The sequence below is a fragment of the Vigna unguiculata genome, chromosome 8 (assembly GCF_004118075.2).
Source record: "Vigna unguiculata cultivar IT97K-499-35 chromosome 8, ASM411807v1, whole genome shotgun sequence".
Lineage (NCBI taxonomy): Eukaryota > Viridiplantae > Streptophyta > Magnoliopsida > Fabales > Fabaceae > Vigna > Vigna unguiculata.
The window spans coordinates 32819630-32888448 of NC_040286.1; the positions used below are offsets into that span (position 1 = coordinate 32819630).

The window sequence follows — 68819 nt, forward strand, 5'->3', positions numbered from 1 at the left end:
CATACAGGAACAAAAATGAAAAAGACTAAATTATAAAAATAAAATAATATTTTATTAAGTGTGTTATGTCAATTATTTATTCCACTTAAGTGTGTGAATAAATTGGTAGAAGAATGATCTAGCTTAAACGTGAATTTTTGAGTTTTTTTTTCTTTTTATGCAAGAAACAAGAAAAAACAAAGCATGAAAGATACTAGTTCCTAAGATGAACAGCTCCATTACATCAACAAAGCATTGGGGGAGAGTAATATCAAAGGAACATTGTGTGCAAGAAAGAAAAACATCATCATGATTGAACCAAATTTAGCAAGTTTATTTGCACAAAAATTAGCTTCTTTTAGTATATGTTGCAAAGTAACTTTTCAATTTAATAACCCTTTTGAAAAAGTAAATAAGGATGAAAACCTTATAAATTGCCCTTTATTAGCTCCAAATCTATCTTTGAATCAGTTTCACAAACAATTGACCTACTATAATCATTTTTTTCTTACCTTTGGAAGACTATAAGCTTTGAAAAGAGCTCAGTTAAACTTGGAAATCCTGAAATTCGGTTTCAAAGGTGGTACCAAAATATGCTGCCAAATTTTGAAATTTGAGTCATTATTAGTATATAGTTTCATTAAATATTTGGAGAAATAATTTTGACATCCCTAGTAATTCTATTTGGCTTGAACATATTTTCCTTGATGGGAAAATACTTTGATCTATACCAAAAACACTATTATCATTCACTCATACTTTTGTGCTTTTGCTACAATTCGGTTTTCAAGGATTATGGTTTAAAAAAAAACGAAATGATAAAAAAAAAGTTTAATTTAATTTTTGAGCACATGGCTCTATTGAGCGCAAACATCGACATGTTGTTGAAATCGGTCTTAGTTTACTTGCATATGCTGATCTCCCTCTTAAATATTGGAATTATACTTTTCTCAGTGTTACACACATTATCAATTATCTTCCAACACGTATTTTAAATAATAACACACCACATCATACTTTGTTTCACACAAATTCTGATTACAGTATGTTTCGCATATTTGGTTGTTTATGCTTTCCTTTACTTCGCCCTTTTCAAAACCACAAATTCAATTTCAAATCCTCTGGTTGCCTATTTCTTGGTTATAGCTCTAATAGAAAAGGATACATATGTTTACATCCCTCAGGAAAAATCTACATCTCACGTAATGTTTTGTTTAATGAGCAAATGTTTCCTTATAAGACTACACCCAATCCCTTTGAACCTTCTGATTGTTCGCAACCCGCTACCTCTCTACCACCTTCGCTAATTGTTCTTCCCTCAGAAAAATCTCTTACGCCTCCGCCTCACCCTGACCATTCCAACAACTCCTGTTTATCTTCCACTCCTTTTTCTTCTCCAAACACCATTACTGAGCCAAACACCATTACTGAGCCCAACACAAACACCTCCCTTGATACCTCTAATCCTTCTTCAGCCTCTGCACCTTCTCAAATAGATGACAGTAATGTTCCCTCACCTCCCCCACCTTCAAACATCCATCTAATGAAAACCCGTGCGAAATCTAGTATTTTCAAACCCAAAAGCTTTCAAACCATTGTCACCAATCATGTGCCTACTTCTGTCAAAGCTGCTCTCACAGACTCCAATTGGTATCAAGCTATGAAAGTTGAATTTGATGCTTTATGTGCTAACCATACTTGGACTCTTGTTGATCCCCCACCCGGTTCACATGTTATTGGTTGTAAGTGGATTTTCAAAAATAAATATAATAAAGATGGCTCTCTGGAAAGACGCAAGGCACGTCTAGTGGCTCAAGGCTTTAATCAGGTTGAAGGTTTGGACTTCACTGAGACTTTCAGTCCTGTAGTCAAACCAGCTACTATTCGTATTGTTCTTTCTTTGGCAGTTTCCGCAAAGTGGCCAATTCATCAACTTGACATCAACAATGCTTTTTTGCATGGTGATTTGCAAGAAATTGTATACATGAGTTAACCACCAGGATTTGCATCCAATACTTCGCAGGTCTGTCTTCTGCGTAAAGCTTTGTATGGCCTTAAACAGGCCCCACGTGCGTGGTATCATAAGCTCAACACAACACTTACTCATATGGGTTTTTCATCCTCTATCAGTGATGCTTCATTATTTACACGCTTTCATAAAGATTCTATATTACTAATTTTAATCTATGTTGATGATATTTTGATCACAGGAAACAATGTCACACATATCAAATCTTTGATTTCAACTCTTCACAGTCAGTTTGCTTTGAAAGACCTTGGTTTGCTCAGTTTTTTCCTTGGCATTGAAGCACATTGGTCACCCACAGGGGCTCTTCATCTATCTCAAACAAAATATACTCAACAGATTCTAGATAAAGCAAAAATGCTTGACGCCAAACCACAACCGTCGCCAATGATTTCTTCTTTAAAACTTCTTGCTGATGCTTCAACATCCTTCTCCGATCCCACTCTGTATAGACAAATCGTCGGAGCTCTTCAATATCTTACGTTCACCAGACCTGACATCACCTTCTCTATTAATAAGGTGTTCCAGTTTATGCACAATCCACAACTACATCATTGGCAAGCTGTGAAAAGAATTCTTCGATATATAGCAGGCACTCAGTTCCATGGCATTCGTTTCTCTCCATCCTCTTCAAAATCCTTACAGGCTTTCACTGACGCAGATTGGGATTCTGACCCAGACGACCGTAAGTCAACATCAGGTTACTGTGTTTATTTTGGCAACAACATTGTCTCGTGGTCATCCAAGAAGCAAAAAGTGGTCTCCCGAAGCTCGACCGAAGCAGAATATCGAAGCCTTGCATCCGCAATGACCGATATCTCATGGATACAATCCCTGTTACATGAACTTCATGTTGTTGTTCCCACTCCGATCATACACTATGATAACCTTGGAGCTGTTCTCCTCACAGCCAATCCAATAATGCACTCACGAACAAAGCACTTTGAATTAGATCTTCATTTCATACGTGATAAAGTGAAACACAAACAAGTCTTTGTTCGTCATATCCCAGCGCGGTTCCAAATTGCAGACGCTTTTACTAAACCCATTTCTGGATCTGCTTTTCATGACTTTCGTCAGAAACTCACAATGGTTATTGTCTATCCACCATGAGTTTCTGGGGGATGTTAAGTAGCTTTTGTTAGTTCTGTTATAGTTAGTTTAGTTTTCTGTTATTAGTTGTATAAAACTTACAACCCTTTATATAGGGTTCTCCTCTTTTCTCTTGAATATACAATCACCTCAGAATATTACCGTTCTATTTTTCTTCTTCTCTCATAAGTCTTACAATTTTAATTATAAAATTCATAATGCTTTAATATTTGACGAAGTGATTTTTAGAAATATAAGTAATAAATTATTGACATATAAACTAAATGAATAAATAGTTGGTATGTCTTCTTAGTAGTTTTATCCCTATATTATTAATGGAAAATGTTTATTTTAAGGATCAATGAACATATGATAAAAATAATTTAATGTGAAAAAGATAAATTTGTTGATTGATGAAATGAAATTAGTATTTAAGGTATTAATTTGAAAATTAGTAAAATTTAATCATGGTAAAATTTATTTCTAATAATAAGGTACTTAAATGGATTAGGTATCTTAGAATGCGCTAATGATACTTTTATACTTTTATGGGCTTTATTATATAAATGGTGTTATTTGTGTGTTTAATTATGAAATTGAGCAACTTAAAAAAATGTTATTGATATAAGGAAGTCTTATAGCAAAAATCATATGAACAATTGATGACTTCAGCATATTATTATCCAATTATTCTTTATTCTGGGACTAATTATTTTATTATTATTCAAAAGTGAAATCGTACATGTCGCATGACTTCACTTTTGAATAATAAAAAAATAATTAGTCCCCAAATTAAACTATAATCTAATGATAATACAATGAAATTGTTACTGTTGTCCACGACTTCACTCAATTAGCAGAAGTTGTGCATTGTCCACATGACTTTCATTCATAGTCACTGCACCTGAAGTCATCTATCTTAATCATGGCTTCTTTTCGAACTAAGTCATCCACACCTATGGCGACTTTCATCCCATATCTGTGCAGAAGTCGTGCATTGCCCGCACGATTTCACTCTTGAATAATAACAAAATAGTTAGTCCCCAAATTAAGCAATAATCAGATGATAATGTGTTGTAGTCGTCATTGTTGTCCATGACTTCATCCAATTAGAAGAAGTCATGCATTGCCCACACGACTTTCATTCATACTCGTTGCTCCTGAAGTTGTCTACCTTAATCATGACTTCTTTCCAATCTGAATTCATCCACACCTTTGATAACTTTCATCTTACATATGTGCGAAGTCGTTCATTGCCTGTACAACTTCAATTTTGAATAATAAAAAAATAAATAATTCTTGGATTAAACAAAATCAAATAATAATGTGTTAAAATCGTCATTGTTAACAAAAGTAGACATCTATTCATTTGACTTCTTTTTCATAAAGTTCTATCTTACAAATACGACTTTCCTATATCGATACTTTTTTTTAAAGTTGTACATTTTTGTAATTAAACATTTGAATTATACCATTTGTGTATAAAAGTTATACTTGTTTCAATATAATCACCTGAAAATCTTTGTGTGCGTAAACATGTTTAATTAAGTTTTTTATTTTAGTATACTAAATTAGTTTTAATATTTTAAATATATATAATATAAATTAGTTTTAATATTTTACTCTAGTTATATATTAGACAAAACAGGTCAAGATATGATAGCAAGGAACAATATATATCATGTCAGTTCCTTTACCAAATTCATTAGTCATTATATTATTCATACAAACATATTGAAATGTAAATAACGCCTGAATATTTAAACAGGCCTGGTTATAATAAAATTTCCCTAATTAATAATTTTGGTTTGCCTCTTATCTTAATTAATTGATGGCTCACTATTAGTTAACAACAGGAAAAGACAATACCATAAAAGCTAAATCAAAATACAAAGGGTAGCCAGTATGATTAGAGGTCCACACCTTAATCACATTAGCCACTTAAAAAATTTAAAGTATGCATCCTCAGATATTCTTTTTCACCAATGCTTGTTCTTTAGTGAAAAATCTGCTATTATTTTATAAGAGAAAACAAAAATGCTAATCGTTAAGAATAAAAAGGAGAGGGATGTTTGTCCATTCCCTCACATTTCTTTCGTTAAATAATATCCCATTTTACCAAATACTTTGTGCTTCACATTTTTTCATTTTTCAATTGAAAAAAAGTGTGATATTTTGGGTTTAGTTTCTTCTAATCCAATCAAACATAGCCATGCATCTTCTGATGTAGCCACCGTTACTGCTTTTAAATAATAATATCTTCTAATAGCTACATTGAGATTAATTACTATGTTTCTTTTCTTATAAAATAATTTTATTCACAAGTCCAAGTTCATTTATTAGAAACACAATTTTTAAGTATGTAAAGACTTATAAAAAAAAGTTTATTTAAAGTATTTATTAAAACATTTTTTGAAACATACAACATTAGTCTCTGTCTAAGGCAGACATAGCAGAGACAGCAAGAATTGAAGTAAAACAACAAAGCTTTGTAAAAGTCCCACAGCAAAAGCACAATGGATAAGCCATGCCCTAACCAAACATGTCACAAAACCTGATACAGTATCACATAACCAGTTATCATTTTCTTCACTCAACTACCTACAATTATTGAGCAATTCTCACCATGCTCACCAATCTTATAATATCAAATCATTTTAAATGGCTAAAAGATTAGTGGAATTTTCTTAAAATTTATAATATCTTATAAAAAATGGGATTTTTATTTTTATTTATTTTATTTCAAAATGCCTTTCCCATCCCATCCCATGCCTTCTGTTCTTTCTTTTTCGTCTCCTTTGAACCACTCTTCGTTGTGCGGGTTTTCGGGTGACGTAACTAAAGATTTAATATTTAATTGACTGGTTTTAAATGATAGACCATTTAAAAATAATATAATTAAACCACCGAAAAAAAAATTAAATGCAGAAAATGAAAATTTGAAGATTATTACACAGTAATAAAGTTGTCGGAAAAATTAAATTGGAAATGTATTTTGCAGATTTTCCCACCTAGATTTTGCAAGAAAAATACTTGTTTAAGGATACAATACAATACAAATATATTTATTGTATGATATAAGCAAATAAAAAAAAACGAGAGTGTACGTAGATGCAGGAGGAAAAAGTGATTGTTTAAAATTTCAAAGCTACGATCGAGGCGAAACTACAAATGCGGGACCCACCAAACTCTCCTTAGTGAACAACAACCGTAGCATCAGAGCCAGTGGCAGCGCAACCATAAACACACACACACACTTGACATCATAGGAAACTGTTGGTCCCTTACCTGTGCTCAGCACCGCAATCTTCAGCTGTCTTGTTTCATATAAATTCAGCGCTAGTTACAGTTGTTATAACTACTATAACTGCAACTATAACCAAGCTTTAGATTCTGATTCATTTAATTATCATAAATTGAAAAGAGATTCACGCTGGCGGTGAAGAACGTTTCTGCGGCGGCGGCGGCGGAGCAGCTTGGCGTCACGCTGATTTCCGATGAGGAAAACATTGCGGGTGTTGAAATCCCCGACACCGCGCATCAAATTAGCACCGGTGCGTTTCTTCTTTCTTTGCTACGGTCTATACACGCTGCTACTGAATTGGGAATTTACAAGAATGAATGAATTGGGGAATATTTTGCAGATTCATGGTTTCAGGTGGGGTTTGTGCTGACGACGGGCATCAACAGCGCGTATGTGCTTGGGTATTCTGGGACCATCATGGTGCCCTTGGGTTGGGTGTGGGGTGTGATTGGTTTGATTCTCGCCACTGCGATTTCGCTCTACGCCAACTCTCTTATTGCTAGGCTTCATGAATATGGAGGAACAAGGCATATTCGATACAGAGATCTTGCTGGATTTATATATGGTATTTTCTATATATCTGCTTCTGAATAAATCAACACAATCGACCTGCTTTTTGTTATCATCTTTCACTCCTTTTCTTTTTGCAGGGAGAAAAGCTTATTCTCTCACATGGACTCTGCAGTATGTCAATCTTTTCATGATAAATGTTGGCTACATCATTTTGGCTGGTTCCGCTTTGAAGGTAAATGGGAGCAAAATTTGTGTTTCTTTAACCGTGTTGAGACACAAAACACTGCTTTGTTTGATTTTGGGTCAGTTTTACGTGTTTAATTCTGAGTTGAGGAATTGATTCTCAGAAAGAAATAATAAATTGAAGTATTTTTAGGTGATTGAAATAGTACTGTTTAGAATATTTCTGAATCTTTGTTTGTTCACTGATGTGCAGGCTGCTTATGTTCTATTTAGGAATGACGATGGGATGAAGCTTCCTTATTTTATCGCCATAGCTGGATTGGTCTGTGCGATGTTTGCCATTTGTATTCCCCATTTATCGGCTCTTGGAACTTGGCTGGGATTTTCAACAGTCTTGAGCCTGGTGTACATTGTTATAGCATTTGTTCTGTCGATTAAAGATGGTACTAATCTCTCATTCTAATATCTTTTCATTCTCTTTTTACGTTTGATGAACTAAAACCCCCCTTTGCATCAATAGGTATAAAATCACCACCTCGTGATTATAGTATTGCGGGGACACCGACAAGTAAAATATTCACAACAATTGGAGCATCTGCGAATCTTGTGTTCGCATATAATACAGGAATGCTTCCTGAGATACAGGTAACATGCAAGCTTATAAGTTATACCTGTTGAGTTTTTGTGTGGATTAATAATATATAACCCTTTATTTGGTTGTAATGTAACCCTCACAGGCAACCATCAAGCAGCCAGTTGTGAAGAACATGATGAAAGCTTTGTACTTTCAGTTTACCGTTGGAGTTTTGCCGTTATATATGGTAACATTTGGAGGATACTGGGCTTACGGATCTTCAACACCAACCTATTTGATGGCTGGTGTAAATGGTCCGGTCTGGGCTAAGGCCATGGCCAATATTGCAGCTTTTCTTCAATCAGTCATTGCATTGCATGTAATAGTAACTTTCTAAACTGCGTTTCATGTGCAACTAAATATTGTATTTAAATGGTTTCACTGGCCTAATATAATAATAACCCCTCTTGTGTTTTTGGTAGATATTTGCTAGTCCAATGTACGAGTATTTGGATACGAAACATGGGATCAAAGGGAGTGCTCTGGCTTTTAAGAACTTGTCATTTCGAATCATGGTGAGAGGTGGGTACCTGGCTATAAATACGTTTGTATCAGCTGTGTTGCCATTTCTTGGAGATTTCATGAGCCTGACCGGAGCAATCAGCACCTTTCCCCTTACGTTTATCCTTGCAAATCATATGTACCTGGTGGCACAGAAAAACAAACTAACGTCCATCCAGAAGCTCTGGCATTGGATCAATATTTGTTTCTTTGCGATCATGTCTGCTGCGGCAACTGTTGCAGCACTTAGGCTTATTGCTTTAGACTCCAAAACGTACCATCCTTTTGCAGATATATGATTAGATGCATTATATTGTTTCACTGATTCTGGTCATAGTGTGGGTGGGTTGTGCTTCAAATATGCTTTCGTTCAAAATAACTACTTGCCATCATGTCTCAATGATATATGCAAAGGGTTCTTTTGTCATGTAAGAAAAAAAATTTTAGCATTCTCAAAATCAAATTCAATGTCTAAAAAATATTTTTTTCTTGCTTCCACCCAACATGATAATCCCTTATTCCTATGTTGTCATCACTATATATTATGTACGATTTGTTTGTTAGTACTTACCTATAACAAAGTATGTTAGTTTTTACGTATTTATCTAGTCTATTCCTTTTAAAAATTATAATCTGTCTTTAATAAGCAAATCCTATTTATTTCTTAACTAACTACTTTAAAAAGGTATTCATTTCAAAATTACTTATTTTAAATTTAAACAAATTGACTTGTAAATAGTCTAACAAAATAGCAGTACTAGTTAAATATATTAGATAATTTTATTGACTTTTTTCTTCCAATGTGAACCACAACTACTTACCAAACTGAGGTTTAAACTGATTCAATTTCTTTGAAGATATGGAAATCCCTAAATCGTAGCTTTCTTTTCAACAAAACCTTCTTCGACAACGTGGAGTTTATACTATTTAAATATTTTTAATCACTTGCAAAAAAATTAATATCTAAATAACTTGTAAATTAAGTATTACATATATTTATTTCTCAATCAAATTTGTTAAGTTTACCAGCAACCTAAAATTTTCCTTTTGCTAAATATAAGTTGAACTTCCACTTAATTAGCTTGTGGTAGCAAACAGACTTCTGATTAAAGAATTAACAAACATATTTAGAATAATATATTTTGGCAAAATTAATTTGGACAGTGTAAATTCGGACACATATCAAACAAGAAGCAGTTAAAATCAATCTGAATTTATACAAGGAAAACTTGCAGAGGGTAACCAATTCTTAAAAATTGAATACAACACCCGCACAATGAACTCATTTTCTGATTCGTATGTCACTATTGCAAACTTGATTTTACGACAACAAATATCCTAAAAAGAACACTTTTAATGTATATTTCTACAATAGAATTTGACCTTTTTTGGGTAGATAATCATTGTCCAATTTTCCTACCTAAGAACATTTTGAAATAATCTGATGATAACTCTTGAACCTGCCATCATAAAGAAACAGAAAACGTGTTAAATGTCATTACAACCAGGGCATATTGTTCAATGAGCACTTAAGAGAAAGGACATAAGAGGCAAGAATTCTTAGCTAGATGTTAAGGAAAAGGTTTGCTCACCACACTTACTCTGCATGTTTAGTACAAACTATTTTTTTAAAATACAAAAGGTTATTTGTTTTATAAAAACTCTTCCGAAACTAACAAAATAAGAAATCACTTGTCCAGTATAAATTGAATCAAACATGCATTTAAAATTATTGACTTCAAAATTAACCAGGGTAAGTTTAAAACTATCCGTTTTGGTTTGGTCTGATGTAAATTCCTTAAGTTAAAAAGGCCACATTAAACTAAGCTCAAAATTAGTAAACTGAAAATGTAAACTAAGCTCACAATCTATAACTAAATTCACTACATATATACTGTATGCATGCGTTGTACTGCAATATCCGTCAAAATGCTTCATCCGTCACGTTTAGAAAAAAACATCTTGTCTGTAATGTCGACATATAATTCACTTTTATATAATTTGTTTATATATAGAACACGAAATTTAAGAAAGTCCAAGGCACTCACACAAACAACAGATATTTGTTGTGATTAAATTTAAACAGTATTTAATAGCAATAAAAACGATGATACATTAGATGCACGTTTAAACCAGACATATCTGTATTGACATCTCACCTTGCTGGCGTCATCCAGAAACTAACTTCACGATAATGCAGATAGAGTTCAGAAGTATAAGAGGAAATCTTAGGTACTGTGTTGCATAAATGAGACCTAAAACCTGGCCTTTGAAAGACTTTGTCTGGCCGGCCGAAAAGTCTGATAAGCCCCATCCTCTAGGTGCAAGAAATCGGTCCTCATTCAGAATTGCTAGTGCATTTGCAAGAAGAAGGAACCCCTCAAGTAATGTCCACAGACCCATTTACCTGCAAAGTAAAGAAAACCAATACAGCTTACAAAAAATTCCAAGTCATTTGCACTAGTCTTTCTTTGTTGTTCACCAATAAACAGAAGTGGAGAATAACAAATGACTACGACAAATAAAAAAGATTGGTGTTGTACAACCCTCAATCCCCTCCAAATGAACTGTCTCAATCTAGAAAAATTCTATAAGGGAGGCTAATTTTAATTCATCTAATCAAATACTGCATCCCTAATATTCTTTAAATTAAGGAGAAATGTTAGAACCTTACTTTTAAAAATCATAATTAGGGTGATTTTTAGTAGGTTGATAATGTAAAAATTTTACAATAACATCCATCAAAATTGAACTCATAATAAATAAGCGTAGGGAATTGCTAGCTTTTTTCTGAATACAAAAACATGACTAATGAATCACAGAAAAGTGGAAGTTATGATCATATAAAGACTACTTAACGCTTTACAAATCACAGAAAAACTATGCACTGGCAAGTAAGAATGAGGATCAAATTCATTCAAAAGTACTGACTGAGGCAGATAACAGCCAGAAACATAGTATGAAATTATGCATCGGCTACTACAAAACCAGCAGTTCCCTGCATACCTCAAAAAGGTCAATGGTCACTAATGCAACTGATAATTTTTGGAGAAAAAGGAACAATTAACCCTAAGCATGAAACAGCTAGCAGCAATATGTAAGCGTGTTATATGACCAAATCGAAATCTTAAGATTGCCTCGTACTCGGCTAACCATAGAAGTCAAAATAAGGGCTCAAGGAAAAGTAATCGTAACCATTAAATCAAAATGCAGCATGGTATCCGTGAATCTGATTTGGTAAATAATACTCTAGTTGAAAATATGGGGAGAATACAGCAATAGTACAAGGTTGACAATTTTACCTTAGCTGAAGGCTAGAAAATTCTAAATTTTATAGTAATTCTCATTCTCAATCGAGAGTTCAATTGGAAGTATAGAATACGAACACTTCAATGGTAGTGTCTTTTCCGGCTCTATTCTAACCTTCTTTTTATTTGGATGTCAATAATAGTAGACCACAGTACTCACTTCAAAAACATTGGACAATCGGCAGGACCAAGTGATTTTAAAACAGATCAGAGTTCACGGTGACAGAGGAACTCGGATCAGACAACAGACATACAAACTAATTTTAACGAGTGCGAAACCCTAGATCCGCCAACAAATCCAACACCGCAAAGTACATATGACCTAAAAATTTGATTTTCAAAATACAACGAACTAAAGGACCGCCTAAAACTTCGATTGAACAGGGGCACAAAACTGAAGAACAGCAGAATAAGAAATATAAGAAAATGAAAACAAAAATGGAGGACTAGAGAAGGTAACCTGAGAGAGGAGCACGAAGGAAAGTGTTAATGGCGGCGGCGAGGTGGAGGTGAACGGTGAAATCAGAGAAAACAATAAATGCACACCACTATAGAGAAGAACCCAACCTTGCTGAACTCCATCTACTGTGTATCAGATTTTTCTTAAGTTGGATAAATTCCATTTATCTTTTACCTCTTTTTCTTTCTTTTTCCCATCCTTTTCCTCGATTTTTTTCTTTCTATAAAGAAGTATTGCAATAAAAATCTATAATTATACTTGTATTTTTCCTATGTATTCTTTTAATATATATTATTCTTACGTAAATATAAATGTTTTTATATAATATTAAATATAATATAAGTCATATGTAAGCTAATTATATAAAAAGTAATATATTTATTATTTAATATAATATTTTTTATTTAATAATTACAACTAAAATTAATTTTTACATTTATATGTAATACTTTCATATTAACTTTTAAAATTTAATTTAACCTGTAAGTGAATTTATACTCAATTTTTTTTTGTTATAACATTTTGAATTGTAAATAGAAAAATTATTTAATCAAATTTCATTTTATTAAAATTACCATTTATGTTAAAATTACTCACTATTGTTTCTTTACTTTCTTTCTACATTTACGATTCCATTACTATTTTATTTAAAGGTCATAGATCATCTTAAAAGTTTTTTATGTAGAGAGTAATGTTAAACAGAATTTTCAACTGAATAAGGTCCTTGGAACAATAATCGTCAAAGTAGCACGATTCTAGATAGGGAAGGCTTGTTAATTTATAATAGCGTTTTTAATCCAATGTTTAAATGATAGAGTAAGCATGATTTCTATTTTGTTCTGTTTCAATAAATTAACTGGTATAATTGGGTTGTTGAATATTGAGTAGTGAGGTTGAATTGGAATTTTGAGGGTTGTATGATTGTGTGGACACATGAATTAAGTTAGATATACCATTTTGATTAATTTGTTTGATGTAATACTAGCGAAAACACATACATTATTGTGTTTATGTGTACGTATTTTTTAAATATGTATGATATTATATTAGTAAGTGACGATATTGTAATGTTATTAAGTTAATATACAAAATAAATTTATATTTATTAAAAATAAAGTGAAATGAATGGAGGGAAGATGAGAAAATAACGATTGATTAATCAAGAAAACAAATGAGAGAATATATATAATTTTATAGAAAAACATGTAAAAGTGACTGTTAATTTTTAAAACTTTAACAAATAATTATATTGTAAAGGCTAAATTGAAATTATAAAACATGGATACAAAAGAGAGAATCTCTTTATATTTAGTTATATATATATATATATATATATATATATATATATATATATATATATATTAAATGATGGTATTTTTGAATTGGGAAAGGAATAAAATTGTTTACACAGCTCAAAGCGATGATTTGATATATTTGTAGAGTTTTGAAAGTTGTGTAGACTTATTAGGTGATATAGCTAATGATTGGGCAAAAAAATCATTTTGAGATTTCAAAGAGTTAGTGGTCTTACTCGTCGAGCGAGCTTTTGAGAAAAGTTCTTAGAGGTCTAGTTCGTTAGACAAAAATCATTTTATGAAAATTCAAAAAGTGAAAAAAGTGGTTGGTCTTGAGGAGTCTTCTAAAGGTGGTTTGTTAGGTGAGAGACTGTGGTAGCTTAGCAATGATAGATTTTAAGTATGAAATTATATGTTCTAAACTTTGAATTTAAATGGGTGTGTGTATGATTGAGAAGAGTAAAGGTGTTAGGCATAATCTACTTTTTTTACATGGTGAGTGGCAGGGTAAAACTCATAGCATGAGCCATAATTTATTGTAATATATTGTTTAATAGGGGAAATAATGTATTTTAAGGTTCTAGATGTGTATTGAACAATGATTTTGTGTACAAGATTACCGTGACTTTATTAACATTAAACTCACGTAGAGGTGAGAGTCGATGAATGTTCTTATGGAAGAGAGATATTAAAAGGATTGTATCTTGCATATGTTATATAAATTTACCATATCATATGAGTGGATAACTTAATTTTTGATATATGTGACTTTGTGTGAATAAGATAGAATGACAAATACAAATATTTCTTACCCTATTTAATATACCAATCTTCTAGAAGTATAATTAAATATTTATGTTATCCAATTGAGTTAAATGAATAGCTAATTGGGTTGCTAATAAAATTGAGCCTTATAAATTGTTAATTATATAGAATTGAGCCTTATAAATTATTAATTATGGAAATTTGATTTTATTTCGAGTGAATGATAGCTTTGAATAAATATTGGTGACAATATCTGAATATATGATATTTTATAAATCATTTTTTTACTTATTTGATTATGATATATTTTGTTGAGATAATATGTTGCACAAGAATAAAAGATGATACAAGTAGGATATGCAACACTAAGGTGTGTTAAAGTAGGACAAATGATATATATAAACATAAAATAATTTGTAAATCCTTAAATGATGTAGATTTTATTTTTTGAAAAAAAATACTTTAAATGAATGATTATAAATAAATAATATATATATATATATAAATGATAAGTAATATTCTATCTATTAATAAATGTCAATACATCTAAAATATATTTTATTATATAATATATAATTTTGAAAAGATGATTTAGACTTATAATTTTTATATTTAAGAAAATTAAGAAAAAATAGATTCCACAACTAGAAATCTAAGCATAGTAATTAATAAAATTTGTACTTATAAATATACTTACCTTTTTTGCATGTCTCGATTGTTGTATTTTTTATTAGGATTTGATTACGAGGACTTATTATATTTGTTAGTGTATAAAATAATGTTTGATTTTGTGAGATTTAAATAAGTACTTAAACTTTTTATTTATTTTAAAATATATTATACAAAATATTTTTTAATAAATAATAAGAAAATATTAATTGACATGAGTAAACTGGAGCTACTCTAAAACTATTCATTAGTCTATTCCACCTAAGTTAATACACAATTTACAATAGTTGAACATTTGGCTTTGATTACTCCAATAACTAGATTGTTTTGAATATTTACATTGCCATTGTCTCATGCGTGCTCACAGATGCAACCCGGATAAGGGTTTGCAAAAAAGCTTTCTTCCCATTTGGGGTGTCGATGAACTTTTCTACGATGTGGGCCTCCAATTTTATTCGCATGTATACTTTTCACCCTCGATGAAAATTCATCCCAAGAAATCAAACCATTGTCCAGTTGATCAATCAATCTTACAAATCTTTGTCTACAAGCAGAAAGAACCAAATTATATTCACAACAATGATATACTAAATTTCAACGTTAACTATTTTATTTTATTTATTAATTTTCGTTTCTATCTTTGATTATGATTCAATTAATTTTTTATATTTAAAAAGTGCATGAGTGCTTATCAATTAAAAATACTATGTTCACTTTAACAAATCACAAATCACATTAAATACAGTTCACAAAATTTGTCATTTCAAAAATAAGTTAATATCATTGAACGAGAAGAATTGTGTCCATGCATATTTTAATTATGAAAACCTAAGAGAGTCAAAGTTTGAAATAAGAAGGAAAATAAAAATGATGATAAATTTGAAGACAAACATAAATAGTACTTGTCCGGACTAATAGTTTTCCGAAATCCTTGAAATGCTCGATGACCACGAACTGCTTTGGCCATGTGTCCATCATAACTATAAACAAAAACATCACTTTCTACTGCTATGATGTAATCAAGAGCAGCAAGTTGATTATGATGACCCTTAAAAGGTCGAAGCTCTTCTTCTGTGGCCAAAGTGGAGTGTGAGAGCAAGTGGCGATATTTCCTTTGGATGGGTTTCGTTTCCTCTTTTCCATAAATGACACCTGCAGCTATATAAATTTTTGTGTCAAAAGGGTAACCAAGTGCTTCAAGGAACACAGCAACCTCTCTTGGAGTCATGGGGCAACTACCCCGTAAGCGCCTTGATTTGCTATCAATCTCCTTCACCTTCCAATGTCTCACTTGATATCTCATCTTCTTAAGTTCCATAGCTTCTTCTCTTGTCAAGTTGTGGCTACAACCTGTAAAAGCAAGCATGTCCTTTTCATATCTGCAATATCGACACTTTCTTGTGAGACAAAGCTTAATTAATCAAACATGTGTATCCTAAATCAAGTATGTGTTTGAGGGATTAATTACCTTAGGTGAAGAGCAATGTAAGGAGTACTATTGTTTCTAAGTCTGTTTACCAACTTCATTCCAAGCTCTTCAATTGGAGTTGTGAACTTTAGCCCTTCATACATCGCTCTGCAACGTGTTTTTTGGATTGGATTGGCTAAACCATTGTTCACCAACCGAGAATCAGTATGCGTGAATTTTAGCACTTTGTGTTTCTTCAACAATTGCACCATCTCCCCTGCGTAATAACCGGCCTACATGTTTCAAAGTACACAAAAGGTTTATATGAAAACCGTAATAACTATTACATATTTGAAACAAATTTGTCACGATATTACAAAACTGAGCAAATTAAGTCGTCAGAAGTTCACGAAGGACTCAACACGACTTCTTCATAAATATTTGAAAAAGTGATGGCTTTAATGTTAATATTATGTATTGAAGTTGTAGTAAGTCCTAATGTTTCACTTATTTAGAGATATATGAAGAAGTTGTGTAGAATCCTCGTGATCTATAACATTTTTTTACTTGTCATTTTCTTAATATATGGACAAAATGTAAAAGAACTAGAAACTATTTAGGGAGATTATGTGTTATTGCCTTAGACCAAGAAACTGGAGCCTTCATAAATGGCTTAATTTTCGCCAATTCTGGTGGTAGAGAATCCACTATATGAATATCATCTTCCAAAACTTCCATGAAGTTCTTCCAGTTAAAAAGTTGCTTAAATTCACTGTTACAACACAGTTGGAGCACTGCAAAATTAGAGAGGAACATATTTTTGTTATGAAACTCAGGTAAATTAGATTTCACACCTAGTATCCGTCCAGAAGGAATTATGATCTAATGTAGGCAAAACCAAAGTGGCTTTCATGATTTTTGCAATAGCAACCATGTCACTTATCTGCAATTGGGTGGAAAATGTTTTTATATGTATATGATAAGATGTAAGTAAACAATATATAATTTGGAAATAATCAACAAAAGACAAATTTCATACACCAGTTCTCATTTGATTTAACCCTCCATTTGCATGCACCATAAGGTAACCATTTGTCACATTTCCCTTCCCTACACGATAGAAAGTTTTCTAGTTAGAAAGATGAAAAAATATTAATAACTTGTTTTCTAAAATCTTGAGGTTTGTGCTCACGTTTATCATTAGCGGCTCGAGCAATGCATTTGTGGTAGTTATTACTGTTGGGATGCTTCCATATTTTGAGAGTCTAACTAACAGATATCAAAGGAAAACTAACATCACAATCTAATATATAGTAATAATGGTAGACTATTTCAGATGGAAAAAAATGTTGTATACCGGTGACTTTTTTGGTGAGGGTAGATGCTTTACGACATTTGTATGATTAAAAGGGTCAAAATCCAATTGTTCAGAAAACACATTCAACAACACAAACTTTGCAATGACACACATGAAAACCAAAACCATTAACCCCAAAAACATATGACGTCCAAGCTTAAGCTTTAAAACTTTTTGCCAATGTCGTATTTTACGTCGTGTAGAGGACATGCCTCTCATGCCAGAAGACATCAATCCATAGCGTTCTTCTGTGCCTTCTAACATGTTCCTCCTTGTCAACATGGTTCTTCACTACTTGGAAAAAAGACAATAACCGATTATCACAGAGATTAAGGTGAAGGATGCAAAAGGGTTATGAGAAAAAACATGCATTGGTGGAAACTTGGACTTGTGTCATAGACTTTGTTTTCTTCCTTTTTTCCTTTGACGAGGCTTTTCTATAGATAAACGATTAGTTTATATGTCATTGCACCGAAACTCCCGGCGATAGTTTCTCTTTGTTTCAAATGTTTTTAGTTTGTATCCTAATTACTATTGCTATATCGAGTTTTATAAACTTTTACATGTTTTATACGTATTTTTTGCGAAATTTCCATTTTTATTTACTCAGTACAATTCTTAACCTTTAACAAATTTTAAAATGTTCCAACCTAACATTATAAACATTATATCTTAAGTTATAATATTTAATTTAAATAATTACAAAATATTCTATATTTTTGGTGTTTCTTTATCAATCTTAAAACAAATTAGTGTATAATTAGTGTTTTGGTTTTTTAAAAGAAATATTAAATTCATATAACTACTAATCTATCTATACATAATACATTTGAAAGTAGCACAAAGTGCAAAATTTTTAAACATCACCACAAAAGGCAATTCAAAAAACTAACCGAAAAAGGAAATTTTTAAACATACTATAACATGACACATGGTTACATAATAACATGACATATGACAATGTCTCTTCTTGACATGAGTCCATTTATTTTATCTTCTATTTTGTGACTTTTATTATTTTTTAAATATTCAAATAGTATATATATTTAGTTATATATAAATATAAACATTTTTTCATACTATATATTTATATTTATATAAATATAAAAAAATATAAATAAAAAGTTAAAATGATAATAACAACATAAAATAAAATAAATCTTGTTAGTACTGTAGCCATGCTTTTTATATTGAAAATTAAAAAATTATACATGTATAAAAATATATAAAAATGAATAATAATAATAACGTAATTTGAAAAATATAAATATCTAAATAAAAATATTATTTTTACAATGAAAACAACACAATTAAAATAATAATAAGAATAAATTTGACATGATTTTGAAGTGTTGAGTTACGACTTGGTAATTTTAAAATTTTCAACAATCAATAATAATTTCATTCAAAGAAAAAACTAAATAAAAAATTTAACTGTGTTCTATATCTATTATTTATGTAAGAGATAATATTTATTCAAAGAAAAAGTTGAATAAAAAGTTATATCTACATCTATTATCTATATAATAGATGATATATAGATACATAGTAATTTTAAATTTTCAAAAAATTAATAATAATTAATGAATTATAATTATAATTATATTATAATTAATTAAATTTAACTACACGCATAATAATTTAAAATTTTTAACAAATTAATAATATATTCAAAGAATGATTTATACATTAAAAGTATTTTTATACATTTCAAAATAACACCGAAATAATATAAATTAAAAAATAAACAAAATATACAATTCTATATTTTAAATTCGTAGAAACTAAAATTAATATTTTTTATTAATACATACCATTCAATAATTGTTAACAGTATTTTAATATTAATTTTTAAAATTTTTTAATATGTAACAGTTTTATTAAAAAATATTGTAACAAATTGAAAAAAAAAAATTCTTTGGTTTGTAAAAATCTTTCCTTGTTTTTTTTTCTAGCTTTTCTCTCCAACCAATAAAATGACAGTTTGCATAAAGGGCCTTGCAGAAAACCCTAGTTGGCCCGCTTCATTACACTGTCTCCATAAGAACCCAGAGACTGATATTGCAGAACCTGCTTCCGCCGCACTTAGAAGAAGGGAGGAGAAGAAGGAGGAGGCATCTTCATTACAAAGATGGTTAAAGGACGCCAAGGTGAACGTGTCAGGTTTGTGATCTGTAGTTTATGCCTCTTCTAATCATTAATTTCATTTTTATAAATTTTAGCGTATTGCACATTCATGAGTGTTTGTTTATGCTATTGTGGTTTTCCTCCTTTGCAAGACTTTATGTTAGGGGCTCAATTCTTGGATACAAGAGGTATGCTTTTTTTCTTTTTCTATTCGATTACCGTTAGATTCATTTTTGTTTTTCAATTTTGTATCATGTGTTAACTTGCTTCAAAGGCGCGTACAACAGTAACAGAATTAGGTTTATGATTTTGTCATAATAATTTTGATCCGTGCCATTTCTATATAGTTGACAATAGATGTTGATTAAGGTAGTGGGACTAAAGAAATTGATTGTGTTGTTCAGGTCCAAGTCAAATCAGTACCCAAATACTTCTCTCATCCAGATTGAGAATGTAAACTCCAAGGAAGAAGTTGCGTGGTACGCTGGGAAGCGCATGGCTTACATTTACAAGGCCAAGGTAAAGAAGAACGGAAGCCACTATCGATGCATTTGGGGTAAGGTCACCAGACCTCATGGTAACAGTGGTGTCGTTAGAGCTAAGTTCAAGTCTAATCTGCCGCCAAGATCGATGGTAAACTTTTTGACACATAATTTGTTTTTGTTTTTGACATTTTTTTGGTGGTTTATTAGTGTTGATTGTTTATGCATTTGCAGGGAGCAAGGGTTAGAGTGTTTATGTATCCAAGCAATATATGAGGTAATTTTACATTTTTTCTGAGATATGCATTATCAACTGTTACCCCACTATGTTTCATTGAAAACTGTGATCTCACACTTGTTCCGAAACTCAGCTATATGACCTAAAAAATCCTAGTTTAAAATACAATGTCCGAATAAAGGAAACAGTGAAGGATTTTTGCATCGGTTAATCACTTTCTATGATAGAAGAATGGCTTGTAAGCAATGCAATTGCCAAACTGCCGAAGCATTTTTTTTTAATCTTTTTATTCAAATTAATATTATAAAAAATTGATAGTTATCATATTCTTATTAAGCCAATTTTGTTTTCTAAAATTGGTATGTTTATTCAGTTTGTGGAGATTTCATATTATATTTTAAGGTAATATTGTAGTTATAATACTAGTTAAAGTATAATGCCTGATGAGCTGCTTTTTTTAATGTTAGCTTCATAGAATCAATGTTACTCTTCTAGTTTGTCTGAGTCTAACAATTGATTGTTAGTTTATTGCTTCCTTTTGAAATATAATGCAATGCTAATAATCCCTCTATTCAAACTCTGTTTTAGTGTTTGTGTTTTGCCCTATTTCCCTATTTCAAGTTTGCACACAGTTCTTCTTGGGAACCTAATTTTATAAAATCAATTCCCAGGATTTTATATGTGCAGATAGCAAGTAAAAATCCTTTCTGCTTGAGCAGTCTCCTTTATCCATGGAGATATGCTCCAATGTAATTGGCTTACAGTTTCATTCAAATTCTAAGAATTGGTTTGTTATTTGTTATGGTGTTCCTGTTTTGTGCATATTAAGCTATAGAAGGCAAGGTTAGTATATCTTTCAGATTGTAACCCAAATCATTGTCATTATATTTTTACCATATTTCATTTGGTAAGACAATGCTAATTCCTTCATTTTAAACTCTCAATTGTTGTATTCTATCTGTCCTTTTTCTTTATTTCAAGGATGACTTGAACACTTTCTTCTAAAAGTCGCACACAGTTCTTCTTGGGAACCTGTTTAACAAAATCAATTCCCAGGATTTTATCTGTGCGGATATTAAGTGAAAAACCTTTCTGCTTGAGCCTTCTTCTTTTATCCATGGAGATATGCTCCAATGTAATTGGCTTACAGCTTCATCAATTTTCTTGAAGAGGGAATGTTTGTGGTGGGATTTTGATGATTTTGCAATTAGGTATCCAAGGCATTGTCCATATGGGACCTTTCACATTGCTTGGGATTTGCCTGTCTTCTTTCTTTATTGGGATTGCTTTTCGTTTGTTGATGATAATATTTGCCGTATGCATTTAAGTAACTAATCTATGTATTAATTTGCATGATAGATAACGCTTCTGTTCTGGCTACATAGTTTAGTTTGTTAATGACTCGAGCAGTATCCTAAAAAATCATAGGAAAGAAATCTGATAGTAAAGCAATAATGTCATTGAAATGGCTGTGGTAAATAAAGTTCCAAAAGTTAACATGTAGCATTTGATTATAAATAGATAGCAGCAAATTGAAGATTGCATCAGCTTCTGCTTCGTAGTAGTGCACTTAAGAATATCAAATTTATTATCATGATAACCCTATTCTATCCTACATTATCTAATTGGCTATGAATTGGTCGTTGGTTTTGCAGATTTTCAGGATTCGTTGAACGTGGGGCTTGTATGCGAGTTAATTTTTTATGTTTTTTGGTAGCTCATGAGCAGAATAGTATCTCGTTTAGGATAACGAATGAATCGTATGTTTCTTTTTTCGTCAAGGATTTCGAGTCTCAATTTTATAAATGGATTTTTTTTACTTAACTGTTTCACATAGTCAGTTTCGCATCCTCTCAAAATTTGGAATTCAAAACTTAAATGACGTAGACCCCACTAAATTTGTTATATAATTGATAGAAGAGTGATTTATGTAAGGTTTATAAATTAAAATTGCTAGTAGGAATTTGTTACGAGTATTGCTTCTGGCAAACAGTCGTCAATTTTCGTATCTTGTTGGTGTATTAGTTGTCGGCGACGATGTTCGGACGACAGGATTGACCCATCAATATCGTTAAAACGCAATTGCGTTTCCAACGACTCAAAAACTAATAAAATAAGCTGACAACCATCTGCGTATTCTCTAGAGGAGCCATACGTGAATGAGAACCGGAGGGGATTTTGACCTTAAAAATTGGGTTAAATTTGTTTTGTGTATTACAACTTTTAATAAATTAGAAAGTTTTTTAAAATTACTTCTTTGTTTTCAATTAATGATTATAAGACGACACTAAGGTCCCTGTAGGTTATCTGGATACCATAGATTGGTAGTCTGAACACGACAACATACTATATACAGGAAAGTACAAACATATAATAATATTCTTATCCTATAGGACTGAATATTCAAGTAAATTAGAAATATCAGATAATATCATAAATTATGACACTAATAATAATAATAATAATAATAATACACCAAACAATTTACTGAAACAAGAGAAAATAGTTGTTTAAAATATACATTTAAAATAATTGAAGTTTTCACTTAATTTCAACCAAATACCTTACAGAATGGAAATTGAAAACAATTCTGGATTCCAGTTACGGTTTTGATGTATAGTCGTGCCAATACCATTTTTTAATTTATTTTACTTTTGGTTCCGGATCAGTTTTGTGATTATAGAAAATAATTAAAAATAATACTGTGAATTACTAAAGGTTTTATGTTTATTTTAGATTTAATAATTTTTTGTCTCAATATTTATGAGAAATTTATTTTCTTTATAAAAAGAGTTATTATAGTCAATTTCATCTTTATGTTGATCACAATGAGATGGTGCCATGTAGAGGATATATTCAAAAAACAAAATTACTATTTACGTTGTGATTTACATGATCACATAGAATCTTTTCAACCAGGATAACATAAATATAATAGAAAGGTTGATATTGACTTCTTTTAAATAAAATTGGAACTGAATTAAAAATAAAAAATTCATAAAATCATATTGAATAAATTTCATAAGTATTGAGATAAAAAAATCTGTTAAATATTTATTTTAGTTATAATGATTTGGATTTTTATTATTCTTTAGACATGAAATATTTTTAAAGTTTTAGGTGTATTTCTATTTAAAGATGGATTGGGATAAGTGTAAACAATGAATTTGGATAAATTTGAAAATAAAGTATATTGTTTTGTCTAAAGGATTTAGAAAGGAACTTGTTGGATTTAGAAGTGAAGTTTGTAAATAATTTGAATAATGTGATAGGTTGAATAAAAAAATATAACACAAGCATTAATTGGGTAAAGGATTTCTTTCTTAAAAGTAAAAATTATTTATAGTAAAAAAATAAATCCTTTGTAGTAAATTGAAATCTTAGTGTTAAATCATTAAATGTGTGTTTAACTTTTTCTTAATTACATTTGACATAATTTTTACACTTTGAGATAAAAAGTTAGAAGCAAATTATTATAATAAATAAAAAGGTTTATTTAGTATAATAACAACTATTTCATGTATTTATTCTTATATACTTTACAAAATCACACTTTTTATTCACTTATTTATGTATATTGGTTTTATTTTTAGTTAATATGAGGTCCAATATAAAAGTATCTAACAAAAAATAAATTTTGTTATGATGATTTTAGCTTAGATACATTTTAATAAATAAATTTAAGTCTAATTCAATCTTAAGAAGTCAGTTTGTAAGGTAAAAGAATGAGATTGACACTTAATTTAGATGTGTGATTTAGGAACATAATATATTAAAATGATTTCGTTGATTTTATTCTCAATTATACTCGCTAAATTGATTTTAATATATTCTATTAAACATGTTATATTACATCTAAAACTAAATAGAATATATATTTTTATTTTAAAGGGATTGAAACATTTGGAAGGTGAGAATATACAAAGAATAATGATATGCAAGTAGTTAATCTTAATATCATAAACTTAATAAGTTATTTCAATCTTAATTCTTTAAACAATTAAATTTAATCAAATCAATTACAATCTCATTGAATATAGATAACATGCAATTCAATGTTGAAATGTCTAATGAGGTAATTGAAAACTCACTACCCATTTTAGGTGATTGTGCATCTCACCTTCCTCCACCCTCCTCCACAAATTGGGAAATTAGGGTTTGGTTGACAAATTTGGTGGACCACATCATCAAATGAAACAGTGCATGCATATTAACAACAATTTATACAAACCTTTGTTGACTTCTATCCATTAATGCATAGGTTATAAACCCATTATTGTTTTTGTTTACACCAAACATCTTAGGTAACACTGCATTAATATATTTATTTGGACTGAATGTTTTTATGCACAATCTTTAATTTTTCTGCTGAATTTTTTTAGTGCCTTTTTGCTAAACTTTCCAAATATACTAACGTTAATATATTAAAAAAACTTAATCCCTCTTCCACTCACTACTACATTCAAGACCCTTCTTGACTTTGGCTAAAGTGATGGTTTATGATTTTTTTATTTATTACAATTTTTTTTTATTATTATTAGAATAATAAGTACAGGCATCCATGTCATGATGTGTAATACGCACCACTTCAGGTGGGTTTGCATTATTGGTGCATCGTCAAATTTTGATTCCATGAAAAAAGAACTTTTTTTCTCAGAAAGCTGTTTTTTTTTTCAAAGAAATTGAGCCCAACAATAAGTTAACACTGTTTTCACTACGTAAATGTCACTTCTTCAAAACAATTATGGTAGCCAATAGAACGTAACTTGATTGTCAAAAACAACGCGCTTTTACCCACGAGTTCTGGAGTTTCCCCCCACAAAGAAACACGTAAGTAGAAGAAAATGAATAACTGATAAAAAGATATTAAATTTCATCAGTTAAATATTAAATAACTATTATAAATACTAGCGTAACACAGGCGTTATTGTGTCTCTATACATTTTTTAAATATGTGTGATATTATATTAGTAGGTGATAATATTATAATATTATTAAGTTAATATATATATATATTAAAATTATATTTATTAAAAATAAAGTGAAATATATTAGAATAGATAAAAGAATAACCATTAATAAATAATAAAGAAGAGAAGAAGCAGAGACATCTGATTTTATTAAAGGTTTGTAAAAGTAACGGTCAATTTTTAAAAATTTAATAAATTATTATATTTAAAGAGTAAAATCGGTATTTTAAAAAATAGACACAAAAAGGAAAATCCCTTTTATATATTGTTATAGATAAGGATAAAAAAAATATATTAATTTTAAGATATAAAATGATAAAATATATAAGGATAATATTAAGCAATAAAAATTACAAAAAGAATAATAGTGAAATAAGAAAATGTACTATTAGAAGAAAAATAAAGTGAAGTTTGGTGTGGTGTGAGAATAGTAGTGTTTGTTTAGATGGGTATCTTACCACCTATACTCATTGATTATGAAAGGTATGTGCCAGTTTCACATGCACCTATATATGTTACTCTACTATCATCCCATCCTTTTCTTTTCTATTTTTTAATGCACAATAATTAAAAAGAAATACAACTTAGGTACTATATAACACATCTCATTAAATTCAAATATATTAGAATAATAGAATTTAATACTATGTTATTGTTAAGTAACATCGAGACTTATTTTTATTTTGGTTGAAGAATTGTAAACATGTCTTTACTTATGCTTTTATTTTAATCTCAACTCTTTCAAAAATTAATTTAACTAGTTAATTTTTGTTAGTATCTAACAAAAACGATAAAGATATAACACATATTATTTTGTAATATTTTTTATTATTACTTTTAAAAAAAAATAAATTGTTGTGTACCAAGTCTTATGTTGTGACACATGATACTCACAATGCAACATATCAGGATAGTGCTACATATCACTCTATTTATTCAATTTAGTTTTTTTATGTCTTTTTTATTCAATTTATTCAATTTAATCTATTTTTTTATAAAATCGAATCTCTCAAAATTAAAATCAAATTTATTATTTTTATAAATATTATATATATGTATATATATTAAAATTAAATTTTGTATTAAATATTTCTAGAATACTTTTAAATGTACTCTGACATATTATTAAAATTCATTTAAATTAATTACTTTTAATCTTATAAAAATATAAATTAATAATATAATAGTTCTAAATATTGAAACTTAAATTTATTTAAAAAATATAACCATATTTATACTATAAACAATAAAGTATTGTCTCACTTAAAATAAAATATAGAATAAATATTTGTCTGACTTAAAAATATTAAAATTTAAAATAAAAATAATTTAAAAAATCAATTTTTATTATATAATTAAAACGATAAAAAATAGAATAATTTAAAAAAATAATATCTACAAATTAAATTTTAATTATTATTATTTTTATAAGTTAGTATGTAATTATTTTAATTTTTCTAATTTAATATGTTAAAAAGTTAATTTTAATAAAATAAAAGTATAAATAATAAATCTTATCACAATTTGAAGAGAAAAATATTATTTTATATTAAAAAATTAAGATCGAATTGAATAAGAGTGACATTAATAATGACACGTTGAACGTAATATTGTGTGTTATACCATTAAACTTGATATATGAACAAAAAATAAATAAATAAAAATGATTTAAATAAGAAATAAAAAAAATACTAATTGACACGTGATATATTTTGAAGTGGGCAAATCACTTTATTAACTTAAAAGTATTTAATAGATTAATAGGTAAATATGTAATGATGTAATAGAAAATAATTTTATAAATTTTATTGAATATAAAATTTCTCATACTCGTATGCATATCTACATATGTTATTCTGCAATAGTACTACTTTGATGTTGTAAAACTACAACCATCATTTTGATGATTCTAGCTATCAGAGGTATATCATTCACTAGTTGAAGTGTAGATAATATATTTTAATAAATAAAATAATCTAAATTACATATTGAATAAACATAATCATAATAAAGTAAAAATATTAACTAATTAAAATGAAAATGGTAAACTAAAGTGCATATAAACATGTAATAAAGTTAATATATGAATTTTATTATTTATCACAAGTTACATTCACATTCATCTCACATGAATAATTCTTATGACTTTAAGAGGACTATTATTAAGTTTGGACATAAAGATTAACATGTGTCAACAATTTGATATGTCAACAAATCTATACAACTATCATACTTTATTCTATTATGATATAAATAGTTCTAATTACCTCAATTGGTAAAGTAATTTTTACTCTTTTTTTTTATTATGAATATGTCATCCTCAACTAAGTGTAAGAATCCTTAATTGATTATTCATCACATACTACATTTATTTATTCGACTTGATGTATCATTAAAATTTAAATATCTCATTTAAGATATGTTTGGATTATAAGATAAATTTATAAGAGTAGATTGGAGTGAATTTAAGAAAAAAAATAATGAAATTAAAGTTATTTGAATTAAGAAAAAAATATGAAAAATGAAAAAACTTAAAATGAAAATCTATAACTATATATAAAGGGGATTCCCTCTTTTGTGTCCACATTTCATAATTCCAATTTTACTCTTTACAATTTAATTATTTATTAAATTTTTAAAAATTAACGGTTACTTTTACTAGTTTTTATAAAACTATTTATTTATCTTCTTTTTCTTTTTCTCATACTATTCATCAACAATTATTTTTTTCATATTTTCTCCATACATTTTACTTTAATTTTTATAAATATACTTTTATTTTGTTCATTAACTTAATAACATTACAATATCATCAATTATAAATATAATTTGAAAAATGCGTACATACAGATGCGATAGCGCCTGTGTTTACACTAATTATTAATAATGGTCGTTCGCCGCGCAAAACAATTAGACCCTTAATCTCTTAATTTCGTACTTACACCAAATCTAAACAATTCGGAATCTATCAAACATCACATTTTCGACATACCCATTCAAATATGTTTTAATTTAAATTTACAATTTTTAAATTATTTTTAAAATTTTACTTTATACATTATACATTAATATATCAATCCAATCATAATTTTTTTATTATTTCATTTTTTTAATATTTTTCTTAATCCAAAAATTTCATTTCTCACTTTTTCTTTTCTACATTTTATTTTTAATTTTTTTACTCTCTCATACCAACTATATGATCCAAACATATCCTTAAAGCAATTATTGAAGTAATTGGTGGGATATAGTTCCCTTGATCAAGTGGTGGTGTATATTAATTATGATTTATGATTAATTTAATTTGAGATCCAGTGTGTCGTTTTCACATTCTCTTATCCTCTCTTTTTCCTTTCATACGTTTACACTGATAGGTTGGTGTCAGGTCTTCAGGTCTACCTATTTTCAGACCCACCCTTTTCTCTGCACAAATTGCGCCACCACCCCCATTTTTCTAATCCTCTGCACTCTCTACATTTTCTTATTTATTCTCTTAAATAATGTTACTAATTATTTTTTATCAAATCAATTAGTCTATAAACTGTTCCAGAAAACGGATCCCGAGACATGTGCAATCCAAGAAGCATACACTGTTCCAAGAATTTTATAAACCATTTTGTTTCTCACATCTATCATGAAAGTAAGGGAGGGAAATAATTAATGAAATTAGGTTTGTTCAGTAATTTTATGGAAATAGAAAGTAAAATAAAAACAAAAACAACTTTTTTTTTTCACTTTAATCTTTTTCATCCTTACTTTTCAATTATTTTACCGCTTTATCTTTTTCATCCATTCTATTTCCCTAATTTCAACTACATATAGACGTTTATAAACAAAGAAATAAAATTATTTGTACTAAAATTTTATTTACAAATAAAATGGTAAATATTTTAGACTACGATACATTATTTGTAATTTAATAAAATTAGAAAACTTCGTTTCAAAATAATAATCTCACATCTATCAAACTATTACCTATTAAGTATTTTTTTTGTTATCACACCATTGTTTTAAGTAAAAAAAAATCTAACCAATGTACTTAGGATACTGATTAAGAATAATTAATCTGTCTTAGTTCTTTATTTTTATATTGAAAGTTAAAATAATTAAATACATTAATTAAGATAGTATAAATGCATATAACAAATTTTATAAAGATAAAAATGATTTTTTAAAATTTTAAACAAAACACTCGTACAAAAGAATGACTTTGAAATTTATAAGATCTCTGCTAAAACATTTTACATAATTGTTTTTTTTTTTATAATTTTTTTAAATGTTTAACACTATTTTTTTTCTAATTGTTCTGTTAATTTAAATATTTTTATATTTAATTATATTTAATTTTAACAATATTAAAACATAATTATTTTTAACATCTTTGTCTTTTAAATAAAATACATTTATATTAATGATGATTAAATTAGAATTAATTTAATATTATACCTATTTATATATTTTTTTATATGATTCGATGTATATTAATCCTGCCAGATTAGCAAATGAAAGAAAAATAAAAAAAATATAATCCAAACATTTCTTAAAATAGTCAAACCTAATTATTAAAATCAGAATCCGTTAAAAATTAATTTCCGACCAGTACGGAGAGTAGGTTTCCGGTGTACACCCACATCAATGTGAACGTTGAAAATATCCATCTCCAGAGTCCAATCTGCAATTCTCATCCTTGCTTTTTCTTACATGTAAAAGATTATTTTATTATACGACAAATTAAGTCGGTTAAGAATAATGAGGATAATACACAGAATAGTAACTAAAAATAAATAAGAAATAATTGTCGCCAAAATTTAATTACATTAATGCTATTTTCTTTTAAACAAAATGACCAACCACCGTGTTGATTGATATTACATTTGGTGACAGTGAAAATAAAAAGAATAAGAAATAAAAGGGAATAAAAGAAAGCACAGGGAAGCGAAGGAGGAACGCAGTAAGGACCTGTTTGTTTACGCGCTTTGCCTTTGGCATCCATTCATAAAATCAGTTCCTGGGTTTTGAGCACAAACAAACAGTCCCTCACTCTCGATTGGAACATTGGAATCAATCAATCAAATCAAATCAAATCAAATCAAATCAGTGAAACGGTGGTGGCGATGGAGGAAGGAGTGGGTTGTGAGATTGATGGAAGGGAATTTTAGGCGGAAGGTTCTCAGATCCACGCTCTCTCCGTCACAGAATGAAGGGTGGGAGCCGTTTCTTCACCATAGCTCTGGTCTCCGCCTGGTACGCCACCAACATTGGGGTTTTGCTCCTCAACAAGTATCTTCTCAGTAACTATGGCTTCAAGTACCCTATATTCCTCACCATGTGCCACATGACCGCTTGCTCCCTCTTCAGTTACATCGCCATCGCCTGGCTAAAGCTCGTTCCCATGCAGACCATACGATCCCGCCTCCAGTTCCTCAAGATCGCCGCTCTCAGCCTCGTCTTCTGCGTCTCCGTCGTCTTCGGCAACGTCTCCCTCCGCTACCTCCCCGTCTCCTTCAACCAGGCCATCGGCGCCACCACCCCCTTCTTCACCGCCGTCTTCGCCTATCTCATCACCTTCAAGAGAGAGGCCTGGCTCACCTACCTCACCCTCGTCCCCGTTGTCGCCGGCGTCGTCATTGCCAGCGGGGTAACGCGTCGCAATTCCCAATCTAACTTATTTCGTATTTTATTTTATTTATTTATTTTATTTTTCTTCCTACTCCTCTCGCGCTTTTTTTAATTTTATAGAAAAATTATCTTAATTATCGCTTTGCTTTTAGTCTGTCAGAAATTAACAAAAAATATTATTTCTTTCTGAACGCGGTTTTACGAACATCTATTTATAAATGTTAGGCAATTATAGCACCGACACTTGCAGACAAGACCTCCACGACTTTAACATAGGAGAGTACTATTATTGGAATCATTATTAAAATAAAGAACAAAAATCTTGTTTAGTCATGCCCTTCGTCCAATTCCAGAACTTACCGTGTGTGAAGTTTTTAAAATTTTATATTAATTACTTCAAAAGTCTTATACAGGATGGTTTTTGAGTGGGTGATATTATAAAGTCTTATCGAGCATGATTCTTCTTTTGGTTTATAGTGTGTAATCTTCAATTCTGGCACTTAATTAGAAATTATAGTTAGTTGTTGTGGTTTTTAAGATAGTTTTTCTAAAAGTCAGTACACCTATCATGTATCACAGTTTGTTACTAGATTACAGTATTAACGCTCTTTGATTCATGCTAGTCACTCTATTATGTTAAGTTAGAGTTTTTGATTGGTTGCACTGGTCGGCACTATCGAAAAATATTGTGACTTTTAGAAATATTTTATTTTCAATTCGGTAGGATGTAGGGTTATGCAGCTCCATTGGGGAATTTTGTACTTTTCATGAAACTGTTATATTGCTCGGATTGTACATCAGAATCTCTTCTGTAGTTACTTTATTTAAGAAAATGTTTGGTTAGGTTTGTTTGAGAAGCAGAGGTATCGTTGCTTTACATGTGATATTTCCGGTTATAAATAAAAACTTGTTTCGTTCATGTTGTGTAGCATTCTTGGTTTTCATTATTCTTATTTGCTGTCCCCAGCTTGCTGATTGATTCTTTTTACAAACTGGGAATTTTTTTCATGACTTTAGAAGTTTTAATTGCTGTTGAATCAAAATCAACTGTCGGCGAGGGACAGATTAAGCATTGGCAAATATTTTTTTCTCCCTCTTATGTATTTTTATTGATGAGTATAAAACAAAAATAATCTATAGCTTCTGATGTACTTGTTCTTTGTTTTCTTCGCTTATAGGGTGAACCGAGCTTCCATTTATTTGGATTCATAGTATGTATTGCAGCTACAGCTGCACGAGCCTTAAAATCCGTGTTGCAAGGAATTTTACTTTCTTCTGAAGGGTATGTATAATGAACATGCTATTTAGTTCATTACTATGTTTTCTTCAGTGGCCAGATTATATTATATTAAATATATACTGATACGTTTCTTTCGTGTACCAGAGAGAAGCTGAATTCTATGAACCTTCTTCTTTACATGGCTCCAATTGCTGTTGTTTTCCTTCTCCCTGCTACACTAATAATGGAAGAAAATGTGATTGGCATTACATTGGCTCTTGCCAGAGATGATGTGAAGATCATTTGGTATCTGCTATTTAATTCAGCACTTGCTTATCTTGTCAACCTGACCAATTTCTTGGTCACCAAACATACCAGTGCTCTTACCCTGCAGGTATGCCTCACTTATTTATAAAGGCATACGTCCTTTTCTTTGCAAACTTTGATATTTTACTCAATGAACGCATCTGCTGTAACACACAAGTTTGTCGTCAAAATGTTATTATTTATCTAATTTCTTGTTTTTTTTTTTTGTTTTAATTTATTCGTTTCCATATGTTCTTTAGTGCCTTCATTTTCGTGTTGTTATTTCTCTAGGCGCCTTATTATTATTGTTTTTCATTTCTTTAAGAATAAATTATTTGGAAACACATTTACCTAGGGTCATCTAAGTTTCTAGACTGTCTAGTTAACTAGTGTAGAGTTCCTCAAAATTTCCAAGCACTTAGTTTTCCAGTTTCCGTTTCATAAGTAGTTCAAGGATTGGTGATGAATATTTTCTATTGGATCTTTAAAACTAGTGCCGGGGCACTATTTTCAAATACTGCTATCTTTCAGGGCACGGGGGTCTAGTTCTTATGATGCCAAACTATTTACTGAATTTCTCTGTAAAATTTAATCCGAGTTAACTGTTCAGTGACATTTCAGATGATATTGATTCAGTTCATTAGAGATATCTTGGCTAAGTTCATTATAGATATATAGTTTATGAAGAACTATAAGAGTTGTTGTTTAGGGGTGTTTTTCCGTGGAAATGCAGATTTAAAAATTTGTTTGTTGGCATTTTCGTAAACGGGTGTGTAACACCGTATTCTTTTGGATTCGTGAAAGGTCAAAGGAATTTGATTCAAGTGAGGATAACTGGATAAACAGTCCAGGACTTGATACTTGCACAAACTTATGTTATGTTCATGCTCTAAGAACTAATCCGAGATTCGGCTCTTGCAGGTACTTGGGAATGCTAAAGGTGCTGTAGCAGTAGTAGTTTCAATTCTGATATTTAGAAACCCAGTGTCAGTCACTGGAATGATGGGTTATTCATTCACAGTCCTTGGAGTAGTTCTTTATAGTGAAGCCAAAAAGCGAAGCAAGTGATACAGATGCTGTCATTCATGAGATTTGGGAAGTCAGCAATGAATTCCCTATATTTGTCTTCATCCCTGTGGGGACAACCTCGAGATTCCGTGAGGCAAATTTGTTAGCATGATTGTGACCAGAATCCGGATGTTTCAGACTATATATACAATTTTTTTACCCCCACATGGAAAGCCTCATTAAACGGTTACCGTATTAGCAGCTGTGCAGAAATAGCCCACAGTACAAAGTTTCAATAAGTGACTGATCGATCTCTTTGAAGAAAGAGTTGTAGAATTGGATCCTCTGCTCATTTGTTGTTTACATTTGTTTATTGATGATAAAGTTCGTGGTTTTTCTCATAGCAACAGTTCTGTATTACCTATCCCAAAAAAATGTGTAGTGTGTAATGTTTTTTTCTTAATGAGGGTTGAGGGGATTCTATAGTCTTTCAAACTAGGAAATTATACAACTTTTGTTCATTATGTGTTAGAATGTAGCCATATATCCTTTTTATTTTACAAGTATATTCAGAATCTGGATTGACTTTATTTATAAAAATAATTTCAAGGGCCATAACCCAACGGCATCATACACATGAATAGATCAGTCATCACTTTATTTTTGTTCCTTCTTAGTAGCCCTGATTTTGCAAGTGTAGCTTTCTTCATTTTGAATTTTCATTTTGAAGTTCATTTCTTGTTATCTCCAAAGGAGACAAAGAGCTTTCTACTAAACCCCGCAATTTTTAGAAACGTACGCGAATGCCACATATTTTGGTCACTTACAAAGCACGCGACATTACAACTAGTTTTCAAGATATTAAATATTGAAACAGATCCATTTGCTTAGGGCCTCAACAACGAACACTTGTCACTCATAACCAATATGCAACTAAGGTGTTAATGAGATTTCTGAATACTATCTTCTCGAACACCTTTCTTGGGTCCCAGAAAACATGCTAGCAACTTTACTGGGGGACCCTCGTCTAGAATAACCAACAGGTATCATCAACAGTAAGCAGAAACACCCAATTCCGTAGACCCATATTATAAATTGCTCATTCCAAACGAAGTTTCAAAAAGGAAAATTCAAGGTAGTTACCAGTTTAGAGTTGTTTTGTCAGCTTGCTTGATAGCTGTTCAAATTGAAATTATCACCATTTAATGAGGCACCAATTCAAAAATCACGAACATATGAGACTGGAAGTTCTTCTTCAAAGAGTCTGTCTCATTGAAGAGTTGTTCATAGTGAGGCTTACCGTAAAGAACATCTTCCACGGAGGAATAATTGTTGAACTTAAACATGAAGATCATCATGAATAATGGGGCCAGAAGTAAGAACTTAGAAGTTAAAATCGAAAACTAATCCAAAATATATTCAACATAATCGTTGGAAGTGTAATGTCATAATAGCAATCGAATAACCTTATTTTCCATATACTTATCCCTTCTTGTTGAAATTTTTATACGTTTCAGCCATTGCCAACTTCAAAGAAAAGCAGGAATCATTGAAATAGAAAACAAAATTTTGAGAATGAAGAAAAATGTTCCGAAAACATGAAACTAAACCAACCACACAACTGAACATCGACCGTTTTTGTTACAAGTCTTGGTCTTTTCGTTAAGTGCTAATAAAAGACATATCTTTCGTCTCTTAGATGTTCACCAAACATACCCCCACCACTTTCAAATGTAATGTAGATTTTAAGACCTTTAATTTATAACAACTTCAGCTTCTACATCAATTGAAACAACCCAGTTGACAAAGTGAAAGATAAATATCTTTTTGGACAGTTTAGTTGCAGAGAAACTTCAACATGCACTCAGATTGTACAAAGTTGTTTGTTATAATATCTTATGCAACAATTCATTCTTCTAGATTCCTGCAATTTTTAAGAGATTGAACAAGTAATTTCAGTAGTTGACGAAAAGACAAGGAAAAGTGAACTAAATAAATAGTCCTACACTTTTTTTGCAATGAATCTGTTTTTAACTACTAAACGAAAAGAATAAACTATTTGCTAAATGAAATATCGATATACAGGAAATTTCATTATTTCAAGAAATTTTAAATACGTTGAAACACTCTTAAAAAATAGCTTGACAAAAATACAAAGTCTCACTAGTCACATTTAGTCATTTAGAGGACTAACAAAAATAGAAAATACCAAAACATCTAGAAGCTTCTAAGATTATATATGGTGTTATATTACTTGAGGTACTGCACCTGAAAAAAGAAAGAAAAATCTGTACAAAAAGATTGAGATACTAAAACCAATTTCAATGAATTGTGAAGAACTGGGTTATTTATTTAATCTTGATGTAATCAAATTCCGGAAAAGCAAATTAAACTATGGTGAGTGTAAATGTATGCAGGTAGCAACAGGAGAAGAAAGAAAGAGGAAAAACTATAGATCCCGCCACATTTTAAAACTTGAAACCCTCTCTAACTAATTTTCTGTTCCATTGTTTCTCCGCAACAACCATGTTGCGCTTCTTCTTCTCCGTGGCTCTCTGGTTTCTCTGCCTCCTCCCTCACGCCCTCCCCCACCCCTGCATCGGCGTCACCTACTCCGCCCCAAGCGGCTCCTCCAACCACCACTCCCAGGAGGTGGAGCGCATCTCCGGTGGCCTCCGGCAGCTGAAGGCGAGATCGCTCCGGCTGGAAAACGCGGACCCGTCCATCACCCGGAGCCTCCTCTACACGAACACGACGCTCTTCCTCACCATTCCCAACTACATGGTCTCGCAAATCGCCCAAAACCGCTCCGTAGCAGAGTCCTGGCTCTACACCCACGTCGTCCCATTCTATCCACGTGTCAAAATCACCACCATCTCGGTAGGCAACGCCTTCCCCGACGTGCACCCGGAATCCCTCAACGACCTCATCCCGGCAATCTCCAACGTCCACGTGTCTCTCCGCGTACTCGGCATCCGCAAGATCAAGGTGTCCACGTCATTCTCCTTCGTCACCGCCCTGTCATCCCCGTTCCCGCCCTCAAACGCACAGTTTCAAGAACCCCCAGGGGTCACACTCTTCGGTCCTCTCCTCCAATTCTTGCAGGATACAGATTCCTCCTTCTTGATCAACCTCTACCCTTACAACCTCTACCGTTTGAACCCCGAGATCCCCCTCGGCATCGCGCTCTTCCAAGAATACCCCTTCAACTTCCGCGACGACTTCACCACCGGCGTCCGCTACCGCAACCTCTTCGACGTCATGGTCGACGCCGTTGTCTCCGCCCTCGCTGTCGCCGGCTACGAGACCATCCCCCTCGTCGTGACGGAAACCGGCTGGCCTAGCTTTAGCAACCTCGGCAACGAGTTCGACGCCAACCTGGGCTACGCCGGGATTTATCTGAAGGGCCTCGTGAAACACCTGAAGTCCGGCATGGGAACGCCGTTGCTGAAGGACGGTGTGCGCGAGGTTTTCGTGTACGAGATGTTCGATAAGGACGAAGGAACAGGGAGGAGTTGGGGGGTTCTCTACGCCAACGGAACTGCCAAGTACCGCGTGGATTTCTCCTCTTCCTCTCTTGCTTCTTCGCCTGTTCGCGTGGCGGTGATCATCGTTTTCTTGATTTTCGTTATTACGTGACTTTGTTATCGGTTCAGTTGTGCTGTTTTTGTTGTAGAATTTCTTCATGCAGAGACTGACGTGGGGATAATTAGATTTGTTCTTGCGTTTTGTGTTTGTTGATTACTTCTTTTGTATGTCATCATAGAGATTGTTGTATGAACGCTGATTTCTCTTTAGTATTGTGATACAAAAATAATACTTTTTACACCCTTTTAAAAAATAATATCCCGATAAATTTCCTTTAACAATATAAGAATATATAAAAATACGATACATATAATTAAAATATTAATGTTTTAAATATAATTTTACGTGTAAACTTTTTATTGTAAAAAATATTCATTTTACGTTTAAAATAATTATATGTTTTATTATTTATTATTTATTTTTTATATAGTTTTCACACTTTAATTGATTTTTAAATTAATTAAAAATACATACCAATTTTATTTAGAATTTATCTTCCAAAATTACCATCTAGCTACGGTCTAATATTTTGGGCCATATACGTGTTTTCACAAAAAATGGATCACTCTATTCAAATAAAATTGATTAACAACTTCCTAAACTGAGTTTAAATTTATGTTTATTGAAACGGATTCCCAAGTCTGACCATTTAGTTTTTCAAATCTGATATTACAAATGAAAACAGTGATGAGTTAACTAATTAAGAATCAACAAATAATTTCAAGTGAAAATATACTAATCAAATGATTTGTAGAAAATATTGAGAGATTGATGCATGACAAAAACGCAAACCTAATTGACATTAAAGTGTGATGAAGTTTGTACAAATATTTAATGAAAGGATAAGGATTGAGATGTGAATATCCAGAAGAGAACATAGGACAAATCCAATGCATTGTTTGACTATTTCCAATATATTTAATTTAATACATTTAAAATAAACTTTTCTGAATACGAAGAATTAAAATAGAATTTATTTCAAAATGTAGAGATTAAAAATATAATTAAATATATTTAATATTTAAATTTAATTAATAATTAATTATTTATATTTAACTTTTTCTTTTACATTTTGTTTGATGAATCGTTTGCAAATGTCGTATGTCAACAATTGTTAAAATCAAAAGAAATTTAAGGAAACATATGAGTTCAATTTTCACACATGATAAACTTATAATTTGACACATGATATATTCAATAAGTATTAAAATTTAATTAAATTAAAATCAGATATTAAAATTAAAATAAATTAAAAATTGAAATATAGGATCTAATATTTTATTTTAAAGTTTAAATATGTATAAACACGTTTGAACGAATTTATCCTATGAATAGATACTTTTAGGAGAACTTTATTTGAGAATCATCTAAGAACTCCCTTGTCAGTTTTTATTCCGGAGAAGAATTAGATTTCATTTTTAAAATTATAACTAAAAATACGGAGGTACCAAACAAAAGAAAAAGGAGGTTCCTTTTCCTTCTTATCTTTTTTTTTAAGGAAAAAGAACTTCAAAAAAATTAAAGAATTATTTTGTTTTTTATATATACTTACTTCTTAAATATATATATATAATAATAATAATAATAATAATAATAATAATAATAATAACAGTAGTAATATAATAAAAAAAATTGACAGCACATATCTCCAGAAAAATTATATTTTCACTCTCTATCATCCTTTGACCGAAAATGACATGTGATTACAATATCCTTAATATGAACAAATGGGAGATGCAGAGAATTAAACCTTGTAAAAAAACAAATCAATAGTCGTATAGTGTAGGATATGAAACTAAAATCCAGCTTCTATGTTCTTCTTTGCAGTTCAAACTTGTCAAATATAGGATCCGGAAGCAAAAAAACTCTTATTCCTCTATCACCAACAATCAAAGCATCCATTTCAGTGCTGATGACACTTTTTATGCGGAATCCCTTCGTTTCTATCACATTCCTTTGTCTAGAAAAAAACTCATTCCCTTTGGAAGAATCTGCATCATCTCTGCAAAAACATAGATCATACATTGGTTCCTTAAGATGGAAGTTCTTAAGTATGGTATAGCTAAAGAGGAATCAGCTATTGTTTTGGAGGGAAAGAGATTGTTTGTTTCTAAGATAAAACCTAGTATAAGACCAACAATTTTAAACATGGTTATAGAATTAATCAAGGAGAAATTAGAAACTGGAACATTCACATATTGTTGATAAGAGTGGTAAGATGTCTGTGCTAACTTAACTAAGCACTGAAACCATCTGGGAATTCACATGAGATAAAAGTAAGAGAAGGGTAGATTCTTTCAAAGTGAGGTTTAGATTCCAAAGAAACAGAATTTGAGATCCTCCTTTAATCATTATCCATGATAACTAAAAGGAAAAAATAAATAAAATCAGAATACCTCATCATCAAGGAAGACCAGCCTCTAAAGCCAGCAGAGAGAAGATGATTGATGGTGACATTTTGGTGTTCTCCATGCTCTCTTGATAACAAAATTATGGACCATCCACCAGCTTGAAGCTTCATGTATAATCTTAAAACAAACATGCGTTTTAAATTCTTTGCCTCTATGATACAATTGTCATTGCTGTTGTATCATGAAAACCACATCAAAAGAAAACCATGTCAGGTTACTGCTAAAAATATGTGCAGAGCTGATGAACAACTTAAAAATACATAACGAAAGGGTTGCATAACAGATGCAAGTTGGAGTGACAAAAAATTTGCATAAAAATTTTGAACACCATAATTCCAGCTGGTCATGATTCAATTTTTATACCATCAACAATTGAGGAACATAAAGGTGAGTTAAGTAACACAATAAAAGACAAAGTTCATCAAGATTGAGATTACATGTCACTTCAAGAATTTCCCAGCAAAAGTATTTCTTCAAAGAAATAAGAATTTCTCTTACAAATACCCAAAACTGAACCAATAGATGTAAGATTCCTTTCAGAGAAATTATGGCCTCATACACAGGGAGGATAAGGTGGATGATAAGATTACCTTTGCAGCAAAGTAGAAGAATGAAGATTTGGGGAAACGATTCCATCTATGTCTATCAACACCACATCAAGATCGTCATCTGATGGTTGAACAGAGTTGAAATAGTCCTCCATTACAGATTTGGTTGAATCCAAGTCTCTAGCATATTGACCTCCCTTGATATACCGTATGGCAAGGTCCTTGCAGAGGCTAGGAAAGTTATGTTCTTCCAAGTTATTGAGCTTGGCATGCAGAGAATAAACCTTGCAGTAGTTATACTCGTCATTTATATTCCGAAGCTCAGTAATTCCAGCATGACTACTTTGACAAGATTGCAGCATCATTGCCAGTGAAACCAACAAAGTAATTAATAAAAGTCCTGCAGCGGCTAATGCAGAAACAAGGATAGTTGCAACAATGGATGTGATGTAGAATCCTGATTCCAGCACAAAACTGCTCCTCCTCAACTCTGTAACAGGGAAAGAAATAGGATAAATAATCATCCAAATAGTAAGTTGAAGTGACAAAGCTTCTATTACATACCAGAACCACCAGAGAGAGTGTGAGCAGAATACATCTGCTCCATTTGATGGCCATAAGCAGACATAACTTCAAGCTGCCGCTAATATCAATTCTAAAATCCAGTTAAAGCAGCACCCACCAACTGTTTGCTTCAAGTACTAGAAATCAAAGGGGCATCCTGAAAATTTTGAGTGATATCAGGTCCAACAACAGTGACAAAGATGATTGCTAAGCACTCCACTTTTGACATAACCAAAACTTACAAGTAAATACAGGGAACATCTTTTCTTTTTGCTTTGTTTCTATCCCTTCCCAAGTTTTTTGACAATGAAACATTTTAATAGAAAGGGATGAGGAGACGGGGAAGAAGCTATCACTCATGAGCCCAAATAACTGTTCAACAATTCCCCTTTCTTTTTCCATGAGAATTTCCCACCACTGAATCACCTGATCCTATAACAGAATATAAAAACAACCCTTTCAAATTAAAGAATATAAAATAAAACATTCAGCGGGCACACGATCTGGGTATCCACAAGCTCCTAACCAACCTGGCTTCCGATCACACAGAACGCAACAAATAACACTAATCGGCTCAAAACAAAGATGAAAGAGGGAGTAGAAACTGACCCAAAGAACGGTGTTTCAGTTTGTTGCATCCCAGTTAACTTCAAAAATCAAATCTTTTCAGATTTCGTCATCTGAATGTGTATTGTTAAATTGGTGATTCGGGAAGACAGTGAGAGAAAGTAGCACCCAAGAAAGACATTATGATACGCAAAGTGAATCATGGAAGGAAACAATTGACTGAAACAATAGATAGATCAATAATTCCACAGGAAGGTTATTTGGACATTGTAATGTTTAGTTTATTCATTTATTAAACATGTCTTTCCATGTTTGAGGAGAGAGATAACTTGGACTAAGGAGGAGTGAAGTCACTCTAATATAATGAGTCTTCTTTTCTTTATCCTTTGTTTGTTTTTGGTCGTTTAAACAATTAAGGTGTATAACCAAACACAGTCAATTACCAATCAAATTGTAACACTACTTCAAATTGTTTTCATACTCTGTCATTTTCCAGAACATGGGTGTACCCTTCTGAAATCATTATTCTGTTCTATTCTATCCACCGAATAGCGTAATGAAAACGTATTCACCAATTTAAGCACAACACAACTATAGTAAAAGAAAGTGAGGAGAATATTGGGATATTTAACATTAGGAGAAGTGTATTAAAACGCTAACCAAATTTTAAACACAAAACAAAGTATTCAGAGGATTAATTTACTATACGAGGTTGTGAGAACGTGCGATATATTGTTGAATAGTTGCATTCACCTCTGAAAATGAGGGACTCAGCCCCACTTGGCACAGGAGTCAGAATGGTGTGGGGTTAAAGTTGGTAGTGGCTAGCAAGATTCCAGATTCCGAAGGCCCACTTAATAATTAAACAATAACAAGAATAATAGTAAAATTAATAATAAATAGATAAACTAAATAATGTAAAATAGTGACGTCGTAGCTTGGAGCAATCAAATCAGAAGGCAATCTGAAAGACAGATAGACAATGCTTACCTTTCTCAGTTAAAATTATCAACTAATATTCTCCTTTATCTCTAACATAACACGCTTTTAAGATTTATCATTTAAGAAAACAAATTAAGCACAACGAATCTGAATTAATGAGTAATAGTAATGTTGACTATTTAAATTTTACAAAGTCAACCTAACAATTTTCATATACACACTATATATATATACATATAAATGCAAGTAAAATACTTTAGAGATTTAAAAAATGGCCATTATGGACTCCATAGAGTGATATACCCACAACAGGAAACGGGGCAAAAAGCTAATATTCAGGTCTTTATGTATTTCATCAGACCTGTTATTATTCAGGTCTGGCACTTCAAACTCCTACAGTACAAGTTCCGATTGTTACAAAATCCTTGATATCATTCTATACCAAAATGGTTTTGTAAAGGGAAGTTCATGTCCTTTCTCTCTTTTTTCAAATGGAACATCTTATTTTAGACTTCATATATCAACTAATAATAACCACATGGTGTGAATGGACGGCGAGGATGCAAAATTGTCTTCCCAAGAGTCTCATAAACTAATTGACAAATCAGAAAACTGCTTCGATCACTTGTTTACTAAATATTCGATCCATTCACAATGTTCACCACATTTTCTACTGTTCTGGCCAATTCAACAGCTGCTCCAACATAAGTGTCAGGTGTTAACTTCAACAGATTCGTCTTTGCTTCTTCTGGAATATCTAAGCCTTCAATGAAGTCTCTTATGCTCTCTTTGTTAACGGCTCTCCCTCTGGTTAGTTCTTTTAGCTTCTCATAAGGCTCGGGAACACCATATCTTCGCATAACCTAAATAAAATTTGCAAAATGATTATATTAGTACAAATTTTTAAGGGAATGACAACAAGCAACATTCATTGAGGAACAACTCATTAAACCAATGTTGCAGCGGCTGGAGATGAAATCAACAAGAAACCAAGTCTCACGGGTTGCAGCATCATTCCTACTAGTCAGTATTTCAAAATTGAAGCACGGACTGCACAAACTACTGAAAATTCAACAAATATTTGTACAGTAGAATAGGGTGAAAAATAAGGAAAGGGTCGAGTGGAGGGTGGACCTCTAAAATGAGGGAAGGCCGAAGGAATAGAAGATATCAAACAACAGCTAGAAAGGTGGATGTAGAAGCAAAGTATCAAGTGAGAGGATATGGAAATAATTGCTTGTAATTGTGTATTGTACTTTTATTTATTTATTGAATAATAAAAAAGAATCAATAATTTATAGTGAGAAATATTTGTTAAGATATTTTCCTATTTGATGTAATCAAATCATACCTTTATTACTCTCCTCTTCAAACTTGAAATCTAGGGAATGGCACTTTTAGGACTGTGGGGAAGAGTTAGGATAGTTAGAAATTTAGAGTAGTGGTGCCATGCCATAAATAAATAGGCAGAAGGGAAGGGAATTCATTAAGATCTGTTATCATCTGCAAATTGAGTATCATCTCTTTTTGAAGGAAAAACCTTCAGAGAACGGTTCTCTCTCTTTTGTTCTGTTCTTTTCCAATCAATCGAGAAATACATTCTCTCTTTCCTTTTCTCTGTTTTCTATTCAGAGTTCCAAACAGATAACAGCAAATCTAAGACTGAAAGCAAAAACTGGCACATTGATCTTCTACAAGATTTAGTATATCTTTAATTTTTTTTGTGCACAAACATTTTAAGGATTATATTTCTTTGACATGTTTAGGCAACATTTAATTCTTAGATACAGATTGAGCACGCCTTTCTTCTCCCAAAGCACATTAACTAGAAAACTGTATTATCTTCAGAGAATGAAGTTAAAAGAATAATTTACTTCTTTTGTTCTACTTAAACTGTATCAAGTAAATAATGAATAGAATTCAATATAAAATAAAAAAGATTAAACTAAATAGTAATATAAAGCCAGAAGCATATACTTACAGTCTGTATTGGTTCAGCAAGCACCTCCCAGCACTGGTTCAAGTCTTCCCTCAAGCGAGCTTCATTAACCTAGAATTAAAATGTTACAATAAACCTCAATGAAAATACCAAAACCTACTATCTTTTCTCTAGATTTAATAGAACATCTGAGAAACTTGCTACATAGTTATGAAAAGAGTCAGTGACAGGAACTTTACATGTTCATCCTTCTTATAGATAACAACATACTATAGGTGAAACTAACAGTTGAGATAACTAAAACACATCATCTAATAATGTTGTATTTCCATTAGAAAAATGATAATTATGCAATAGTAGGAGAAAAGCAACGTAAATCCTATGTTGTGCTAAATACCTGAAGCTTCCCCATTCCTTGAAGTGTGCTTTTGTAGGCAAGAAGAGAATGACCGATACCTATAGGGATGTTCCTTATGACAGTTGAATCAGTCAAGTCCCTCTGCAGAAAAAGAAAAAAAATGACTATAGCAAATAACAATTATTTCCAAGAGCTATCACAATTAGACTGTAATTGTCACTAAATTATGCTCAAAGATCAACAGATTAAAACAAGGTTTCTGAATAGTAAGATTTTGAGACAATGAAAAGTAACTTCGAAATATACAAAATTGTAATGTTCAATAGATAAAGCAACTTAACAAGTCTCATAAAACAGAATTATGTCATGTCAGTTCCTGAAGCCTCTATTTTGAAATAATGGAAACAGAGCAATGAAACAGTTGAATAGAATTCTTGCACTGAATGAGACTGATTAATAAAGTAGGGGAAGATAAGTTCAACAGTTCTCCTTCAATTCATTTTCATTTAACAATTAAAGCTTATATAACTTTTGAACATATTTCTTAAAAATTGGCGAAAGAAACTGAAAAGAAAAAGAAAAGAATATTTTAAATCATCCTTTAGTATAGATGAAATTCCTTTTAGAGTAGATAGCCAAATTGCACTATACATTACAATATCTCAGCTGTGTGTGATGGGTACAGAAAATTGTAACAAAAAAATTCCAGAAGATATATTAGTAAAATCCTCTTGACATCATAGTTTAGAATAATAACAATTCCAGAAAAAAAAAAAAAAAAAAACTACGGAAGATCTTGCCTGCCAACGTGAAATCGGCAACTTCATGCTCAGATGAGACAGAACTCCATTAGCTACACCTAGATTACCTTCACTGTTCTCAAAATCAATAGGATTAACTTTGTGAGGCATAGTTGATGACCCAATTTCCCCAGCCTTAGTAATCTGCATAAAGAAAATTCAAAAATGGAAAAAAAAACATCATTTTTGCTCTGAACTATAACACTACCCTAGTTATAGCTACTACATGAGAAAACTCACCTGCTTAAAGTAGCTCAAAGATATATAGCCCCATACATCTCTATCAAAGTCAATTAATATATTATTGAACCGAATGAGCGACTGAAAAAGCTTTGCCATGTAGTCATGGGTTTCAATCTGTTAACAAAGTAGAGTAATATTATCAGCACTATACATTAAGTTATCATTTCAAGGGATCAGATGATCGTTAAATAATACTTCAACTCAACTTTGATTATGAGTACTCACGATATTGTTATAACAATAGAGCTAAGCAAAACAAAATCGAGAGCCATTAACAATCCACAAATTTTTTCAAAACAATGTAAACGGAGACATACCAATAACGATAACAGACGTCTACAAATTTTATATGGCTGCTGACAGCCACAAGAGTTTTTTATTTACTTTTAAATAAATTGCATAAATGTGGCAAACTTCAACAGGTAAAAAATTTAAAATAAGTTAAAAACATACCTGAGCAACGTAAGGATTAAAACTTAATCCAAGAGAATGTACAAACTGTTCGGCAACCTGAGGCCAGTTAACATTGGGATATGCAACAACATGTGCGTTGTAATTTCCAACTGCACCAGCAAATTTCCCCAATATCTCAATCTGAGATAGATCCTTCCTTTCTCTGCTTAATCTTACAGCAAAGATAGCCAGTTCCTTGCCCAAAGTAGTTGGTGAAGCTGGCTGGTGAGTAGGCAAAAAAATTGCAAAGTTCAATCATGACTGCTTAACAATGAAGAACTAATAACTGATAGAGTGAAAGAACTATAAACACTAATGAATTGCAAAATAGAAGGGAGGGTGAGAGGAATAGGTCGTAGGTTGAATTCTTCTGCTAACAAAAAACTAACATTATTATTTGAAATAGCCCAAATGCACAAATGAACATACCTGCCCATGAGTCCTAGAAAGCATTGGAACATGTGCATTATCTTTAGCCATGTCACACAAAGCTTTGATTATTTTATCCATGACAGGAAACATTACAGAATTGATTGATTCCTTCAGCATCAAGGCATGGGCAAGATTATTTATATCCTCAGATGTGCAAGCAAAGTGGAAAAACTCAAGCACCTGCAAAAGGGTTTTAGAATAACATAATCCATCAGAACTAAAGCAGAGCATAGCCTAGCAAAAGAAACACACGAAGTGAACCTCAACCTTAGCCACTTCAGCATTGGATTGACATTTCTGTTTCAAGAAGTACTCCACCGCTTTGACATCATGATTTGTGACCCTCTCAATGTTTTTAACCTCCAAGGCATCATCAATACTAAAGTCATCAATCAGGCTTTGTAGGAAAGTCTTGGCACTCTCACTGAAACTGGGAACCTCAACAATTTCAGGAATCACAGACAGCTGCAGCAACCATTTTATCTAACAGGAAACAATAAAACAAAAGTTTGAATCAACATATCCAACGTTAGAAAACAATAACACCCTGAATAAAAAGTTCAAAACAAAAAACAAAAAAAAAGAGTTCTTTAATCAAAAGGGTCTCAAGAAAGAGGGGAATCACAAGAGAATACCTCAACAAGAACCCGAAAGTAGATTAAGGCAGATTCACTCAAATAAGGAGACAGTTCCTTGACTTTGCCCCAATAACGACCATCCAATGGGGACAACGCCGTCAAAGCAGAGAGTTCAAAATCATCTGATTGGAGTCCAAACATTTTGTGGGTGGAGGTGGGTGTGTGGGTGCTGAGGATGGCTTTGCAGGAGCAAACTCTGGGAAAGGAAGAAGGGAAAGAAGCATAGGAAAATTGAAGAGGGTTGTGTTGTGCTGAACTTTGAAGTTTGGTTCTAAGAGGGTTGAAGCTCCCAAGTTGGGCAGCGCTAGAGAGTGCCGCGAACTCCATGAAAGGCTTTGGAGGAAGAAACGCGAAAACCCCTCACGCAGTCACACTCAGACTCTCTTCTTCGTCTTCTTAGGAAAACACACACAAACACTACACAGCAATTAACAAATTAAATTATTCACTAATGCTGTTAAAATATACTTTGAATATGTTTTTCTACCCTTAAGTAAGTTTTTAATCCTTAAATAATAGTCTTGTTTCTAAGAATTACTTTTGGATGAGAATGATTTTAGAAATATTTTCTTTAATGATGTGCAAAAAAAAAAACTTAATTAACCTTTTATTTTCAACTTATCGTTTTTAAATTTAACTTCAATGCTTTTACAAAATAACAATTAAAAATAAATTTAATATAAACTATTTATCTCATGTTTTGAAATCATTTATTTATCAATATAAATTATATATTTAAAAGGTATATGTTTTATATGTTAAATATTTGTCGTGGAAATTGTACAAATTAAAATACTAGCATAACCTACACAACAATTTTATATTTAAAACTATGAGTTTATTGTAAATTTTAATTATATAAAATAAGTATATACTTGTACAACTCATATGCAAATTCTTAGCTTTATTATTCTATACATTTATTCCTAATCAGTCTTAATAAATAAAGAAATACTGAGCGACCTTTGAAATCTTGAAAGATTAGAAAAAAAATAATCTGGAAGGCTAAATTATAGGTCTGAAGTGGACTTACAGATAAGGCCCAAAATCATCATAGCCTGGCTATTCGCTAAAACAAGAGTACGAATAATTATCCTAACATACAATTTTATGTGTTAATCCACTGAGTGAGTCATTAATTAAATGTATAATTTTACTGTTTTTTAGACAATTTTCGAGGTCAGTCAGCTATAATGCTTAAATCGAGCTTTTAGAGAAGTAAAAAAAAAAGAAAGTTACCGCAAAAGAGTTTATAATGCTTAAATCCATAAAAGTATGAGTATAAGTAGTTAGTATCGAGTGAATATATATATATATATATATATATATATATATATATAAAATAAAAAATAATAAAAATATAATAGAAAGGTAATGATAACCGAATATATTAATGAACTTGGGTTGAATGAGTGTAGTCCATCCAGTCTTCATGTTTAGAAGTTTGGACTTATAACTAAATATCTATAATTGTTTTTTTATCGAACATATTCAACGAATTCAACTGTAGTTAATTAAATAAAATCTTTAAACTTTTCAAGTAAAGCGACTAACTGTAATGTAAATATAATATAATAACTATGACTTGGAGTTTATAAATAATAATGTGATAATTATTCTTAAGATAATTTATTATAATAATATAATATAATATACAAAAACAAAAGGTGATTAAGTGGTTATAAAATACCTAAAGTATTTTACAAATATATTAAATACATCATACAGTATTTTAAGTATAATCTATATCTATATTTATATATTGATTCTCTTTTTTCATATATATATATTTTTTTCAATCTTATTCTTTAATTAACAATAAAGTTTTATCATATTTAGTTCTATTATTTATTTAATTCAATTTAACCTCACTATTAATAGAAAATAATTATTCTATACAATTCAATGAATTTTCTGAATTTTATCATTAAGATACAATATTAATAAAACTTAAAATTAAATAATGACATTTTGATCCACTTTTTATCTATCGCTTCAATTATTTTGTAATTATTTATTTTAAATTTTTCTTTTAATAGTGTGATGTGATAATTTAAAAATGATTAGAGTGATAAGTTAAAAGTGAATTAAAAAAGTGGATAAAAATATCATTATTCAAACTTAAATTAAATCTTTGTAAGAGAATGAATAACATCACTCTCTATCCATTTTATTCGATTATCCCTTAACAATAACAATTTTATCTCAAGATAAAAATAATAATTACAATAATAGTTTTATTATATAATAATTACAGTAATAGTTTTATTATATTTGTAGTTCAATTATTTATCTAATTCAATTTAACCTCTATCTATAAAAATTATTTTATTCTATAGAGATACAATTTGATGGTTTTCTGGAATTTATTATAAATTATAAAGATATAATAGAAATAAGACTTAAGTTAAATTCCAGTAAAAGAATGACACCACTACTAACTTTAATCCTTAATATAGTAATTTTATGAGTCTTGGAGTTGTATTTGGATTCTTAATAATCTCCGAAGTCCCTTACTAAATTACACTCTTCCTCTGTCAAAATCAATCATGACCACGAGTAGCTCAATTGTGTCATTCTTATACCTTCGTTACACCATATCTAGGATTCCCAACACAATTGATAACAACTCCTCATGAAAATTTATAAACACTTATGTCATGATTTTAGAAACTGGGATGTAAAGTACTATAAAGGGCTTTTTTTTTTGTTGATTTTAAATAAAATTTGTAAAAATAGGTTCGTTGAAATATTTTTTGTAAAATGGGGTGAAATCGTCAGGGTAGAGGATAACACTAAAAGTGAAGTCGTCTTTCATCCACCGGTTATTTTTTTTTTTTAAAGGTGAAATCGTGCTGTGGGAGGCCGATTTTTATTCATATGAAAAGTGAAGTCGTCCTCGTACATGACTAGTTTACTCTTCAATTTTCTTTTTAATTTTAATGTTGAAGTTTTAAATTTTTATTTTACTTTATTGATGCATATTTAATGGCATCCAGCTTTTTATTTGTGATATTCTCTTATCCAGCTTTTTATTTGTGATATTCATAGAGAATTAAATAAACATTGAATGAAAATCTTTGACAACTGGTTTTAATGTATATTAAGTACAAATTGAAAAATGTCAGGATGACTTTAATTTGCATTTAAAGGAAATCGTTGCTAGTCAAGACAATTTAAATTTTGCATTTAAGAGGAAGGTAAAATAAAAATTTAAAACTTCAATGTAAAAAGAAAAAAGTGAAGTTTCATGTAAGAAGACGACTTCACCTTTTTATAAATAGAAATCGGTCTTTTAGAGTACGGTTTCACTTAAAAAAAAAAAAGAATAACATGTTAAGTGAAAGACGACTTCATTTTTAATATCGTTCTCTACCCTAATGACTTGATCCATTTAAAAAAAAAATAATCAATGAACTCATCTTTACACATTTTAGTTAAAGTCGATCCCAAAAAAACAAAAAGGCCACTGTAAAGCAAAAACGAAATATACAAGATACAGGAAAGGAAATAATATTATGCTCCGTAAGATATGCCTACAATATCACAAAAGTGTGACAATTTTAATAATTTAGGCGGAAACATCTAAGTCTGACCTAGGATTATCAGTTCAAAATGTTATCATCGGCACTGTTTTTTTTTTTTTTTCTCTTTCTCGAAAGAACACGACAATTTGTCTTGGATATCTCGATTGCTTGGTGGGATAGATGCTGCATTCATATTTTATAACTATAAGAATTTTTTGCATTAGAAATCTAACTTTCGTGCTGTTTTCAACACAACTTTCAGCCTAGTATGTGTAAGCTATATGCACTTACATTTTAAAAAGATCTTTCCAATAAATTCAACAGGATAAGATCATAAAGATAAACATGGTATGTGTATGCGTCTTCCCTTTGCAATTTACGTACACTTTTGAAATATTATATATTTAATTCCTTCTTTCAAGTTAAGTGCATATTGATTCAGTACAAGGTTGCCACATTTTTTTGTTGTAGTTAGAGATTACTTTAGTCTTCATTCATGTGTGCAGGCTATTGAAGTGGGAAATGGTAAATGGCATGGTTCAGTTGGTGGCATAGTTTGTGCACCCATTGACAAGGTTTGGAGCTTGGTCTCTGAAACTAAAAGACTACCTCAATGGATGCCAATGGTGGAAACATGCACCGCTCTGGCCGGAGATGAAGATGAACCGGGTTATGTTAGATTAGTTTCAGGTTTCATGTTTCCTCAACAAGACGGAGAAAGGTCATGGATCAGGGAGAGGTTGATTTCGATGGACTCATCATCGTATACCTATGTTTACGTAATGGAAGCTAGCAATGTAGGTTTAGATGGATCTATAAACTCACTAAAACTAGTTCATTATGGCGATCAATCAACTCTTATTCAGTGGTCTTTCCAGATAAACCCTTTGGAAGATGTATCTGAGGACAGCATAGTGGATTATCTTGGATTTCTGTACAAATCTTGCATCAATAAGATCGAGGGTGCCATAGTATCTGCTTCAAGAAATGTTTCACCTGCATAGTGAACATCGTTTAGCTTCTTTTCAGTTCGTATACATGAAAGTGGGGTCAATCTTCACCCTTTTCTTTCTCCTTAAGACAAAAATTTCGAGTCATAATTGAAGTAGAAGGAGTCAATTACACACTCCTTCATGTACTTTCTGCACAAATTAGTTTTTCAAAATATATTACAATCTTGCAGGGGTTCAATTACTTTGTTGTTGGACTGGTTTGGATAATTTTGCTGTTGAAAGTCATATAATACAGTCATTAACATGTTTCTAGTGTGATTGTCTCAACTATTTTTTTTTATATATAAGTTATGCGAAAGGGCTCTGTGTCATTTTCTCAGGGCTTCAACTTGGGGTGTGGCCAACTGTTTACTTGTAAAGGAATTTACTCACCTTATTCTGTGAAAGAACTTCCTTAACTTCAACATATGAAACATTGTGCCCTTTCATGTCCTTTTAGTTCAGAAGTTCTATGACTTACATAAACATTTACGAAGACTGAATAATAAAAAAAATCAAAGTGCAAATGATATCACCAGCAAAGAACTAAATAGTCTTGCAATTAGTGTGGTATAAAAATTTTGTCTTTTACAAAATGTCATGGTTTACTCCTAAACCATGTGTGGTTGTGGATAAACTTCATGTTGAACAGACAATAATTTGTCTTTTACCTTGTTATTCCCCTATTTTTAACTCCTGGGTCCCCTTTTACTTTGCTTACTGAATGAAGGCAATTGAACTATTGGGTAATATGCTTAATGCGTTGGTTGGTACCTTTTCTTCTGTGTCTGCATTTAATCTTGCAGCATACATATCCCAATGCAAGTGGCTGTGTAATGTGTTCGTTTTAACTGTTAGAAAGGAGATGGCATCTCTTTCAACCAAACTTCTTAGTTCACATTTCAAATCTACACAAGAAAACAGTTAAAATCCCTTAACCGTGAATTGATTACCAAATATGTGAGGTATGAAGATAACCCTTTTAGCAGTGTTGATGAATCAAAATCTTCAATTCCAATCTTAAGAGTTGGGAAGGATTGAGCATTATTTAACAACGCCAAAAATGTGAGATTTGAACATCTTGGCATCGAAGTGATTTTAATGAAGTACAAACGCAGCATCTTTTGACAAACAATCATAAAAACCACATTGAAAAAGATGCGCCATTTGAATCATTTAGTTGGTTTTGACAGCACAAGATTGTGCGTGTAATTGTCTGTGCTCTCCTTACCCTTTGAAACATCCAATCAAGGGTGAAGTGGATGAGCTGAAAATCATAGCCCAACCATAAAAATTTCATGTTGATGACATGTTAAAGTCTCTCTCTAAATGTGAATCAATGAATCATCATCACCCGCTGCGGCAGTTCAACAGTGCATGGTGTATCTTCTGGAAGAGAGGATTAGACCTTCAACATGGGAAAAAGATGGGTAAGAAAATTTATAAAACATGCTTTTGATAATTAGAAAAAGAAAGTATTTTTAGCTGAGAAGTATTTTTCAATTCAGAGGGTTTCTGTCGGCTGAAAATAACATAAATGTCTTACATCGAAGTGGACAACTAAGAGCGACATTGTGTAGCATGCAAGAAAACTTTGTAACGCTTAAAATACATGACTAGCATTATTTTATAGTCACCTACCTCTTGTAAAACGACATAGCATCATAGTTTGTTCCATTATAAGGTTGCTTGGTCCTGTGTTAGTATTCAAAAGAAAGGAGACAAACAAGGGCCAAAAGTAAGAATTGAAGAAACACACAAAACAAACACATTAACTTCTCAAGTGAATGGAGTCACGCCTTCTGGCAATTTTTCTGGTGGCTCTTTCATTCTCACCATTTGTTCAATCCTTGGTGCGTCATTACAAGTTTAGTGTAAGTACTTCCTATGTGACAGTGTCCAACACAAGTGAAAATTACTGAAAGTTCTACTCTTACGATAAAAACAATATCATAAATCATGATTAGCAGTTAATGTTGGTCAATGTGACAGGTGATCTTGAAGAATACCACAAAGCTTTGCTCCACGAAATCATTGGTCACAGTCAATGGACAATGTCCAGGGCCAACTCTCTATGCAAGGGAAGATGATACTGTACTTGTAAGGGTCACTAACCATGTTAAGTACAATATTACAATCCACTGGTGAGAATTTTTACACCTAAATAAATAGCATGAAACTGAGAAAGTTGGCAACAGAAAAATTTACTGCATCATAAACTTTGAAACATGACAGGCATGGAATCAAACAGCTTCGAAGTGGATGGTCTGATGGGCCAGCATATGTCACACAATGTCCGATTCAGCCAGGGCAGAGCTTTGTGTACAACTTCACCATCACAGGTCAAAGAGGCACACTTCTCTGGCATGCACACATCACTTGGTTAAGAGCCACAATGTATGGTGCCATTGTTATATTACCTAAACGAGGCATTTCTTATCCATTTCCCAAACCAGATAAAGAAAAGATAATCATTCTTGGTGAGTTTCATGATATGATAAAATGTATTTTGTCTCTTGGACAAAATTGGCTTTAATATCTGTTTTAAAAATATGAAATTTAATCATTCTTTTGTATTAACTTTGATTTTTATAATTTGCAGGTGAATGGTGGAAATCAGACGTTGAAGCAGTGCTGAATCAGGCTGAAAGTTCTGGTCTTCCACCCAACATATCCGATGCTCATACCATCAATGGTCATACAGGACCACTTCCTGGTTGCAATTCTAGGGGTACTGATATTATACACTAGCTATTTCTTTTTCAATAATTTAATATTAACAACAATGATATTCGTTACTTTTTATGTAAGTTTTAAGAATGTAAAACAAAAATTAGCTATACTATAGTATCAATCATGTTATAGCTAAAGTAAAAATACAAAAGAGAAAGAAACAGTTTCAGGATGTTTTGACAGATGGTGAAATACAGAGCTTAATCAAACTGTGCAGGTTACACTCTACATGTCGAAAGTGGCAAGACCTATCTTCTGCGCATCATAAACGCTGCCTTGAACGATGAACTCTTCTTCAAAATTGCGGGGCACAAGCTAACAGTGGTTGAAGCAGATGCATCCTACGTTAAACCTTTTCAGACAGACACAATATTCATGAGTCCTGGCCAAACCACCAATGTTTTATTGTCCGCTGACAAAGGTGTTGGAAAGTACTTAATAGCAGTTACTCCATTCATGGATGCCCCCATAGGCTTTGACAACGTTACTTCCATTGCTACACTTCGCTACAAAACCACACCACCTTATCCCACAACAACTCTAACCACCATTCCTGCACTGAATGCAACTCCTTTAACAACTCACTTCATTGATTCCCTAAGAAGCCTTAACTCCAAAGAATACCCTGCAAGAGTTCCATTAACCGTTGACCACTCCCTTTTCTTTGCCATAACCGTTGGCCTTAACCCATGCGACACGTGTCTCACTGGGAGCAGGCTTGTGTCTGCTATTAACAATATCACCTTTTTGTTGCCGACAACATCACTTCTTGAAGCACATTACTACAACGTCAGGGGTGTTTTTACAGATGATTTCCCTGCATACCCTCCTATTGTTTTTAATTATACTGGTACTCAACCGGCAAATATTCAGACCAATAATGGCACAAGACTGTACAGATTGAATTTCGGTTCAACAGTTCAAATTATTCTCCAGGGCACTGCAATGATAGCTCCTGAAAATCACCCCTTTCATTTGCATGGCTACAATTTCTTTGTCGTAGGGCAGGGGCTAGGGAACTTTGACCCAGAGAAGGATCCATTAGCCTTTAATCTTGTTGACCCAGTTGAGAGAAACACAATCGGGGTACCCAATGGTGGATGGGCAGCAATCAGATTCAGGGCAAATAACCCAGGTAGTTTCTGATCACTTTCTGTGTTTTTGTTTGTGTTTCAAAAAGTTCCCATGCAATTATTATGCATAATTATGACAGAGACTAAATAGTATATCAGCATAGAAGGTTTTACAGTACCGATGAATCGGAAATAACTGTATATACAGTGAGTTTGTTGATATTTGTAAAATCTATTACAGTTACCATACGTGAAAATTAAACTTTGTTATCAACATGTAGTTCCTGTTGCCTAAATTGATGTTTATAATGTGTGAACTGTGAAGGTGTTTGGTTCCTGCATTGCCATTTAGAAGTACACACCACATGGGGACTGAAGATGGCATTCATAGTAGACAACGGCAAGGGTCCCCACGAGTCCACGTTTCCACCTCCCAACGACCTTCCAAAGTGCTAAAGTTTCTGAAGAAAAAGGAACGAAATTTGGAATCTGAGAGACAACGAGAGTGTACATTATTACACTGGAGAGGTGATGTCACCACCCAAGGGGAACACATCAAGTTGTTTATGGCAGTTTGTGAAGTTGGATTTGTAGCAGAAATCAATAAAATATTTGCTGTAGATAATTCAAAGCTGTTTTTTTTTTTTCTATTGTCAGTTTAGGGGTTCACAAAATGTGATGAATGTGGTTGATAAAACTTCGAATTGTTGAAATGGATTTCTAGAATTTTAATGTTGTTTTTTTTAATATGTTCAACTTCAGCACCATCTTTTGCATCAAAAGAAAGACCTTTGGGATTTCGGTAGTTTATGTTGGCAGCTTTTGCTTGGATGGCAGAAAAAGACAATAAAAGAAAAAACAACGCGCCAGGTAGGGGTCGAACCTACGACCTTCTGCTTAGGAAACAGACGCTCTATCCACTGAGCTACAGGCGCATCTTTGAAATACTAAAGTACACTTTATAATATAATAAATATTAACCATTGACTGTAACCATGCAAAGATTGAAAAGATTGAAAAGATTAGTCTTATGCTTCTATAGATTTTTTTTTGCTATTTGATAAACTAAATTATAAATTAATTTGACATGCTTACACGAACAAAATGGTTTGATTCTTGAATTTTATACTTCATATGAATGTTTTTAACATATATCTGAAAATCGTACAAAGTATATAAGTAAAAAATAGTTTATAAACAAGATGACAAGACTATTAAATGTCAAAATAGAAAATATTATTTTTATCTAAATGGAAATTGTACTTTTCCGCTAAAAAAAGTTTGTATATTTTATTATTTTTACCCTTGATTATATTTAAACATTTTTTGAGTATGTGATTAAGAATGGAAATAGAAAGTAGAAAGTGTGCCACTCTAATCCCAATCTTATTACCTTAACAAAAACCCTTAAATTCTTTCCATTCTCTCTGCTTTAAAATCACTACACAACCACCAAGAAATCCAAATCTAATTCCTTATCTCGTTGGATACCCTGATTCCTACTCCTACTCAATAAGTAGCACTCAGTTTCCAATCTATGTATATATACATATACATGTATGTGTTTGATACATGCATTAGCTTTTAAAGTTTGCTTGGTCACCAAGAAACGACAAAGAGAACCTGTTTCCAACTTTTCCATTGTTGATTGTAAATAGCCTCTCTTTTCTTTATTGGATCTTAGCTTTATGCATCATCTTCCTCTTAGCTTCTCAAAATTTTCTCTCTTACCGTGGACCTCACCTTTGTAGGATCATCACCTTAGAAAAACCTTATTTTCTTTGGTGGGGGTGAGAGGTTCTACCTTATTCCTGGTTTCATCCACAAGACAGCAACATCTGTGTTGTTTTAGTTTCAGAATTTCAGAATTCGTCATACCCACACACCAAAATTCTGGTACAACATGATTTTTCCAAGATTTTGTACGAATCTAAAAGGTATGGCTTTTGTAGATTCTCAACTTTATCTTGATCATACGCGCAAAAGATTCTGAAATCTGTGTGCACCTAGTGATTCAAAGCTCTATAATTTCTTCTTGTTTGTGTTTCTCTCCTGTGTTTTACGAGCACCCCTTTCGATCCATCACTTTAGGGACTTAATTGAACTAAAGTTTTTGTATGGTTGTGGTTCGAGGTATGGAATTGGAAACCCTGTACCCTCCTTGTTTTATGCCAGATTCAAATTGGTTTGTGCAAGAGAGCCAGAGCACAGAATGGAGCAGGGAAGATAACAAGAAGTTTGAAAGTGCCCTTGCTATATATGACAAGGACACCCCAGATAGATGGTTCAAGGTTGCAGCCATGATCCCTGGGAAGACCGTGTTCGATGTGATCAAGCAGTATAGGGAATTGGAAGAAGATGTGAGTGAAATTGAAGCAGGGCGTGTTCCAATTCCTGGTTATCTTGCCTCTTCTTTCACCTTTGAGCTTGTTCACAACCACAACTATGATGGTTGCAGAAGAAGGCCTGCACCTGTCAGAGGTTCTGATCAAGAGAGAAAGAAAGGGGTTCCCTGGACTGAAGAAGAACACAGGTGAGTTTCTTTCACCGATTTACACTTTTTGAGGTACTTCAATCTCTGTAGTTTTTGGTTCCTGTACTTGATGATTTCGGTGTTGAATTGCAGACGTTTTCTGATGGGACTTCTGAAGTATGGTAAAGGGGATTGGAGAAACATTTCTCGCAATTTTGTGGTGACAAAAACTCCCACCCAAGTTGCTAGCCATGCACAGAAGTACTACATAAGGCAAAAGGTTTCTGGAGGAAAAGATAAAAGGAGACCAAGCATCCATGACATAACCACTGTTAATCTTACAGAAACTGCTGCATCAGATAAGATCAAGTCTCCGTTATTTAACGTGTCGCCCATGAATAGTTTGTCAAAAGTCCAGTTGGACTGGACTAGCCACTGCAATGATGGATCACTCATGGTTTTCAACCCAAACAGTGACAACTTGTTTGTGTCGTCTTCGTCTGATATCACTTCCATGGCCCTGAAAATGCAGGGACAGGATCTCTATGACTGTGCTTTGCATGAGGCTTATGCCAAGGTAAAAGCCCCAGGTTTCGGCATGGCTCCCAGAGACTTCAATAATGAAGCTATTTTCGGTATTCACGCACTGTAGTCACAGACAACCCCAACAAAATTCCACTGGATCAGATCATTGTTCTGTAGGATTAATGTAGATGACCTGAAGCTAGCTACTTAGTTCATGGTTATTGATCATCATAAAAGAAACAATCATGTTCCAGTGCTAAACAATGAATTTGGAATGGCCTTCTTCTTCTGAAGTTTTCCTCTTTATCTTTTTAGTCACAGTGATCATGTCTATTTCTTTGGAGACCCAATCATATGATGTACCATTCAGGCATGCTATGTCTCAAAAGCAACATGACAAACATCACAAATTATTGAATTCTATTATCACACTCTGATTAACATAGGTTCAGATATCAGAACCTTTCATCCTTATCCAACAAGCCACAGATATAGTAATAATGTTATGTATCTGCTTGATAGGCCTTTCGAAGGTAAAATCACTCAACATTAGTGAGATTTGAACTGAACTCACGTAACACAGATTGATACTATCTTCAACTCAAAATTTTAATTTTTGTGGGTTTTAGAATGAGATTGTTATCAAGCATTTGGTTTGTGTGAGCAATAAGGGCAAGTTGAGCATCACTTTACGAGTCGAATCCGAGTTTGCATTCCACTTTGGCAGAATCCCATGCTTGATTGGGTGAGAATATAAATAAGCAGATTCACGTAAGCATGCACCAATGCGGTTCACACTATCACAGTGAGCTTTTATTTATTTTGATTCTCAGCCAATCATCTTCTCCCTTTTCTCTGATATTTCTGTGCTGGCCAATCTCTTTTTCGCTGGTGGCATCACTTTTGTGTTTGCGTTGTTCCTTCTTTTCTTTTGCTGGTCTCTCCAACCATCATGCTTTATTTTGATTCTTTGTTTTGCTTGAGAACCCCATAGCATATTCTACTCCCCATGCACTATCAACACATCTTTTACCATACTAAGACTTTAACCTTTAAATCTACTTTTCTTCCTCTTTAATTCTCACTCGATCAATCAAACATGGAGGTAATTTCTCATATTATAAGTAAATTTTATCGAGTTAAATTAGATTTAAACTTCACTTCTAACATGATATCAGAATTTTTATTTTTAAAAAAATCAGTTTTATGAAATTGAGTTAAACTTAAACTCTAATACTCCATGGTATTAAATATTGTTATCGGATATTTACTTTATAAAAAATTTGTTTTGGAAGGTTAAATCAAATTTAAACTCCACTTTTAACGTTATTTTGGATCATAATCGTCTAAATTTTAGAAATTAGAAGACTAAGCATCCAATTAAATATTATTATGAAAAAAAATATTAAGCCAAACTATTACGAGGAATAAAGCAACCGACCTTAGACTAAATTGCAGATTGGGCTCTTCAAGTTCTGGAAGGACTATATTCATCAGTCTTCACGAGAATAAGCATATATATCTCAATTCCAGAGTTTAGATTAGAAATGTTTCTTTTTTGATTTTCTTCAAATATTAGTGGTACTAGGAGTTTTTAATTCCAAAATATTCTTGACTTTTTTTGAATAATAACTTAAAGTTATACCAATAGATTCTACGTCATTTCTTCCAAGTGTCTGTCACTACCTATAAAAGGAATGAACATGGCATATATGCATAAAACAAGAATTAAACCATATTATTGAGGTAGTCATTTTTACGGAATTGATTCTTAGAAATATAAACAAAAATAACTGCAAGATGCTATAAACCAACTAGCAAAATAAGAGCAATTTAGTTTAATTATTTTCAACAAAAGTATTCCTTTTTGTTTTTCATATATAATATACAATGTTTAGTAAATTAATAGAATTATTACTCGTATAATAGTTAAATTCATTGAACTTACTATACTTGGTATACTTTTGTACATACCCACTTTACATCTATTTCATTTGCATATTTTTCCTCCTTTTTTTAAATAAGATTTGTAGAAAATAACTTGTAATATTACTCGTGAACAAAGAAATAGCACATATTATTTAAGTATTTATTTTTATGTAGCTGTAATCTATAAATATTTTACGTTATAAATCAATTATCACGGTAATAAAAATCAACGTGTTATGATATTTTTTTCCACTTTTGCACAAATAAAACTAAATTATATATTTAATATCTACAAGCGAAAAATCATGAATGTTTTACTAAATTAATTTTCATATATTTTTACCAATCACATTAACTTATATTTATATGTTAGTATCTCAAGTCAGGGATAATAATAAGAGAAATTGTCCATTTTAAAGTTTGAAATTAAGATAATATTTAAGGTTAATAATAAGAGGAATTATCCGTTTTCAAATTTGACATTTCTGTCACAATTTTTTGTAAAAGGTGTTTTGAATAGGTGGAAAAGAAAAATATATTTAAATTATCATTGACCTCAAATTTAAAAAAAAGTTAAAAGAAAAAACTATTAATCATATAAGAAGATTGTATAAATAAAATTGCGACAACATTCTTTTGAGAAAATGTTAGCAAATTCTAAAAATTGAATACAAAGATAAATGAAAAGTGGCATGAATAAAATACAAATAATTCGTGTATTAAAGAATCAATAAAGTGTTATAAACTCTATGATCAAAGTGTTATGTATATTAATAGTTTTGTCACTTGTGCATTAAGCTTTAAAGTAGCTATGAAATCAAGTTTACAAGCAAATGACATTTTAGAATAATACAAATACACCTAATTCTTATGAAGCCACTTTCCATATATATGGTCATAAGAAAATTAACGAAAGTGAAAACTAAAAAGACTTTAACTGATAGGATTAATGAAGAAATCACAGAGTTAATAGATATACCTTGTAATATTCATGGCATCAAATGAAAATGTTATGAGATAAAAGGTAATCTAAGAAAGCTTTTTAATGCCTTTAGTAACAGTTTGAAGAAGGATATTCTTAAGAAAACAGTGTGAAGAATAAGGATTACTTTTTTAAACAAGAAGGATTAAATTCTAATTTACATTAATCCATATACCCACGACTTGATTTTATTATATGGTCATTTAAAAGTGGTTACAGTTGATTTTTAAATGAGAGACACTAAAGTTGTGTTTATCATAAAGAATAAAACCGAAAGCGATGAAGTGAAAATGAGATGCATAATATCAATAAAAAGCGTGCAGTAATTAAAAGAGTTATTTTAAATTTATTACTTAGTTATTATTGTTTAAATTTTATTATTTTATTTTCAAAGAATTTTGTCATTGAACATTTACTTCTTCTTCTTTTTTTTGTATATTTTCCTACTTAAGCTTTTACTCCAGCATATTTTATCACAACTTTTTAATTTTGATATATCATGTAATCGTATTTATAAAAAAAGAAATTATTCTGGTACACCCTAAGTCTGACATCGTTTAGGAGTAGAAGTCAAAAGCAATTTAAATATTCATACCTTCTTCCACTCTTCTGAGACACCTTTTAAGAATAAAATCGTGACAGAGCTCAAAAGTTCCAACATGAACAGAAAATATCTCAAAAACGCGGTAAGTGCAGTTTAAATATTCCTACCTCATTTTAAGGTGCCAAACGATGGCTGCAGACAAAAAACTTAGATCAGAACCAGAACAAGTGTATAAGAATTTGATAAAAATTGAAACAAAAATATAGAAATCAGTTTGATAAAGTGTATAAGAATTAAAAGAATAGTAAAATAATTATATAGTTGAAAGGATGATATAAACTAATTAAAGTGAGTAGATAATGATTCAAAGGGACGTGTGTAATTTCATGGAAGATATATTGACACGTATGACTATAGTTTGAAGACTAATAAAATTTAATTGTCAATTATATGCAATAAAATAAAAATATAAGGATAAGATTCACACGGTTGTACTAATAACTGTTTGAGAATCAAAATCTGTGTATCAACATGTGTCAAGTTGTGTATATTATATGATTATAATAGTTAGTTAAGTGTTTGACATCCAACATCGAATAAATATACTTTGAAGAAGATAAGTCCCACCCACAAAACTTTTAAATAATAATGTAATCGTTTAAGGACCTAAAATAATTTAAATTCATTTTAAGCATGCAAATCTTTGTGGAATGAAATATTTTATAAAGTCTACCAAAACGCATCATGCATGTGTCATAATCCACAAAACTTTATAAATACAATCTTATTAAACTATAATGCTTAATTGGAATTTTCTCCTTTGAAAGAAAATTAAGACATGTTTTCTCTCTTAAAATATCGTATTTTATTATTAAAAATTGGAATTTCAAATTTAACATTAATCAACGATAAAGACAACAAAAAAATAGCTTCTAACAAACAAAACATCATAGGAATCAATCAGTAAGCCTTAGGAACTTGGCAAAAAATCAATTAGGAACTTTTTTAAAGTATTTATTTTTAATTAAAAGTGGTCTTAGCCTTGGAAAGCTGGCAAAAAGCATTCAGCTTCCTAAAATAAACTAAACCAAACACGCACGAGGATGTTTAATTTGGTTCGGTTTTCATTTGTTGTTTTCGATTATGTGTTTTAATGACAATATAATTAAGAAATATTGTTGAAAGGAACTAATAATGACTATTTTGTTGTACTTTCACCAACTCTTTAGTTTTGAAGAGTTTTTATTGTCCAACTATTCAAAACATTACATACATTCAAAACATTATATATGAAATTAATCAATTTTACGCATGAAAGACGTCATTATATGTGTGCTTTTAAAAATTTAGTTCAGGAAAATGTTATAAGTCTCGTATTAACTAGAGATAAAACAATTTTATATAATATAAATGGCGGTAACATTCACCTTACAAATTGATTTTGAGATATTAAGTTAAGCTTAAAATTTACATGTTGTTTCACTCGTTATCGGACCAATTATTAATGTCTAGTGTCAAATTTGAGATATATATACCTCTATATAAAAAGAGTGTATTAGAAGTTAACTTAAACTTAAAGTACAATTCTTAATAGAAAATTTTAATTTTGAGTTGAAGATAGGATACTACAAACTAATTAGTAAAAATGTTTCATATAATTTCTTTTTCTTAACTTAAATATAAATTAATTATAATCAATAAAAAGTTTATTTCATTTTCTTAAGTTTACCTTTTAAGACTTTGAACATATGTGTCGGTATTAAGTTAAATATAAGCTCTTATATCAGATTCATTAATCAATATTACAAAGGTTGATTATGCTTTGAGATATTCGGTTTTGAATATGATGATTGGTTTAAAAGATTAGTTTGAGTATTATAGAGCTATAATAAACACATTATATGAAAATGTTAGAAAATATATAAAATATACAAATTTGAATTTTAAAAAGTAATCAGTGATGCCTTTTTTCTGTTTTTTGACTTGGTTTTAGTGTTGAATAGTCATATTTTATATGCAATTTTGATTGGAAAAAAATGAAATATTATCTTGATGTTTAAAACTTCATGTAAGAGTTATAATTAATGGCTTTGGTGGTGGTTCCATTTTATGGAATTCTATGTAATTTCTTGCTCTGTATTGGTCATCAATCTAAGTATATGAGATTTGCTAAAGGAATCTCATATACGGTACAAAGAATCATTTTCAAATGCATTTGGTCCATATTTGTTCGACGAATAGATATTCATACAATAATTTTAACTCAAAAGCAATTACATAATTTTTAATTCAAATTTGTATAGCAAACTATATTTCACTCAGCAAATTTTTATTTTTATCAGAAAAACAAATATATTAATTTAGATTGAGGTGTATTAACTCATACACAAAGTAATATATACAGAAACAAACATAAAAGACAACAATATAATCTTTCCCCGCTATATGTCTTAACGAATGTGTTTTGTTTTAAAATATGTTATATTTAAATGTATTAGTGTTAGAAATATTAGTATAGTTTAAAAATAAATAAATAAAAATTATTAAAATAAAATTTGTCGTTTCAAATTGTTTTAATCAAAATTAATTTTTGAGGTAAATGTTACTATAAACAATTTAATTTTTTAATATATTTTATTAATTATAAGTTACTATTTTTATTTAATCAGATTAATTGCAAATTATTCTTATCTCTCTTACCTATAAATATCATGTGTGTTTCAACCTAAGATATTTATAAAAATAAAATATTTATAACATTTTTTGTGAGTTGATGTGTTTGTTGTGTCTTGTCCCCAATGCACTTAGACGTATTTATGGATAGAAGAGAAACCAAAGAATCATTTGCAATTAATATGATTAAATAAAATAGTAACTAATCAATAAAAAATGAAAAAATAAAATTGTTTATCATAAACACCATTTACCTCCAAAATTAATTTTGATTAAAACAATTTGTAACAATAAGATTTATTTTAATAATTTTTACTTATTTATTTTTTAAATTATACTAAAATTTCTAACGATCTCCATATAATTTTAAAAACAAAATAAAACAAAATATACCATTTTTTAAAACAAAATATTGTCTTTCAGCGTGAAAAATCTTTGGGGTGTGAGTCTTACACCTGATGCTTATAAACTTTCACCCGAGAAAATGCACACACTTAATTGTCTTGAGCTACATCTTCTCTAACCGGATTTTAGTAAGTAAAATATACAATATCGGTGTTCATTTTAGGTTATACTTAGTAGATTCACATTACGACATTGTGCATGTATCTTGTTTCATGAGTGTCACTTAGAAACGTGTTCATATCTCACAACGATAGTCCCACCATGTAATAAGAGGTATATGTTTATTTAATAATGATAAATCATATAGATAATAAATCATGTAGATAATAAGTATTTGTCTGAGCAACACTAGTATTTATAAAAATAATCTTTGCTTCCATGGTATATCATGAAACAACATATTGTTTGGTAGATTTACATGATATTGCACCTCCACTTTGTTAAAACAAATAGTCCAATCTTTCACAACCAAGAATGAGGGTGAATTGGTTTTATCAAGTTTTGATCAATTTAATCTTTTCGAACTAATTTTCAAAAGAATAACTTGTTAAAATAATTGTAACAATATGATTGGATGCTTAAGTTGTTGGATTTTTTATACCGTGACAAAAATAAGAAGAGAAAAGATAGAACTGACAAGAGGTTTACCTTGGTTTGATTCCTTGGAATCTACATTCAGTCTCCTCTAACAAATCACATTTAGAGAGTCTTTTTCACTATGCCACAAAGATTTGCGAAATTTACAAAAAATATTTAGAAAATCTTAAATCTAAGACAAGAAAAATACTCAAGCAAGACTATACACACTTGCATCAAACACAATTACTTTCACATTGAATTTCAGCAAATAGTAGAATACAAATTCAAAAATCATCGAAGGCCTTCGAATGCTATTTCCACATTTATAAATTAGAATATGAATAATTTTTTTGTACTATATTTTATATAATGGATACTCTCAAATTTTTATACACATAAAAAGAGTTTGACATTTCTAAAATGTTTTTTGAAAAATCGTAAGGTCTTTCATTTTAAGTTGTGTTGTGCATAATGGAAAGAAGATAATTTCAAATTACAAGAGCTTAGCAAATTACAGATAATTTCAACAAACAAGCAAACAGAGAAGGGTGAAAATGTGAATAAGATAATTTGGTAATGTAATAAAATTACAGAGAATACTTTGGCAGTGTATACAACGTCCACAACATGAACAAGCACCCATTCATGGGCTCATTCAACCTTCAAACTTTATGTAAAACAAGACAAGTTAAAGTGTGCCCATTTGTAATGAAAGTGATAGGTCTTCATCAGACGTAGATGGGCTTTTATGATTGTTGTGATCAACCTTTTATTTCAATTTTCTTTTTACATTTCACGGTAGTACCTCTTTTGCATGCTCAGACTATACGTAGAAGTTCGAAAAAGTAATGTAAGTTATATACGTAGAAGGGGAACAAATAAGATACAATGTACATTTTTTTTTTCATTTCTTTTTACTGTCTCAATGATACTTGTTTAAATCATCTGTATTTTCATAAAACAAACTTTTTTATTACAAAATTTAGCCCATTAAAATTGTAAATTAAATACGGCGTTTTGAACCGCAGGTCTTTTATTTTTCAATCCACGACTGGTCCTGTTTCCATACAACGTTGATCGGACAGTATTGATGGTGTAGTGGTCACAAAAGTGACAGCACCCTGATTGCAAGGTGGGGGCTGAAAAAGATATATCGTTATTTTAAGAAAAGACAATTTTTAAAATTTTGAAAACAGACACACAACTTTTTACTCAATTCCTTGTACTCATCCAAACTCCATCTATGAGTAAAGAAATAGTGGGCAGTGCAGCTAAACAAAAAAATACAGAGAAGACTGTGTACAGTTAACTCATTTATCCGTGCTTATTAAGAAAAACTTCATGGAGAAAAAAAAAACACATTTTTGCATTAATTTAATTCAATTTTAGCAAGATTAGAAAATGGAACAACGAGGAGAGGAGAAAAAAGAAGGTAGAGACAGTAAGAAATAGAAACAACCCCATGCTTTATATTCACAAAATTGAGCATCTTCGGTGGAAAGGGAACTACCTTCTGCAAGAGTTTATAGGAAGCCAAGAACACGAGCTTATTACAAGGCTATCGTCTAGGAATTACAGAGAAAATTGAAACCCTCTAAACTAAAACATTGTCACCCACTTACAAAGTACAAACAAAGATTTGAAGGGAAGAAAACCAAAAAAATAAAATAAAAACTTGGAAAAAAAATGGTATTTACAACTTTAAGTGTCAACATATGTTGCAGTATCCAAAGGTATAACAGTATCTGGAAAATCTGTTCTTGGGCCAGCAAGGGAGTAATATGCAAGAATATGAGCAGGATGCTCAACAACAATAGGTTCTTCCTGTTGATTGCTCACAACCACGCGTCTAGAAGGAATCAACTCAATGTTCCAATAAGGTCGAGCCATTGCCAAAAGATCACGCCCAGAAGGAGATGCTCCATACCCTTGAACCCATAGGTATCTCAGAGAAGTTAGTCGAGTTGCAGCCACAGCTAGTGCATACTCACTAAAAAAGGAGCATCCTCTCATTTCAAGCTTCTGAAGACTGGGGCAGCCCTTAGAGAATTCCAGAAGCCCTTCATCAGTCTCTCCCACATACCCTAGAAGCATCCATCTCACGTTTGGGCTGTATTGTCCTATGTAACCCAGTCCCACATCGGTCAAGCCCCCAGGTCTCAGATACAGAGCAAATCTTCTGAGCTTATCACAACCCCTCAGTAAAGCCCTCACTCCGTTGTCAAGTGGCAAATCAGTTATTTTCTCTTCACGGTCAAGCAAGACAAGGCGAAAATCACAAAGCTTTTTCAGGTGAGTACCAATGTGTTCTAGAGACGCATTTGAAATGTCGGATACATAAACGGCCAGATATTCAAGATCTGGACAGCCATGTGACAAAGCAATTAGTCCTCTTTGTGAAACAACACCTTCTTCATCCTCCATTCCTTGATCATCATCACCTCTTTCAATCCGAAGCCTTTTAAGCTTCCTACAACAGCGAGCAAGCACTTCTAATCCTCTGTCTCCAATCACGTTCCTTGACTGCCCATAAGGAACAGTTATTAATTGATTATCAATATTTCAAACGTTGATTAATTCAATATAAACTATTGTCTCTAAGTAATACCCACTTCCATTCTATTGATTTTATTAATTTTACAATTTCATGTGCACTTTAAACTATAGTCTATATATCTATTTCATTGATTTTATTATTTTTACAATGTCATGTGTGCTTTAATCTGTGTAAAACGTTTGGGCTTGTGGAGTATGGCTAAATGTGGAAGGCTAGATCAAAAAGAAATTAAGACAAGCAAAACAATGATAGCAAATATAATGACAGAATGTTGGAAACTTACCTCAAGTACTTCCAAGTTGGGGCACCTTTGGATTAACGTACAATGGTCCTCTGTATCCAGCATTGCATACAAAAGATCCAATTTTTTCAGTAAGGCTGTATAAGGGAACACCATGGGCATTTCATTCTTTGTAATATATGTCAAACCCAAACGACTTAATTTTGCTGGCAATGATATAGCAGCGTACTTCTCTGATTCTTCGTTGTAGGAACCTCCACAAAATTCTTCTAGAGAAGATGCATATCGAAAGAAGTTCACCAAATCTAATATTTCACAATCAGTAATTTTCACTGAGTTTAAGTTGGGGCAATTTCTGGCTATAAGTTCAAGGTCCTGGATTCTGACATTGGCAATATCAGTCAAGTAAAAGTTTAGGGTCTCTAGAACTGTATTATTCAAAGCAAGCTGATGGAGCCAGTCACCATCATTCTCAACAAGTGAGCTTTCCTCTAAAAACAAGATTCTCAAATTCCTGCCAAAAGGAAATTTCACTGTCAGGGCCACACAAATTTATAATAACAGGCATACGTTCCATACTTGGAAAATCAATGTCTAGCCACAAGTGACCCTTTCTCCTAAAACAAACACCTTTAGTTTG

At 31.3% G+C, this 68819-nt stretch overlaps 13 protein-coding genes and 1 non-coding gene across 19 annotated transcripts in view; 7 read left to right on the forward strand and 7 right to left on the reverse strand.

The window, feature by feature from the left end:
* Window positions 1-6235: 6235 nt before the first annotated feature.
* Window positions 6236-8713, forward strand: LOC114193282 (proline transporter 1-like). The gene is made up of 7 exons (XM_028083012.1): window positions 6236-6651; window positions 6742-6966; window positions 7052-7146; window positions 7351-7540; window positions 7618-7742; window positions 7835-8050; window positions 8154-8713. Exons 2-7 carry the CDS (start codon window positions 6819-6821, stop codon window positions 8529-8531), a joined length of 1152 nt encoding a protein of 383 aa, XP_027938813.1. The 5' UTR covers window positions 6236-6651; window positions 6742-6818; the 3' UTR covers window positions 8532-8713.
* A 701-nt stretch (window positions 8714-9414) lies between these two features.
* Window positions 9415-12181, reverse strand: LOC114193544 (immediate early response 3-interacting protein 1-like). Of its 2 annotated transcripts, XR_003606279.1 has the most exons (3): window positions 12001-12181; window positions 10392-10639; window positions 9415-9692 (listed from the first exon to the last, which is right to left on the reverse strand). XR_003606279.1 is itself a non-coding variant. In XM_028083381.1 (2 exons), exon 1 carries the CDS (start codon window positions 10633-10635, stop codon window positions 10402-10404), a length of 234 nt encoding a protein of 77 aa, XP_027939182.1. In that variant the 5' UTR covers window positions 10636-10639; the 3' UTR covers window positions 9417-9692; window positions 10392-10401. The 2 variants fall into 2 exon arrangements, 1 of the variants encoding a protein (XP_027939182.1); XM_028083381.1 differs by lacking the exon at window positions 12001-12181 and having other exon boundaries at window positions 9417-9692.
* A 2789-nt stretch (window positions 12182-14970) lies between these two features.
* On the reverse strand, window positions 14971-16424 carry LOC114193050 (O-fucosyltransferase 19-like). Its single transcript, XM_028082751.1, has 3 exons — window positions 16198-16424; window positions 15632-16108; window positions 14971-15273 (listed from the first exon to the last, which is right to left on the reverse strand). The coding sequence occupies exons 1-3, from the start codon at window positions 16407-16409 to the stop codon at window positions 15081-15083; spliced, it is 882 nt and encodes a 293-aa protein (XP_027938552.1). The 5' UTR covers window positions 16410-16424; the 3' UTR covers window positions 14971-15080.
* Window positions 16425-17170: 746 nt separating this feature from the next.
* LOC114195129 lies at window positions 17171-17898 on the reverse strand. Its single transcript, XM_028085520.1, has 3 exons — window positions 17495-17898; window positions 17330-17402; window positions 17171-17247 (listed from the first exon to the last, which is right to left on the reverse strand). Exons 1-3 carry the CDS (start codon window positions 17774-17776, stop codon window positions 17171-17173), a joined length of 432 nt encoding a protein of 143 aa, XP_027941321.1. The 5' UTR covers window positions 17777-17898.
* Window positions 17899-19473: 1575 nt separating this feature from the next.
* LOC114195217 (60S ribosomal protein L35a-1-like) lies at window positions 19474-22173 on the forward strand. 2 transcript variants are annotated; one of them, XM_028085610.1, is made up of 5 exons: window positions 19474-19657; window positions 19774-19809; window positions 20026-20254; window positions 20338-20380; window positions 21997-22173. In XM_028085610.1, exons 1-4 carry the CDS (start codon window positions 19626-19628, stop codon window positions 20377-20379), a joined length of 339 nt encoding a protein of 112 aa, XP_027941411.1. In that variant the 5' UTR covers window positions 19474-19625; the 3' UTR covers window position 20380; window positions 21997-22173. The 2 variants fall into 2 exon arrangements, with proteins under 2 accessions (XP_027941411.1, XP_027941412.1); XM_028085611.1 differs by lacking the exon at window positions 19774-19809 and having other exon boundaries at window positions 19489-19657.
* An 8335-nt stretch (window positions 22174-30508) lies between these two features.
* On the forward strand, window positions 30509-34063 carry LOC114195216 (probable sugar phosphate/phosphate translocator At3g11320). Its single transcript, XM_028085609.1, has 4 exons — window positions 30509-30949; window positions 32109-32212; window positions 32315-32543; window positions 33377-34063. The coding sequence occupies exons 1-4, from the start codon at window positions 30509-30511 to the stop codon at window positions 33521-33523; spliced, it is 921 nt and encodes a 306-aa protein (XP_027941410.1). The 3' UTR covers window positions 33524-34063.
* Window positions 34064-35989: 1926 nt separating this feature from the next.
* On the forward strand, window positions 35990-37254 carry LOC114195130 (probable glucan endo-1,3-beta-glucosidase A6). The gene has a single exon (XM_028085521.1). The coding sequence runs from the start codon at window positions 35990-35992 to the stop codon at window positions 37100-37102; it is 1113 nt and encodes a 370-aa protein (XP_027941322.1). The 3' UTR covers window positions 37103-37254.
* A 1442-nt stretch (window positions 37255-38696) lies between these two features.
* Window positions 38697-41482, reverse strand: LOC114193121 (uncharacterized protein At2g39920-like). 2 transcript variants are annotated; one of them, XM_028082821.1, is made up of 6 exons: window positions 41184-41482; window positions 40817-41006; window positions 40575-40731; window positions 40053-40500; window positions 39448-39633; window positions 38697-39053 (listed from the first exon to the last, which is right to left on the reverse strand). In XM_028082821.1, exons 3-6 carry the CDS (start codon window positions 40636-40638, stop codon window positions 38861-38863), a joined length of 891 nt encoding a protein of 296 aa, XP_027938622.1. In that variant the 5' UTR covers window positions 40639-40731; window positions 40817-41006; window positions 41184-41482; the 3' UTR covers window positions 38697-38860. The 2 variants fall into 2 exon arrangements, with proteins under 2 accessions (XP_027938622.1, XP_027938623.1); XM_028082822.1 differs by lacking the exon at window positions 40817-41006.
* A 1091-nt stretch (window positions 41483-42573) lies between these two features.
* Window positions 42574-47376, reverse strand: LOC114194684 (adenylosuccinate lyase-like). Its single transcript, XM_028085048.1, has 9 exons — window positions 46944-47376; window positions 46576-46791; window positions 46306-46488; window positions 45877-46098; window positions 45421-45537; window positions 45181-45324; window positions 44420-44521; window positions 44065-44133; window positions 42574-42946 (listed from the first exon to the last, which is right to left on the reverse strand). Exons 1-9 carry the CDS (start codon window positions 47271-47273, stop codon window positions 42716-42718), a joined length of 1614 nt encoding a protein of 537 aa, XP_027940849.1. The 5' UTR covers window positions 47274-47376; the 3' UTR covers window positions 42574-42715.
* Window positions 47377-50818: 3442 nt separating this feature from the next.
* Window positions 50819-51477, forward strand: LOC114195131. Its single transcript, XM_028085522.1, has 2 exons — window positions 50819-50827; window positions 50980-51477. The coding sequence occupies exons 1-2, from the start codon at window positions 50819-50821 to the stop codon at window positions 51475-51477; spliced, it is 507 nt and encodes a 168-aa protein (XP_027941323.1).
* Window positions 51478-53152: 1675 nt separating this feature from the next.
* LOC114193664 (laccase-4-like) lies at window positions 53153-56018 on the forward strand. Its single transcript, XM_028083549.1, has 6 exons — window positions 53153-53339; window positions 53458-53609; window positions 53701-53945; window positions 54068-54196; window positions 54416-55333; window positions 55597-56018. The coding sequence occupies exons 1-6, from the start codon at window positions 53253-53255 to the stop codon at window positions 55725-55727; spliced, it is 1662 nt and encodes a 553-aa protein (XP_027939350.1). The 5' UTR covers window positions 53153-53252; the 3' UTR covers window positions 55728-56018.
* Window positions 56019-56133: 115 nt separating this feature from the next.
* Window positions 56134-56206, reverse strand: TRNAR-CCU. The gene has a single exon. It is a non-coding gene; the product is annotated as a tRNA-Arg (tRNA).
* Window positions 56207-56669: 463 nt separating this feature from the next.
* On the forward strand, window positions 56670-58692 carry LOC114193665 (transcription factor DIVARICATA-like). Of its 3 annotated transcripts, none has more exons than XM_028083552.1 (4): window positions 56670-56921; window positions 57023-57208; window positions 57405-57804; window positions 57898-58692. In XM_028083552.1, exons 2-4 carry the CDS (start codon window positions 57175-57177, stop codon window positions 58394-58396), a joined length of 933 nt encoding a protein of 310 aa, XP_027939353.1. In that variant the 5' UTR covers window positions 56670-56921; window positions 57023-57174; the 3' UTR covers window positions 58397-58692. The 3 variants fall into 3 exon arrangements, with proteins under 3 accessions (XP_027939353.1, XP_027939354.1, XP_027939351.1); XM_028083553.1 differs by having other exon boundaries at window positions 57447-57804; XM_028083550.1 differs by lacking the exon at window positions 56670-56921 and having other exon boundaries at window positions 56936-57208.
* An 8135-nt stretch (window positions 58693-66827) lies between these two features.
* Window positions 66828-68819, reverse strand: part of LOC114194330 (coronatine-insensitive protein 1-like) — a 5053-nt gene continuing 3061 nt past the window's right edge. Inside the window, exons 2-3 of the mRNA XM_028084483.1 lie at window positions 68222-68693; window positions 66828-67904 (exon numbers count right to left, since the gene is read on the reverse strand). Of these exons, the coding sequence (XP_027940284.1) occupies window positions 67083-67904; window positions 68222-68693 (1294 nt within the window). The 3' untranslated portion in view covers window positions 66828-67082. The remainder of the gene's footprint in view (window positions 67905-68221; window positions 68694-68819) is intronic.

Coding starts and splice junctions, on each gene's coding strand:
- LOC114193282 (XM_028083012.1), top strand. CDS start 6,819: ATGGTGCCCTTGGGTTGGGTGTGGGGTGTGATTGGTTTGATTCTCGCC. Junction 6,967..7,051: donor TCTTGCTGGATTTATATATG/GTATTTTCTATA, acceptor TTCTTTTTGCAG/GGAGAAAAGCTTATTCTCTC. Junction 7,147..7,350: donor TGGCTGGTTCCGCTTTGAAG/GTAAATGGGAGC, acceptor ACTGATGTGCAG/GCTGCTTATGTTCTATTTAG.
- LOC114193544 (XM_028083381.1), bottom strand. CDS start 10,635: ATGGGTCTGTGGACATTACTTGAGGGGTTCCTTCTTCTTGCAAATGCA.
- LOC114193050 (XM_028082751.1), bottom strand. CDS start 16,409: ATGGTGCAATTGTTGAAGAAACACAAAGTGCTAAAATTCACGCATACT. Junction 16,109..16,197: donor TACATTGCTCTTCACCTAAG/GTAATTAATCCC, acceptor TCGATATTGCAG/ATATGAAAAGGACATGCTTG. Junction 15,274..15,631: donor AAAACTATTAGTCCGGACAA/GTACTATTTATG, acceptor TTCTGCTTGTAG/ACAAAGATTTGTAAGATTGA.
- LOC114195129 (XM_028085520.1), bottom strand. CDS start 17,776: ATGTTGACAAGGAGGAACATGTTAGAAGGCACAGAAGAACGCTATGGA. Junction 17,403..17,494: donor CCTCACCAAAAAAGTCACCG/GTATACAACATT, acceptor TCTGTTAGTTAG/ACTCTCAAAATATGGAAGCA. Junction 17,248..17,329: donor TCGAGCCGCTAATGATAAAC/GTGAGCACAAAC, acceptor TCTATCGTGTAG/GGAAGGGAAATGTGACAAAT.
- LOC114195217 (XM_028085610.1), top strand. CDS start 19,626: ATGGTTAAAGGACGCCAAGGTGAACGTGTCAG. Junction 19,658..19,773: donor CGCCAAGGTGAACGTGTCAG/GTTTGTGATCTG, acceptor CTCCTTTGCAAG/ACTTTATGTTAGGGGCTCAA. Junction 20,255..20,337: donor ATCTGCCGCCAAGATCGATG/GTAAACTTTTTG, acceptor ATGCATTTGCAG/GGAGCAAGGGTTAGAGTGTT.
- LOC114195216 (XM_028085609.1), top strand. CDS start 30,509: ATGAAGGGTGGGAGCCGTTTCTTCACCATAGCTCTGGTCTCCGCCTGG. Junction 30,950..32,108: donor GCGTCGTCATTGCCAGCGGG/GTAACGCGTCGC, acceptor CTTCGCTTATAG/GGTGAACCGAGCTTCCATTT. Junction 32,544..33,376: donor CCAGTGCTCTTACCCTGCAG/GTATGCCTCACT, acceptor CGGCTCTTGCAG/GTACTTGGGAATGCTAAAGG.
- LOC114195130 (XM_028085521.1), top strand. CDS start 35,990: ATGTTGCGCTTCTTCTTCTCCGTGGCTCTCTGGTTTCTCTGCCTCCTC.
- LOC114193121 (XM_028082822.1), bottom strand. CDS start 40,638: ATGTCTGCTTATGGCCATCAAATGGAGCAGATGTATTCTGCTCACACT. Junction 39,634..40,052: donor TCTTCTACTTTGCTGCAAAG/GTAATCTTATCA, acceptor ATGATACAACAG/CAATGACAATTGTATCATAG. Junction 39,054..39,447: donor TGGTCTTCCTTGATGATGAG/GTATTCTGATTT, acceptor ATGTTTTTGCAG/AGATGATGCAGATTCTTCCA.
- LOC114194684 (XM_028085048.1), bottom strand. CDS start 47,273: ATGGAGTTCGCGGCACTCTCTAGCGCTGCCCAACTTGGGAGCTTCAAC. Junction 46,489..46,575: donor CCAATGCTGAAGTGGCTAAG/GTTGAGGTTCAC, acceptor ACCCTTTTGCAG/GTGCTTGAGTTTTTCCACTT. Junction 44,134..44,419: donor AAGGAATGGGGAAGCTTCAG/GTATTTAGCACA, acceptor TTTTAATTCTAG/GTTAATGAAGCTCGCTTGAG.
- LOC114193664 (XM_028083549.1), top strand. CDS start 53,253: ATGGAGTCACGCCTTCTGGCAATTTTTCTGGTGGCTCTTTCATTCTCA. Junction 53,610..53,700: donor TACAATATTACAATCCACTG/GTGAGAATTTTT, acceptor GAAACATGACAG/GCATGGAATCAAACAGCTTC. Junction 54,197..54,415: donor TCCTGGTTGCAATTCTAGGG/GTACTGATATTA, acceptor CAAACTGTGCAG/GTTACACTCTACATGTCGAA.
- LOC114193665 (XM_028083552.1), top strand. CDS start 57,175: ATGATTTTTCCAAGATTTTGTACGAATCTAAAAG. Junction 57,209..57,404: donor ATTTTGTACGAATCTAAAAG/GTATGGCTTTTG, acceptor TTGTGGTTCGAG/GTATGGAATTGGAAACCCTG. Junction 57,805..57,897: donor TGGACTGAAGAAGAACACAG/GTGAGTTTCTTT, acceptor GTTGAATTGCAG/ACGTTTTCTGATGGGACTTC.